Below are 72,089 nucleotides of genomic sequence, written 5' to 3' on the forward strand. Positions count from 1 at the left end.
GGAGGGCGTTGAATGGCAGGAATACCATAAACTGTTCCACTTTTCTTTGTTAAAGTGGCACTCCAGTCTCCTTTTCACCAGATCTGTCACCTGATTGACTTTTTAAAAAAACGTATTTTGTTCTCTATTGCTTCTATATTGTTCCTCCAGCAAGATTCGAGGCCGATGGCGTCGCTGGAGGAAGTCTTTAAACAACGTTGACTTAAAGGAATGAACCGGAGGGTAATACCACCCATATTTCAACATACATACTTCAGACTTATTCCACATTTTGTTGTGTTACAACCTGAATTCAAAATCCTTTAAATAAATAAAAAATCTCACCTATCTACACACAATACATCATAATGACATAGTGAAAATATGTTTTTAGGCATTTTTAAAAATGAAATACAGAAATATCTAATTTACATAAGTATTCACACCCCTGAGTCAAACCTTTGTTGAAGCACCTTTGGCAGCGATTACAGCGGAGTCTTTCTGGGTACGTGTCTAACAGATTTCCACAACTGGATTGTCACACTTTTGCCCATAATTTTTTTTGGACTCGCCCCAAAATAACACTTTGTATTTTTGCAGGATTACTTTAGTGCCTTGTTGCAAATAGGATGCGTGTTTTGGAATATTTGTATTCTGTACAGGGTTCCTTCTTTTGACTCTGTCCATTAGATGAGTTTTGTGGAGTAACTACAATGTTGTTTTCTCTTATCATACTCATTCAACTCTGTTTTGAAGTCACCATTGGCCTCATGGTGAAATCCCTGAGCGGTTAACTTCCTCTCCGGGAAGTGAGTCGGACACCTGTGTCTTTGTAATGGCTGGGTGTATTGATACACCATCCAAAGTGTAATAACTTCCCCATGCTCAATGGGCTATTCACTGTCTGTTTTTTTATTACATTTCTACCCATGGTTGATTCTGTTGTTGAAATTCACTGCTCGACTGAGGGACCTTACAGATAATTGTATGTGTGGGCTACAGAGATGAGGTAGTCTTTTGTAAATCATGTTAAACACTATTATTAAACACAGAGTGAGTCCATGCAACTTATGTGACTTGTTAAGCACATTTCTACTCCTGAACTTATTTAGGCTTGCCATAACAAAGGGGTTGAATACTTATTGATTCAGGACATTTCAGCTTTTCATTGTTAATTATACTGAACAAAAATATAAACGCAGCTTGCAAGATTTTGAAGATTTTGAAGAGTTACAGTTCATGTATAGAAATCAGTCAATTTAAAAAAATGATTTAGAAACTAATGTAGGAATTTCACAACTGGGAATACAGATATGCATCTGTTGGTCACAGATACCTTATTAAAAAAAAGGTAGGGGCGTGGATCAGAAAGCCAGTCAGTATCTGGTGTGACCATAATTTCCCTCAGGCAACGTGACACATCTTCTTTGCATGGAGTTGAGCAGGCTGTTGATTGTGGCCCTTGGAATGTTGTCCCACTCCTCATCAATGGCTGCGTGAAATTGCTGGATATTGTCGGGAGCTGGACCACCCTGACATAAACTTCGATCCAGAGCATCCCAAACATGCTCAATGGGTGACATGTCTGTTTACTATGCAGGAAATGGAAGAACTGGGACATTTTCAGCTTCCAGGAATTGTGTACAGATCCTTGTAAAATGGGGCAGTGCATTATCATGCTGAAACATGAGGTGATGGTGGTGGAAGAATAGCATGACAATGGGCCTCAGGATTTTGTCACAGTATTTCTGTGCATTCAAATTGCCATCGATAAAATGCAATTGTGTTCATTGTTCGTAGCTTATGCCTGCCCATACCATAACCCGACCGCCACCATGTTCACAACGTTGACATCAGCAAACCACTTGCCCACACAACGCCATAGACCTGGTCTGCGTTTGTACGTACAGCCAAAATCTCCAAAAGGCATTGGAGGCAGCTTATGGTAGAGAAATTAACATTCAATTATCTGACAACAGCTCTGGTGGACATTCCTGCACGCCAATTGCATGATCCCTCAAAACTTGAGACATCTGTGGCATTGTGTTGTGACAACACATTTTAGAGTGACCATTTAATGTCTCCAGCACAATGATCGTGCTGTTTAATCAGCTACACATATAAAGTGGATGGATTATCTTGGCAAAGGAGAAATGCTCACTTACAGGGATGTAAACAAATGTGTGCACCAAATTTCAGAGAAATAAGCTTTTGTGGATATGGAAGATTTCTGGGATCTTTTATTTCTGCTCATGAAACCAACACTTGTTGAGTTTATATTTTTGTTCATTGTACATGACCTGTAATACAATGAGCTCAAGGAGAAACACCGAACACGAATGTAAAAATCACTATAGTCTGACAAAGATCCAATGAGTTTATTTCTTACAAGTTTTCAAACATAGTCTTATGTTGCTCATCCGAGTAATTCCTTTCCCACACTTAAACAGCGTTTGACAGATAATAAATGTAGCATCATGTACATAATAATATACATATATCATACACATGCTGTAGTATTAGTTCATTTACAAATGATTGAGTCACCACAGACAATTACTGAGTGATTCTTTATCACAATGAGACCTGGGTTCAAATATGCATTTGGATATCTGGTATTTAAAATACATGTTTCAGTGTATTTGAGAATGTTCAAATACAAGCCCCAAACAAGTACTTCTATTTGAATGGCTATTTGTAAAAACCAAGTAGTACGTGTATTTTCAAACACTTATTTTAAATACTATTTTCAAAAACCTGGGTTAAATGCATGGGAGTGTATTTGAGTATTTTCAAATACATAAAAAAATAAATAAATGCTTCTTACGAAGCCACTCCTTCGTTGCCCAGGCGGTGTGTTTGGGATCATTGTCATGCTGAAAGACCCAGCATTGTTTCATCTTCAATGCCCTTGCTGATGGAAAGAGGTTTTCACTCAATCTTATGATACATGGCCCCATTCATTCTTTCCTTTACACAGATCAGTCGTCCTGGTCCCTTTACAGAAAAACAGCCCCAAAGCATGTTTCCACCCCCATGCTTCACAGTAGGTATGGTGTTCTTTGGATGCAACTCAGCATTCTTTGTCCTCCAAACACGACGAGTCAAGTTTTAACCAAAAAGTTATATATTGGTTTCATCTGACCATATGACATTCTCCCAATCTTCTTCTGGATCATCCAAATGCTCTCTAGCAAACTTCAGACGGGCCAGGACATGTACTGGCTTAAGCAGGGGGACACGTCTGGCACTGCAGGATTTGAGTCCCTGGTGGCGTAGTGTGTTACTGATGGTAGGCTTTGTTACTTTGGTCCCAGCTCTCTGCAGGTCATTCACTAGGTCCCCCCGTGTGGTTCTGGGATTTTTGCTCACCGTTCTTGTGATCATTTTGACCCCACGGGTTGAGATCTTGCGTAGAGCCCCAGATCGAGGGAGATTATCAGTGGTCTTGTATGTCTTCCATTTCCTAATTATTGCTCCCACAGTTGATTTCTTCAAACCAAGCTGCTTACCTATTGCAGATTCAGTCTTCCCAGTCTGGTGCAGGTCTACAATTTTGTTTCTGGTGTCCTTTGACAGCTCTTTGGTCTTGGCCATAGTGGAGTTTGGAGTGTGACTGTTTGAGGTTGTGGACAGGTGTCTTTTATACTGATAACAAGTTCAAACAGGTGCCATTAATACAGGTAACGAGTGGAGGACAGAGGAGCCTCTTAAAGAAGAAGTTACAGGTCTGTGAGAGCCAGAAATCTTGCTTGTTTGTAGGTGACCAAATACTTATTTTCCACCATAATTTGCAAATAAATTCATTTTAAAAAATCATACAATGTGATTTTCTGGATTTTTTTCTCGTCTTTTTTAAGTGGGAGAACTTGCACAATTCGTGGCTGACTAAATACTTTTTTGCCCCACTGTAGGTGAATGTTGAGATATTTGAAATGGTATTTGAACCCAGGTCTGATTACAATGGAAACAAAGTGTACCTAATTGCACTTCATCCCAGCACGAACCAGAAGGGAATCAGGTGCCTGACTGAAAATAAAAATGTCTCAGACAAGGACACGTGAACAGGTGACTATGCAGGAGAAAAGGGAGGACTCTGTTCCAACATACATCAGGAGCTTGCCCCAAAACACATGAACGATTATTAAAGGACAACTTGATAGTTGCAGTCAAAACTTTTCATTACTTCAGGTACAGAACGGCCTACACGAACTACGTGTGATCCTTACACCATGTTAACCCTACTGTGCTCACAGAGTACAGTGCAGTTGGCAGTGCACTAAGTAAAACCTCAGTGTCATTGTGAAGTCTGTGCACAAAGTTCCTTAACAGATCACATTACCAAGGGGAAAATAACAGAATGGATACTTTGTCAGGACGATGTACATGACCTATAATACAATTTCATTTTTTCCTTACTTTTGGCTTTGAGCTCAAGGAGAAATAAACATTACACTAGTTAAAAAATTCCTTTAGTCTGACAAAGAGCCAATGACATTATTTTTTATGAGTTTTCAAATGTATTCTCATGTTGCTCAACTGACTAAATCCTTTCCCACACGTGTGGCAGTAATGGGGCTTCTCCTCAGTATGAATAAACATGTGTCTTTTAAGGCCACCAGTTTCCGCAAAGCCCTTTGAACACAGGGAGCAGGTGAACGGGCGCTCGTTTGAGTGCCATCGCTTATGCGACGTGAGAGCACATGACGTGCTGAAAGCCTTTCCACACGGTTTACAGCGGTAAGGTCGTTCCCCTGTGTGAAAACGCATGTGCACTAAGAGTTCCCCGGAAACAAAGAAAGCCTTCCCGCATACGCTACACAGGTATGGTCTATCTCCTTTGTGCATCCGGAGGTGTCTAACTAATGTGTGCTTTTGATTGAACTTCTTCCCACAGACTGAGCAGGAGTAAGGCCGCTCTCCGGTGTGGGTGCGTATGTGTATTTTGAGGACAGCTGCACTAGTGTAACTCTTGCCACAGTGCTGGCAAATAGGCCTGTGCATCGGTTCTACGTCGTGACTTTTCTTGTGCAGTTGTAGATATCTCTCCGATTTGAATCTCTTCTCACACTGATTGCACCGGAACGGCTGCACATTGGTGTGAACACTTTGGTGTCGTTTCAGGTCAGTTGTGCATCTGAAACCCTTCCCACACTGTTTGCAGGTGTTGTTATTGATTCTCTTGGCTGAGGAGCTCTTGGCTGAGGAGCTCTTGGCTGAGGAGCTCTTGGCTGTTTGACTGGATGGCAGTGAGTTCTCAGCTCCTCCAGAGTCCAGGCTCCTGCTGTCCTCCTCTGTTAGATGTTCCTTCCTGATGTGCTGATGAAGGTCCACCATTTCCCTGTGGGAGAATGGGCACTGGGGGCAGGAGAAGACCTGGGAGGGCATGTCACTAGCCAGTTCTGTAGGCAGAAAGCAGACATAGAACAATTCAGACACTTTTACATTACCTTCTATGACCCAGATCCTGGAGTGCTTGGTACCATGATCCGCGTTACAAAACATAATGCGAACAAAACAAAGCCTGACACAAATTAATCCTGGACCTACCAGAGTGGCTGGTCCAAGATCTTGGACCAGAACAGCATGTATTGTGATGCAGCAAATGCAATCACATTTCTGCCAGCTGTAAATGAGCTGGCACGCTGCCATCATGCTGAATGTACCGGATTTAGGGACAGGTATATTGTTGATTCAGCCAGACATTTTTTTAAGTACATTAGCTTATTATTTAGCAAGTTTCAGGATCTTCCAGTTAACATCGCTCGCCAACCAACATCCCATTGAAACGAATGGTTCCGTTAGCAGTGGCAGCCATTGTTAGAAACAGCCTTCAGTGCAGTGCTCTCAAAAGCACGAAAACATCCTTCTCCAGAACAATATACACAGCGCCTCTATATTTGATGGTTTTATAAGTAGGAACTGATATCAACCTCTAAACATTTGACAGTGGTGTGAAGCAATTCCTGATTTTTCACCAGAATGTCAAGGAATGTATTTTTTTTTTGTTGCAAATAATATCTCTAGGTAATGTAACAAGTCAGGCTTTTACATTTACATTTAAGTCATTTAGCAGACGCTCTTATCCAGAGCGACTTACAAATTGGTGCTTTCACCTTATGACACAAATCACTTAAAAATACATGGTGGAAATGGACTATCACTCTGAATCTCCTTACCATCCGAGTCCTCTGGTTCACTCAGAGGGGAGGTCCACTTTGCGTCATCCTCATCCTTCAATCCCCTCTCAGTGTCTTCATTTCTCTCACTTCCATCATCCTCCAAGTTCTTTTCAAAATGCAACTCTCCTCCTTCCTCACTGTTGATCTTCCACCCCTCTGTGCTCTCTTTCATGCCTTCATGTCCATCAAGGCTTGACTTCAGGCTATGAATTTGAGGAATTGACAATGTGGATAAGATGTTGTCTGCGACCTGGTTGGAGAATTCATCTAAATGTAAATGTAATGTAAATGAAGGGAGAGAGAATTTATCTCAGGAAAGGAAACGGAAAAATGCAACTCCACTAATTTACAGAAGAGCACATGGGCTAACATGGTTGATATCCTCTTCATAAGACTCACTTTTGCTCAAGTGACCCAGATGTCTATGATGCTGCAGCAGTGTCTTCAGGTGCTCGGGGTCAGAGACAGAATGCCAGAACTCCTCCAGGTCAGAGGGGGCAAGGCTGAGACAAGATGCTGTCTGAAAGGATGAAAAGGAACATTAGAAAGGTTTCTGCAGCTGTCTCTCACAGAACATTCATATTCAGTGGCTGTTTTTGTTCTTGCCATGCATAAGCCGTAAAACAAAGGCTTTTACATGTTTCCACTACATGAGTGGCTTGATTACTTCTGGAAGTTTGTTTTCACAAAGGCTTTTACAGCATTGTTTACTATCCAGCATCAACTTATTTTTGTTCTATAATATTTCATTTCATAATCATAGAGCACCTCATGGATGGTATATTTCAGTCATTTAGCAGACGTTCTTATCCAGAGTGACATACAGTTAGTGGGGGGGGGGGGGGGGTTTAGTTGGGATGCCAGGACATAGAAGAGCCGCCCACCCGTAGGGGTGCGAGGGGCCAAGAGACCAGAGGTGGCAGAACAGAGTGCTTGGGTTAGGGTGTAGGGTTTCAGCATAGCCTGAAGGTAAGGAGGTGCAGCTCCCTTTGCCGCTTCGTAGGCAAGCACCATGGTCTTCAATCAAAGAAGCACTCCTCTCCTGTGTCTCAACATTAATCATATAGGATTCAACTTTAGTTGACAAAAAGGACAGTCATGAACAAGAAACTCTGTTCCCAAAGACTGGATCTTATATAGTGCCATTACGAAAACAGTGACACCCCTAAGCATGTGATATTGAAGAAATAACATGACAAGCCTGACCATCTAAAGATTTCATGCTATTAAGATATTGAGCCTGTACCTCTGTGAGGTCTGGTACAGGAAGCAGCTCCTCCAGTCGGGAGAGAAACTCCCACATCAGTATCTGCAGTGCTGTGTCATACCGAGGGCCATAACGTATTGGGAACACCACCTGAGAGAGAAAAATAAAACAAGCGTTGTTGAAACCAACACCTTGCTGGATTATTCATTTTGTATGGCCTTTCATCAGTTACAGTACAACAAGCAACATTTCTCTACTCAGTTTTACATTGCTGGAACATGCTGTCCTATTGACTCTGAAAGTGACAACTATGATTCATTAGGATATTTCCCACCTGGAAGAAGTGCTTCTTCTCAGAAGGGTCTTCGAGCAGGGTTTTGACCAGCTCCACGAAGTTAGACTCTGAAGACTCCAACTCATTTCTACTCTGTGACTGGGCATGTAAAATGAATAATACAATCAGCTTCAAAAGAAAGACAATATAAGCTCCCTCTATTCAATAGCATCCAGACTACTTTAGACACTGAAAGTTACATACATCCTTGTGCACAGCATGTACTGAAGAAGTTTTGATTCTGTCCAAATTAAGTTGGATGGTCTGGGGGTCCGGTGGGTTTTCTTTACGAAACAACTCTAAAACCATCTGAAAGTAGATTTTATGAGAATAATAGTCATTGGACTAAAGATCCTTTCTGAACATCCATGCCTCCACGCCTTCTCCACCTTCCCACTTCTCACCCTTGCTCTCAGACCCAGGATGAGTTGGGTCCTCTGCCTGGAGCTCAGCAGCTCTGGAACCATCTCTGTCACCAAAGTCACAAACTCCTCCAGCTTCCCATAGTGCATCACATTACGCTCTTGAGCCACTTGCCACATGAAAGCTGACATCAGGCGTAGAGGTGGAACCAGGAGACGGAAAGATGATAAAGGGAACAGTGGACCTACAGTAAAAGAAAAAAGGAGCCAGTATGGAAACATAAGGATCGTGTCTGTAGCCAACTACACACCTCTAATATTGGCTTACCTGCCTGGTCTGAAAACAAGGGAGTCTGATCCAGGTTGTCATTAGGACTCTCAACTCTGTCTGCTGAGATCTATGGAAACCAACAAAAACAAGAGGTAGTTATTGCACATCTTTAAAATATTAACAGTAAGGCTAGCATGTTGCAAACAATAAAACAGTACGTTCTCATTTTATGATTAATTAATCAGTCACTGTCTTATGTTCTTATTAAAGCCGGATTGCCATAAACAGTTGACTCGGTGTTTTCATTTTTGAAAAATAAAATGTTACATTAATCTCCGCAATCTCGTATTGATGTATGTGCGTCCTCTGGTGCTGGTGTTGATATTGCACTTATTTGAACTGCGAACCCAGTGCCAAAAACAGTGGTTTCTTCAGTCGAACTATTAGATAATCTTCTTTGATAATACCGATAATTACCGGTCTATAAGTCTATGGTATTACACACATAACTAGTCATGCTAGCAGTATCTAGCTGGCTGTGAATAACACAGGTCTGGCAACTAGGTAAGTGACTGTAACCACACATTTTCTGTATCTTCGCTAACTAGCTACCTCGGGAAAGTTTGGGTTGGTTTGCCGATGTTTTATAAAAATGGTGAGCCAACTCAGGCTTCCAGGCCTCGGTACACCCTCTGGCATGTCCTTAGACTTTTTCAGTGCTCTCACATGACGGTCCCTTGCAAGTCTCCATTTCTTCCTGCAAGTATCTGGATCGGAGTTTAAATATGTAGCAATTTCGCGCCAACTGTGTTCGAGAGCCTCTTTGTCGAAATGTAAACGCATTGAGGTATCATACAAGTGTGTATGCTCTTTGACAGCTTTTACGAGACGTTCTTCAAACGATTCAGCCATTTTCCCCAAATTCACAAGCTGGTTAGCTATCTAGCTAGCTAGATGAGAAGCAAAATAACCGAACATTCACGGTCGTCGTTTATATATGACGTTTTAGGCCAAAAACGTTCACTTCCGGTATCAACATAATTTAACAGCGGTTGGCATGCAATATGTTCCATTAACGGACAGAACTGGACTATAATATAAATTAATTATACTTTACTACAAAATTGAAATAAAATAAAAATATATACAGTCCCAGTCAAAAGTTTGGACACACCTACTCATTCAAGGGTTTTTCTTAATTTGGACTATTTTCTACATGGTAGAATAATAGTGAAGACATCAAAACTATGAAATAACACATATGGAATCATGTCGTAAACAAAAAAGTGTTAAACAAATATATCAAAATATATTTAAGAATTTTGATTCTTCAAAGTAGCCACCCTTTGCCTTGACAGCTTTGCACACTCTTGGCATTCGCTCAACCAGCTTCACCTGGAATGCTTTTCCAACAGTCTTGAAGGAGTTCCCACATATTCTGAACACTTGTTGGCTGCTTTTCCTACACTCTGCGGTCCAACTCATCCCAAACCATCTCAATTGGGTTGAGGTCGGGTGATTGTGGAGGCCAGGTCATCTGATGCAACATTCAATCACTCTCCTTCTTGTTCTAATAGCCTTTACACAGCCTGGAGGTGGGTTTGGGTCATTGTCCTGTTGAAAAACAAATAATAGTCTCACTAAGCGCCAACCAGATGGGATGGCGTAACACTGCAGAATGTTGTGGTAGCCATGCTGGTTAAGTGCGCCTTCAATTCTCAATAAATCACAGACTGTCACCAGCAAAGCATCACCACACCTCCTCCTCCATGATTCATGGTGGGAACCACACATGCGTCATCATCCGTCCAAGTGACTACTTCATGAAGCTGGTTGAGAGAATGCCAAGAGTATGCAAAACTGTCATCAAGGCAAAGGGTGGCTACTTTGAAGAATCTCAAATATAACACATTTTCATTTGTTTAACACCTTTTTGGTTACTACATGATTCCATATCTGTTACTTCATTGTTTTGATGCCTTCACTATTATTCTACAATGTAGAACATTTGAAAAATAAAGAAAAACCCTGGAATGAGCAGGTGTGTCCAAACTTTTGACTGGTACTGTAATATATATATATATATACACACACACACACACTACCGTTCAAAAGTTTGGGGTCACATAGAAATATCCTTGTTCTTGAAAGAAAAGCCATTAAATTGGACCATTAAAATAACATCAAATTGATCAGAAATACAGTGTTGACATTGTTAAAGTGGGTAAATGACTATTGTAGCTGGAAACGGCAGATTTTTTATGGAATATCTACATAAGCCCATTATCAGCAATCATCACTCTTGTGTTCCAATGGCATGTTGTGTTAGCTAATCCAAGTTTATCATTTTAAAAGGCTAATTGATCATTAGAAAACCCTTTTGCAATTATGTTAGCACAGCTGAAAACAGTTGTTCTGATTAAAGAAGCAATACAACTGTTATTCTTTAAACTGGTTGAGTATCTGGAGTATCAGGCTCAAAATGGCCAGAAACAAATAAATGTATTTTGAAACTTGTCAGTCTATTCTTGTTCTGAGAAATGAAGGCTATTCCATGTGAGAAAATGCCAAGAAACTGAAGATCTCAAACAACGCTGTGTACTACTCCCTTCACATTACTGCGCAAACGGTCTCTAACCAGAATAGAAAGAAAGGGAGGCCGCTATTTCACGTGTATGCACACCTTTAGGCAGAGCGTGTGAGTATCCCTGGAAGTTGACACAAGCATACAACTATCCAGTGGCACTACGCTATCTAGAATGTTCAAATGTCTAACAATGAAAGTTAAAATAAAGACTCATTCATACAAATATCTGCCTTCACATACACATTTTTCCAGGGTAAGTGCTATCTGGGATACTTGGGACATCCCTACCCCCTACATAACCCTTACCTTACCCCATTGAAGTTTAAATTTAAAATGGTTAACGTCAGATTTGGGACATCCCAAGGATCCTGGATTGTGTGGACCATTTCTCCAGGCCAGAGTTTTCAACAACGGACACATCAAAGTTACAAAAAAAACAAGATTGTGGTTGAGTCCATATTTAAATGAAAAACAACCAAGAACTTAACAAAGGCTTTGAGAGTCAAACAGAGTTTGAAAATGAACATCTATGAAGAAATGTTGTGTTCGAACAAGACAACTACCTGAACTATGAGTTTTATTTATGGATTCTCAAATTAAACCGCCTCCCACATAGACACGGATGAGGTTTCTCTCCAGTATGAATAAGCATGTCATCTAAGGGCGCTTTTGACATGAAGTGTTTCTCACAATTAGAGCAGGGGAATGGGAGCTCGCCTGTGTGAGTCCTTCGTTGCAACATGAGCATCCAAGGCATTCTGAACATCTTCCCACAAAGTTGACAGCTGTGGGGGCATTTACCCGTGTGTGTTCATGAGTGTACCAACAAGGCCCTTGAAAAAATGTATTTCCACAAACGCTACATACAGTAAGCATGATTTCTCTCCTGTATGCATCCTGAAGTGGTGTGTTAGTAATTGCTGTTGGATAAATCTCCTCCCACATATAGAAAAGGTGAATGGTCTCTCCCCAGTATGAGTAAGTATATGGGAAGCTAAAAGGTCCCAGATGTCATAAACCCCCTGCCAAAATGTGCGCAAAGATATGGTCTTTCTCCTGTGTGGACACATTGGTGCAGTATTAAAGTACCCTTTGATTTTTGAATTTCTTCTCACACTGGTCACAATGAAACAGCTTTTCCTCTGTGTGAACATGTTTACGTTCTATCATGTGCCCTTCGGTGGAACACTGTTTGCAGATGTACTTCTTCGTCGTCTTGGCTGAGGAGTTCTTTACTGTTTCATTGGATGGCAGTAGGTTCTCAGCTCCTCCAGAGTTCAGAGCAACTCAATATTAGGAACGGGTCCTTCATGTTTTATACACTCAGTGTAAGTGAATTTGCCCCAATACTTTTGGTCCCCTAAATGGGGGTACTATGTACAAAACGTGCTGTAATGTCTAAAAGGTTCACCCAATATGGATGTACAGTTGAAGTCGGAAGTTTACATACACTTAGGTTGGAGTCATTAAAACTCGTTTTTCAACCACTCCACAAATTTCTTGTTAACAAACTATAGTTTTGGCAAGTCGGTTACGATATCTACTTTGCGCATGACACAAGTCATTTTTCCAACAATTGTTTACAGACAGATTATTTCAATTATAACTCACTGTATCACAATTCCAGTGGGTCAGAAGTTTACATACACTAAGTTGACTGTGCCTTTAAAAATCTTGTAAAATTCCAGAAAATTGTGTCATGGCTTTAGAAGCTTCTGATAGGCTAATTGACATAATGAGAGTCAATTGGAGGTGTACCTTTGGATGTATTTCACAGCCTATCTTCAAACTCAGTGCCTCTTTGCTTGACCTCATGTGAAAATCAAAAGAAACCAGCCAAGACTTCAGAATTGTTTGTTGTTGAGACCTCCACAAGTCTGGTTCGTCATTGGGAGCAATTTCCAAACGCCCGAAGGTACCACATTCATCTGTACAAACAATAGTACGCAAGTATAAACACCATGGGACCACGCAGCCGTCATACCACTCAGGAAAGAGACGTGTTCTGTCTCCTAGAGATGAATGTACTTTGGTGTGAAAAGTGCAAATCAATCCCAGAACAACAGCAAAGGACCGTGTGAAGATGCTGGAGGATACAGGTACAAAAGTATCTATTTCCACAGTAAAACGAGTCTTATAATCAACATAACTTGAAAGGCAGCTCAGCAAGGAAGAAGCCACTGCTCCAAAACCGCCATAGAAAAAAGACAGACTATGGTTTGCAACTGCACATGGGGACAAAGATTGTACTTTTTGGATAAATGTCCTCTGGTCTGATGAAACAAAAATAGAACTGTTTGGCAATAATGACCATTATGTTTGGAGGAAAAAGGGGAAGGCTTGCAAGCCGAAGAACACCATCCCAATCATGAAGCATGGGGGTGGTAGCAATCATGTTGTGGTGGTGCTTTGCTGCAGGAGGGACTGGTGCACTTCACAAAATAGATGGCTTCATGAGGAAGGAAAATTATGTGGATATATTGAAGCAGACATCAGTCAGGAAGTTAAAGCTTGATCGCAAATGGGTTTTACAAATGGACAATGACCGCAAGCATACTTCCAAAGTTGTGGCAAAATGGCTTAAGGACAACAAAGTAAAGCTATTGGAGTGGTCATCACAAAGCCCTGACCTCAATCCAATAGAAAATGTGTGGGCAGAACTGAAAAAGCTTGTGCAAGCAAGGAGGCCTACACACTTTATTCAGTTAAACCAGCTCTGTCAGGAGGAATGGGACAAAATTCACCCAACTTATTGTGGGAAGCTTGTAGAAGGCTACCTGAAGCATTTGACCCAAGTTAAACAATTTAAAGGCAATGCTACCAAATACTAATTGATTGTATGTAAACTTCTGACCCACTGGGAATGTGATGAAAGAAATAAAAACTGAAATAAATCACTACACTATTATTCTGACATTACACATTCTTAAAATAAAGTGGTGATCATAACTGACCTAAGACAGGGAATTTTTACTACGATTAAATGTCAGGAATTGTGCAACACCTTATCCAAATGCATTAAACTCAGTTCATGTAAACTTCAACTGTAAATACCCTCAAATTAAAGCTGACAGTCTGCACTTTAACCTCATAGTCATTGTATCATTTCAAATCAAAAGTGCTGGAGTACGTACCTAAAACAACACAAAATGTGTCACTGTCCCAATACTTTTGTAACTCACCGTAAATTCCATGGAGGAATTAAATGCCACTGGGAGAAAGGCAAAGCTGATAGATGTCCACAAATCACTGGACCCTACACACACCACTAGCCCGCTTTGTTAGTACAATAATGGTCATTTTATTGAATCTGTGTTCATCACCAAATCACCTACAGTGCATTCAGAAAGTATTCAGACCACTCTACCTTTTCCACATTTTGTTACATTACAGCCTTATTCTAAAATGGATACACATTTATTTTTTTTTACTCAGCAATCTACACACAATAACCCATAATGACAAAGTGTAAACAGATAAGGAAAAATAACTATTTAATCCAGTTTAGAATAAGGCTGTAACCTAACAAAATGTGGAAAAAGTCAAGGGGTCTGAATACTTTCCGAAGGCACTGTATATAGTGAAGTTAACGAGTGGAGTGAGCAACAATGGAAAAAGGCTAAATAGAATTGAGCAATTGTTCAATTACTTTGAAATAATCTAAATACATTTAGGGTCTATAGGAAACAACACAACAGATACAGTGGGGAGAACAAGTATTTGATAACCTGCAAAATCGGCAGTGTTTCCTACTTACAAAGCATGTAGAGGTCTGTAATTTTTATCATAGGTACACTTCAACTGTGAGAGACGGAATCTAAAACAAAAATCCAGAAAATCACATTGTATGATTTTTAAGTAATTAATTAGCATTTTATTGCATGACATAAGTATGATCACCTACCAACCAGTAAGAATTCCGGCTCTCACAGACCTGTTAGTTTTTCTTTAAGAAGCCCTCCTGTTCTCCACTCATTACCTGTATTAACTGCACCTGTTTGAACTCGTTACCTGTATAAAAGACACCTGTCCACACATTCAATCAAACAGACTCCAACCTCTCCACAATGGCCAAGACCAGAGAGCTGTGTAAGGACATCAGGGATAAAATTGTAGACCTGCACAAGGCTGTGATGGGCTACAGGACAATAGGCAAGCAGCTTGGTGAGAAGGCAACAACTGTTGGCGCAAATATTAGAAAATGTAAGAAGTTCAAGATAACGGTCAATCACCCTCAGTCTGGGGCTCCATGCAAGATCCCACCTCGTGGGGCATCAATGATCATGAGGAAGGTGAGGGATCAGCCCAGAACTACACGGCAGGACCTGGTCAATGACCTGAAGAGAGCTGGGACCACAGTCTCAAAGAAAACCATTAGTAACACACTACGCCGTCATGGATTAAAATCCTGCAGCACACGCAAGGTCCCCCCGCTCAAGCCAGCGCATGTCCAGGCCCGTCTGAAGTTTGCCAATGACCATCTGGATGATCCAGAGGAATGGGAGAAGGTCATGTGGTCTGATGAGACAAAAATAGAGCTTTTTGGTCTAAACTCCACTCGCCGTGTTTGGAGGAAGGAAAAGGATGAGTACAACCCCAAGAACACCATCCCAACCATGAAGCATGGAGGTGGAAACATCATTCTTTGGGGATGCTTTTCTGCAAAGGGGACAGGATGACTGCACCGTATTGAGGGGAGGATGGATGGGGCCATGTTTCGCGAGATCTTGGCCAACAACCTCCTTCCCTCAGTAAGAGCATTGAAGATGGGTCGTGGCTGGGTCTTCCAGCCTGACAACGACCCGAAACACACAGCCAGGGCAACTAAGGAGTGGACTGTAAGAAGCATCTCATTGTCCTGGAGTGGCCTATCCAGTCTCCAGACCTGAACCCAATAGAAAATCGTTGGAGGGAGCTGAAAGTCCGTATTGCCCAGCGACAGCCCCGAAACCTGAAGGATCTGGAGATGGTCTGTTTGGAGGAGTGGGCCAAAATCCCTGCTGCAGTGTGTGCAAACCTGGTCAAGAACTACAGGAAACGTATGATCTCTGTAATTGCAAACAAAGGTTTCTGTACCAAATATTAAGTTCTGCTTTTCTGATGTATCAAATACTTATGTCATGCAATAAAATGCAAATTAATTACTTAAAAATCATACAATGTGATTTTCTGGATTTTTGTTTTAGATTCCGTCTCTCACAGTTGAAGTGTACCTATGATACAATTACAGACCTCTACATGCTTTGTAAGTAGCAAAACCTGCAAAATCCGCAGTGTATCAAATACTTGTTCTCCCCACTGTACAAGGTGGTGCCAGGTGTGTAAACACTTCTTTTTTAGGGTATTGTTTAAGATGTCCTACTATATTAGAAATGTGGTTTATAATAGTGTTTTTGCCCATTGTTAGTTTTCCAACTGGGTAGCATTGAACTCAGAATTTTTTCAGGGTAAAATCAAATCTGTTTGCATATAACCAGACATAACTTTAACATTTTACAGAATGGTTACAATAATTAGAGCACAAATTTTGCCAATCATCTCTGAAGTAAGTTACACCGCCTGGTATTATGACAAATTAGAAGATCTACAAACATGTCCTAATCACCTGAAGATGTAGCAGAGAACTATACAGAGCAAAATCTCCAAATAACATTTCAACAGCTTGGTGTTGGTTTATCAATACATTTGTCGCCTTTTTCTCTCTTTTTCATGCATTCATTGATGTATTCTCATGTTTCCCCTTTCAGAGAATCTTTTGCCACACTTTACACATGGGTAAGGTCTCTCCCCAGTATGAATTTGCATGTGTTTCACTAGTCTGGTGGAGGTGGAGAAGCCTTTGGGGCACTGTGTACAGGGGTATGGGCGTTCGCCTGATTGACTTCATTGATGCACTTTCAGTTTACTTGCTAGACAAAGTATTCCCACATTGTTCACAATGATACGGTCGTTCCCCTGTGTGGATCTTTGAGTGTACCATCAGTTCCCCTGAGCAAGCAAAGGTCTTTCCACAAATGCTACACAAGTATGGTTTCTCTCCACTGTGCATCCTGATGTGTCTTGTTAGTACTTGCCGTTGAATAAATCTCTTCCCACATATTGTACACCCATAAGGTCGCTCCCCAGTATGAATGCGTAAATGAGACGAAGATATCTGATGTCCTAAACCCCCTGCCACAATGTGAGCAATCGTAAGGCCTTTCTCCTGAGTGAACTCGTTGGTGCTGTTTTAGACTACCCTTCGCTTTGAATCTTTTATCACACTGATTGCAATGGAACGGCTGCATGTCTGTGTGAACACCCTTATGTCGTTTCAGGTCCGATGGGCTTCTGAAACCCTTTCCACATTTAAAGCAGATGTACTTCTTGGTTGTCTTGATTAAGGGTCTCTGTATTGTTTGACTGGATGGCAGTGAGTTCTCAGCTCCGCCAGAGTCCAGGTTCCTGCTGTCCTCCTCTGTTAGATGTTCCTTTCTGATGTGCTGCTGAAGGTTCACCTCTCTCCTGTGGGAGAATGGGCACAGGGTGCAGGAGAAGACCTGGGAGGACATGTCACTATCCGGTTCTGCCTGTAAAAAGCACATGGAAGTACACTGAACAAAAATATAAATGCAACATGTAAAGTGTTGGTACCATCTTTCATGAGCTGAAATAAAAGACCCCAGACATGTTCCGTACGCACAAAATTTGCTCTTTCAAATGTTGTGCACAAATTTGTTTGCATCCCTGTTAGTGAGCAACTATCCTTTGCCAAGATAATCCAACCACCTGGCAGGGGTGACATATAAGAAGCTGATTAAATAGCATGATCATTACACAGGTGCACCTTGTGCCGGGGACAAGAATAGGCCACAGTTTTGTCACACAACACAATGCCTCAGATGTCTCAAGTTGAGGGAGCGTGCAATTGACATGCTGACTGCAGGAATGTCCACCAGAGCTGTGGGCAGAAAATTGAATGTTCCTTTCGCTACCATTAGCCGCCTCCAATGTCATTTTAGAGAATTTGGCAGTACGTCCAACCGGTCTCACAACCACAGACCACGTGTATGGCATCGTGTGGGCGGGCGGTTTGCTGATGTCAACGTTGTGAACAGAGGTCCCATGGTGGTGGTAGGGTTATGGTATGGGCAGGCATATGCTATGGACAATGAACACAATTGCATTTTACCAATTGCAATTTTAATATCTGTGACCAACAGATGCATATTTGTATTCGTAGTCATGTGAAATCCATAGATAAGGGCCTAATGAATTTCCTGAGGCCAATTGTGAGGCCCATTTATTTTAAAGGTAAACTATGATGAACAGATGCATATCTGTATTCCTAGTCATATGAAATCCATAGATTTAGGACTCAATGAATTTATTTCAATTGACTGATTTCCTGTAACTCAGTACAATCAATACAATTATTGCATGTTGCCTTTATATTTTTGTTCAGTATATAATCAGTCCTGCTATTTTAAACTTTTCCCCCCCAGATTGCTGTCGATATGTATATAGTATTTCACAAGGCAATGACCTCCAAAAAAAGGTCATCCTTGTCAAAAATCTCATTACAATTTTATGACCTTTGTTTAACTAAATAATAACAAATTCTTATTAACAATGACGACCTAGGAACAGTGGGTTAACTGCCTTGATATGGGGCACAACGACAGATTTATAACTTGTCAGCTTGGGAATTTGATCTAGCAATCTTTCGGTTACTGGCCCAATGCTCTAACCACTAGGCTACCTGCCCCCTCAAATGAAAGAGTTGTCAATTTTGAAATGTAGTTGTGGTCGAGTAGAGTTTTAGTACAAACTCTATGAAAAGCCCTGTTAAGTAAATAACGCACGCAATACATTCCTAAATGTTTTAAGTCAAATCCAGATCTTATCTCAAGTGATATTGGCGCAATAGAAGTTGGATTGCAGTGTGTGAGATATCTTAGGAAATGTTTACACATTTACTTCACAGGCCTCTCCGTCGTGTTTGTACTAAAATTGTAAGACAGACAACTTCTTTCAAGGTAAAAAAATAAACAAAAATCATTAAGATTGTGTTACATTTTTGTAAAATGATCCCATGAATGAATTTGGAGTCTCTATGAAGACATTCCCAAGGCAAAATGGGTTTGACAGACATCCCTCCTCTAACCACTACCTTGATAACTCCTAGAAGAACAAACCCTAATTCACACATTGAACCATTCACCAATGTATTCAGAATGCTTTAGTATATTTCCTGCAATCAAAATCCCAAAGAAATCACTATTGTTTTCAGAAGTCATGTGCTGTTTAGCTTTCTTTTTGTTAATTTGTATGTTTACTACGCTTTTCCTTGAAGACACACTCGAAGTAGGATTGTGCCAAGCACACAATATGAATGTGTAAATGTGATTTTAAGATCTGTGATGTTCTAACCCCCTGACACAAGGTGAGCAAACATAATGCCCTTCTCCTTTTTGAACTTGTTGGTGGGGGCAGGAGAACACCAGGAAGGGCATGTTGAGATAAACTGAATATTGGTCATCATGTTGGATTGTGGCCTTCTGTCCCATAGAGGGTGAAGAAGGCATGGAAGAAATATGCAGAAATTCTACTATTCAAACTCTCAACAGTGTTTTCCTTATTTTTTAAAGTCAGCAATGCGTAGTGCATGGTCTGCATATAGGGCAAGCTGGCCCTGGACCACGGTCAACTGTTACAGTATATTGTCAAGCAACTGTCATAACCCTGGCTAGCTAGTAAATTATTATTGTAACTGTACTCAAACTATTGTGGTGACTGATTACACAGCATCTTCCCAGGTGGTTCTCTATTTCAGCTGGTGACTGATACAATTATAATAGGTATTTTCAGCATGCAATGGCCAGACCACGGTCAACTCATCCATCATAAATACACCCCCATAGAAGAACTCAACAAAGAGCAGCTCAAGCAGATGGGTTTTTCTAGGTCAACTCATTGTTACATCACATAAACTTCCCAACAATGTGGTGGTAACACTTTGAAACATGTCGGCTTGTAGGAATTGTGGTAACAGCAGTAACCACTACCTCACCAGCTATAGAAGTAGACCTGGTTTCAACTTCAAATAGTCTACTATTTGAAATAATTTCACAATGGAACCAATAGAGTAGTCACAAAACTGCAAACCCCACCCATCTGGCACTCTAGGCAAGCTAAAGCAAACGCTAAACACATTTCAGAGATTTCAAATAGTATTTGAACACAGGTCTGAAGGGAATATATTATGAAATACTGAACTTGTAACTTGTGTACACTTGTTAAAATCTACAATGTGGAATCTTAGTTGCCCATTGGTTACCTATAATTAGAGCTAAAATAGAATCCATGTCATATGAATTAATGTCTTACTTAATTCAACCATTAAATCCTTGGCTTTAGGGTACCAATATCCCCCCCCCCCCCCCCAAAAAAAGAAAAACAGACTTCACTTTTGGGGAATAGTCAACGTATTTAACTCTGACTGCTCTTATTAGAATTTCTACATTGCAAACAGTGAAAAGGATGTTTCATGCCACAAGAGGTACCGGATCCGGGAAAACTGGTTCCTGTTTCGGCAGGATCCGGCTCAAATAAAGCTCTGTTGGTGGAGTAGCTACAGCCACAATGGAAACAGCAGCTAAAAGTAGCCTGACCAGTCGAATGGAAAAAGTACTGTCGCTTAACTTAATATTGTTCCAACTAGTAATAACAACCAGTTATCAATAACACAGTTTGTCAATCGCCATGAACAGTGCACAGAGGTATGTAATGTACTCTGTTCCGAATGTCCTTCCCGTCCACGGCCATGGGCACGCATGTAGTGACGATCCTGGTTTCTGCAACTACTTCCGGGTTGGAGCGAGCCGGTCGCATCCGCGCTTCGGTCTGCAGGTTATATAACTTTTTCATTACATTTCATTACATTTCATTATAGTACAACGGTCTGATTTGTCTAATCTTAGCAATTTCTTCTTAGCTAGCTACATAGTCGTCGTTGTATCAAAGATAATTGCGTAATTATCGTATTTCGTCGTCTCCTATCTGCCCAACACGTTCACCGTCTACCGTAGCACTGTAGTAACTATCACACTCAACGACTTGATTAGTGTAGTGTTAGCTAGCTACATAGTTGTCTTTGCTGTCTTCGTATCCAAGATAATTGTGTAGTTTAGAGTGTGGAGTCTTAGAGTGATAATTGCGTTATTATCGTATTTCGTCGTCCTCCTATCTGCCGTAGCAGCTAGCCAGCTAGCATACGTTCACCGGCTACCGTAGCACTGTAGTAACTATCACACTCAACTGAACGACTTGATTAGTGTAGTATTAGCTAGCTACATAGTTGTCTTTGCTGTCTTCGTATCCAAGATAATTGTGTAGTTAGAGTGTGTAGTCTTAGAGTGATTATCTTAATTTACCGAGGTTAGCTAGCCAGCTATTTTGTCGTCCTTAACGTAGGAGACACTCCTAGCTAGCCAATAGCCAGCCAACGTCTACTGAATAGAACTTTCGCATTCCGGTCGCATTCCGCTTCGCTCCACAGGTAGTATCACATTTTCATTTCATTTCATTACAGTCCCAACGGTGTGATTTGTTTGATCGTAGCTAGCTACATAGCCGTCTTTGTTTCAAAGATAATTGTGTAGTCTAGAGCGATTTTCTAGGTTAGCTAGCCAGCTATTGTCGTTCTCCTAACGCAACGTAACGTAACCAACACTGCTAGCTAGCCAGCTAGCCCCCGAAAAGCAGCATTGTAGAAACTTCACACTCAACGGAACGACTTGATTAGGGTAGTGTCAACAACGCAGCTAGCCTACCTCAGCAGTACTGTATCATTTAATCATTTTAGTCAATTAGATTCTTGCTACGTAAGCTTAACTTTCTGAACATTCGAGACGTGTAGTCCACTTGTCATTCCAATCTCCTCTGCATTAGCGTAGCCTCTTCTCTAGCCTGTCAACTATGTGTCTGTCTATCCCTGTTCTCTCCTCTCTGCACAGACCATACAAACGCTCCACACCGCATGGCCGCGGCCACCCTAATCTGGTGGTCCCAGCGCGCACGACCCACGTGGAGTTCCAGGTCTCCGGTAGCCTCTGGAACTGCCGATCTGCGGCCAACAAGGCAGAGTTCATCTCAGCCTATGCCTCCCTCCAGTCCCTCGACTTCTTGGCTCTGACGGAAACATGGATCACCACAGACAACACCGCTACTCCTACTGCTCTCTCTTCGTCCGCCCATGTGCTCTCGCACACCCCGAGAGCTTCTGGTCAGCGGGGTGGTGGCACCGGGATCCTCATCTCTCCCAAGTGGTCATTCTCTCTTTCTCCCCTTACCCATCTGTCTATCGCCTCCTTTGAATTCCATGCTGTCACAGTTACCAGCCCTTTCAAGCTTAACATCCTTATCATTTATCGCCCTCCAGGTTCCCTCGGAGAGTTCATCAATGAGCTTGATGCCTTGATAAGCTCCTTTCCTGAGGACGGCTCACCTCTCACAGTTCTGGGCGACTTTAACCTCCCCACGTCTACCTTTGACTCATTCCTCTCTGCCTCCTTCTTTCCACTCCTCTCCTCTTTTGACCTCACCCTCTCACCTTCCCCCTACTCACAAGGCAGGCAATACGCTCGACCTCATCTTTACTAGATGCTGTTCCTCCACTAACCTCATTGCAACTCCCCTCCAAGTCTCCGACCACTACCTTGTATCCTTTTCCCTCTCGCTCTCATCCAACACTTCCCACACTGCCCCTACTCGGATGGTATCGCGCCGTCCCAACCTTCGCTCTCTCTCCCCCGCTACTCTCTCCTCTTCCATCCTATCATCTCTTCCCTCTGCTCAAACCTTCTCCAACCTATCTCCTGATTCTGCCTCCTCAACCCTCCTCTCCTCCCTTTCTGCATCCCTTGATTCTCTATGTCCCCTATCCTCCAGGCCGGCTCGGTCCTCCCCTCCCGCTCCGTGGCTCAACGACTCATTGCGAGCTCACAGAACAGGGCTCCGGGCAGCCGAGCGGAAATGGAGGAAAACTCGCCTCCCTGCGGACCTGGCATCCTTTCACTCCCTCCTCTCTACATTTTCCTCCTCTGTCTCTGCTGCTAAAGCCACTTTCTACCACTCTAAATTCCAAGCATCTGCCTCTAACCCTAGGAAGCTCTTTGCCACCTTCTCCTCCCTCTTGAATCCTCCTCCCCCTCCTCCCTCTCTGCAGATGACTTCGTCAACCATTTTGAAAAGAAGGTCGACGACATCCGATCCTCGTTTGCTAAGTCAAACGACACCGCTGGTTCTGCTCACACTGCCCTACCCTGTGCTCTGACCTCTTTCTCCCTCTCTCTCCAGATGACATCTCGCGTCTTGTGACGGCCGGCCGCCCAACAACCTGCCCGCTTGACCCTATCCCCTCCTCTCTTCTCCAGACCATCTCCGGTGACCTTCTCCCTTACCTCACCTCGCTCATCAACTCATCCCTGACCGCTGGCTACGTCCCTCCCGTCTTCAAGAGAGCGAGAGTTGCACCCCTTCTGAAAAAACCTACACTCGATCCCTCCGATGTCAACAACTACAGACCAGTATCCCTTCTTTCTTTTCTCTCCAAAACTCTTGAACGTGCCGTCCTTGGCCAGCTCTCCCGCTATCTCTCTCAGAATGACCTTCTTGATCCAAATCAGTCAGGTTTCAAGACTAGTCATTCAACTGAGACTGCTCTTCTCTGTATCACGGAGGCGCTACGCACTGCTAAAGCTAACTCTCTCTCCTCTGCTCTCATCCTTCTAGACCTATCGGCTGCCTTCGATACTGTGAACCATCAGATCCTCCTCTCCACCCTCTCCGAGTTGGGCATCTCCGGCGCGGCCCACGCTTGGATTGCGTCCTACCTGACAGGTCGCTCCTACCAGGTGGCGTGGCGAGAATCCGTCTCCTCACCACGTGCTCTCACCACTGGTGTCCCCCAGGGCTCTGTTCTAGGCCCTCTCTATTCTCGCTATACACCAAGTCACTTGGCTCTGTCATAACCTCACATGGTCTCTCCTATCATTGCTATGCAGACGACACACAATTAATCTTCTCCTTTCCCCCTTCTGACGACCAGGTGGCGAATCGCATCTCTGCATGTCTGGCAGACATATCAGTGTGGATGACGGATCATCACCTCAAGCTGAACCTCGGCAAGACGGAGCTGCTCTTCCTCCCGGGGAAGGACTGCCCGTTCCATGATCTCGCCATCACGGTTGACAACTCCATTGTGTCCTCCTCCCAGAGCGCTAAGAACCTTGGCGTGATCCTGGACAACACCCTGTCGTTCTCAAATAACATCAAGGCGGTGGCCCGTTCCTGTAGGTTCATGCTCTACAACATCCGCAGAGTACGACCCTGCCTCACACAGGAAGCGGCGCAGGTCCTAATCCAGGCACTTGTCATCTCCCGTCTGGATTACTGCAACTCGCTGCTGGCTGGGCTCCCTGCCTGTGCCATTAAACCCTACAACTCATCCAGAACGCCGCAGCCCGTCTGGTGTTCAACCTTCCCAAGTTCTCTCACGTCACCCCGCTCCTCCGCTCTCTCCACTGGCTTCCAGTTGAAGCTCGCATCCGCTACAAGACCATGGTGCTTGCCTACGGAGCTGTGAGGGGAACGGCACCTCAGTACCTCCAGGCTCTGATCAGGCCCTACACCCAAACAAGGGCACTGCGTTCATCCACCTCTGGCCTGCTCGCCTCCCTACCACTGAGGAAGTACAGTTCCCGCTCAGCCCAGTCAAAACTGTTCGCTGCTCTGGCCCCCAATGGTGGAACAAACTCCCTCACGACGCCAGGACAGCGGAGTCAATCACCACCTTCCGGAGACACCTGAAACCCCACCTCTTTAAGGAATACCTAGGATAGGATAAAGTAATCCTTCTCACCCCCCCCTTAAAAGACCTAGATGCACTATTGTAAAGTGGCTGTTCCACTGGATGTCATAAGGTGAAAGCACCAATTTGTATGTCGCTCTGGATAAGAGCGTCTGCTAAATGACTTAAATGTAAATGTAATGTAAATGCTGTCCAGAACTAGTGTCACCACCTCAAGCCTCCACTGAAGTTTGTTTCGAGTTTACCAAGGAAGTGAGGATCAGAGCGGACTGGATGGTGTCAGAGTCGTAGAACAAATGATCTGGAAAAGAGGGAGAACCCAAACCAATTTTATTTACTAATACCTTGGAGGTGAATACAGTTTGTGCAACATTGAAGGTGAAGACATCTTTAACAAAACAAAGCACATTTCATTGGTGGAAAATGCAATCAAATCTAAAGAACTTCAAAGAATTTACCCCAGCAGAAATAGATAACCTGAATGCTACCTACCTCTGTTAAGGTGTCCCAGGTGTCTTTGATGCTGTAGCAGTGTCTTCAGGTGCTCAGGGTCAGAGACAGACTGAACACACTCCTCCAGGCCAGAGAAGGCAAGGCTGAGACGAGATGCTGTCTGAGGGTGAGAGAGACAAACTTCAAGTTAAAATGGAAAAGGAGAGTACAGTCCAATACCAAATCAACCCCTAGCTCCTACCCACTGGAAATGTGTGAATGTTCAATCCATTGATTCATTTATTAAAGGGGGTTCATTCATTCATAACTGTAAACGCAACATTTTTCACATTTGAATTGATAGGATGAAGATGCAGTCATATCAGTACCTGTGTAAAGCTGGGTACCAGCAGCAGCTCCTCCAGTCTGGAGAAGAACTCCCACACCAGAATCTGCAGTGCCGTGTCATACTTAGTGCCGTACAGCACTGGGAACACCTCCTTTAATGAAAATGTAGAGAGCCATTACACAGCGAGGTGAATGGTCTTGCTTATAACACTTGTTACAGTCAATATGCATTAGTTTAATAAAATACTTGTTTCATCCATTTGCATGAATATTCTTGATATTTGTCACAGTACCCGATTTGACACACAACACACACATCACATGCTTGGGAGTATTATATTCATTTTCGGGTACATGCCTGCCTGCTTGCTCTTCAGGCTTATCCAACACTTTTGCTTGATTATGACACAGAACTACCCAATTGTGAAAAGTTAGATGTTTGATATTATCTCACCTGAAGAAAGTGCTCCCTCTTCGCTGGGTCTTCCAGCAGGGTTTGGACCAGCTCCACAAAGTTAGACTTTGATGCCTCCACTTTCTTGTTTTTGCTCTGAACATGAAATTAAGAACTAAAATGAAAAAAAAAAAAACGTTGTATCGAGATTTAACAATCCACATACTCTGTGGTGTATTGCACACAACTTACCACTTTGTGCTTTACTGTGCATGACTGGATTCTATCCAAGTGGCGTTGGATGGCTTGATGGTCCACCATGTCCTCTTTACCACAGCACAACTCAAGAACCAGCTGAAATAGCAGGCACATTTTAATAAGCAGGAATGGAAACATTATAGATTCAGAGTCAGAGTGTTTAATGTACAGGGTAGCAGGTGTGATTGCAGGGTTCAGTGAAAATCTTAGGCTCCGTGCTCCAACATGCAGGAAGTGAAATAAAATAATGAAAATGGTCATGGAAAAACAATAGAAATAGAACTATACACACAATAACAACTGTAGCAGAGATGAATTAATAAGTGTCCATTGGGGTGGAGGCAGAGTAAAGACTGTAGAGGGGAAAGGGGGAATGACCATAGGGGAGCAGCAGGCAGACTAAATTACCATTGAGCGGGTGTGGGGATCAAGTGAAATAAAAACGATAACAATTATAATAAAAAGGTAATAATATAAATATTAACTGAAACAGTGATGAATGTATACTGATCAAAAATATAAACACAACATGTAAAGTGTTGGTCCCATGTTCCATGAGCTGAGATAAAAGAACCCATAAATGTTCCATATGCACAAAAAGCTTATTTCTCTCAAATTTTGTGCACAAATTTGTTTACATCCCGTTAGAGCATTTATCCTTTGCCAAGATAATCCATCCACATGACAGGTGTGGCATATCAAGAAGCTGATTAAACAGCATGATCATTACACGTTGTTTAATCTTGTGCTGGGGACAATAAAAGCCCACTCTAAAATGTGCAGTTTTGTCACACAACAAAATGCCACCGATGTCTCATGTTTTGAGGGAGCGCGCAATTGGCTGCAGAAATTGCCAACAAAGCTGTTGCCAGAGAATTGAATGTTCATTTCTCTACCATAAGCCACCTCCAACATTGATTTAGAGAATTTGGCAGTACATTAAACTGGCCTCAGAACAACAGATCACGTGTAACCACGCCAGTCCAGAACCTCCACATCTGGCTTCTTCACCCGTGAGATCATCTGAGACCAATCACCCGGTCAGCTGATGAAACTGAGGAGTATTTATGTCTGTAATAAAGCCCTTTTGTGGGGGTATAATGAATTCTGATTGGCTGGGCCTGGCTCCCCAGTGGGTGGGTCTTTGCCCTCCCAGGCCCACCCATGGCTACGCCCCTGCCCAGTCATGTGAAATCTATAGACTACGGCATAATTAATTTATTTCAATTGACTGAAATATATGAAATCGTTGCATGTTGCACATATATTTTTGGTCAGTATAATTGGGATGGGGGCAGAGTAAAAGTAATTTGAGGGGTGGGGGGTGAAATATCCACAGGAGGAGCAGCAGGTAAGTTAAGGGACCATTGGAGGGGTGGGGAGAAATGTTCATAAGGGGGAGGGGGGGGGGGGGGGGCTGACCATTTAAGACAAAGGGGACACAAACTAAGAAGTCAATGACAACAGAAGTTGATCATGAAAATGTGACGAGAACAATCTTCTGTCCAAATCCCTGGCCTTCAAGATCCAGGGGCTTATGAGGAACTAAGTTCTGAATCTCACCCCACATTGGTCACTTTTACATCCTCCCAACCCTCAACATTTCCACCTCTCTCACCCTTGCTCTCAGTCCTAGAATGAGTTGGGTCCTCTGCCTGGAGCTTAACAGCTCTGGAACTATCTCTGTCACCAAAGTCACAAATTCCTCCAGCTTCCCATACTGCATCACATTACGCTGCTCAGCCACGTGCCACATGGATGCTGACATCAAGCGTATTGGTGGAACCAGGAGACACAAGGAGGATAGAGGGAGATTGAGACCTGTCATGAAAACGAAAGTGAGGAATTTGTTAACATAACTTACAACCATCAAATTAATACGGACCCCTGCAACTAGACAGGCATTTTATGAGACTCCTGTTTCCACGAATCCAGGACGAAGACCGTATAGCCAAGCTAAGGTTGGTCAGAAATTCTCTGTGCAACACCATAACAGTACCTATCCTGTAACTCCCAGTAATAGATATCAAAAATCTTTGGTTAAATTACATTATCTGGTGTAACAATCTGTAGCTAAGTTGAACTAAGCTCATGAGGCATGTATAAGTTATATTGTTCAAGAAGAAATGGGCATACAGACAATTAATTTAAAATGACTGAAAATGAAGGGTGATTCCGCAGTAACAGAATTACTGTACTACACAGAAATGTGTAATTATGGATATTAATGTCATTCTCCTTTTACAAGTTTAGACATCACAGCGCAGCACTGGAGAGCGCAGTACAATACAGCACAGCATAGTAGAATAGAGTTCAATACAGTGCAGTATAGTAGAGTATATTTCAGTACAGTACAATATACTGTACTCAGTATTGTACTGTGCTCTACTCACTGTACTGCTTTACTCACAGTAGTATTGTACTGTGCTCTACTTACTGTACTGCTTTACTCACAGTACTGTACTCAGTATTGTACTGTGCTCTACACACTGTACTGCTTTACTCACAGTACTGTATTGTACTGTACTCAGTATTGTACTGTGCTCTACACACTGTACTGTATTGTACTGCTTTACTCACAGTACTGTATTGTACTGTGCTCTACACACTGTACTGCTTTACTCACAGTACTGTACTGTACTCAGTATTGTACTGTGCTCTACACACTGTACTGTGCTATCCATTTGTTTCAATCCAGTACGTCTGTGGACGTTAACATCAAGGCCAGGGTGGACTGACCAAATATCAACTACTTTTCAATGTCCATGGACATCCAGTGTTTGTCGATGCTCAGTGGTTGAGGATGCTTGTTACAGTAAATAGAAAAAGAGGGGGCTCATGGGTAGGTGTCAGTAAGAGCTGGGAGAGGTCACATTAACTGGAGAGTGAGAAAAGGAGAGGTGTTGTCCAGAGTCATGACTGTTCTAAGACAACAAAAAATAATAATATCTGAACATAACTGTACGCCAGTGGGAGGTCAGTAGCAGGTGACCAACTGTGCTTTGTGACTATTATGATTTCCCATTGTAGCCATTGTAATTCTGTTGCTGATTTTGAGGTAATTGCATTATTAATTTGGTGATAGAATGACAAGTTTTAATCACTTAATAATTAATTAAACATTTTATAATCAGTAAAAATCATTTTATATCAGTAAAATCACTATAACTTATTGGTAAGTCTACCATTACTTGTTACTTCAGTGAACTTTCATTATTCTCCTCACGAGGGAGAGAAATGAGAAAATGTGGGTTTTTGGTAACAGAATTACAAGGCAATATTTCTTAAACTTACAGAAGGTAAATAATTTATTCAAAACTAAATATAAAAGTGTTGATATTAGCTGACAGGGGTCTTTACGTCAACATTATTGTGTTTTGATGGAATTTCTAATACTTTCCTGATAGGCTAGATATTTACCAAGATACCTTTTCTAAGACCCCATCAGTTTATCCAGAAATCAAAGCCTTTACTTATGACTCATTTTGAAGATAGAAGATGGTTGAAAAATGTATCTATCATGACTTAATTTCCTCAAAATATAGACTCTTAACTTTCATTTGACACTCAATTTGATATGTACCTTAACATGTTGGTGCCCATGGGTCCATTTCGATGGAAATGCCCTGAAGGTATCGCAGACGTTTTATGTCGCAACACTTTCATACAGGTGTTGACTCCACTGTGGGTTTTTACCCAGTTAGTGCACGCCTAGCTGCTAGTCACTAGCTATGTGAATTTAACCAAATATTGTTTTACATACTGCCCGCATTTTCCTCCTCTAATCTTGAACAGAAATACATTTTGGGTGAAGCATTTTAGGAAAACATTACTTATAAACGCCAGAGACAAACCTTTTGAATCCATATCGCCAACAAAACAAGCTGCTAATGCTGCTACGACGGTATGTTAACGTTAGGTAGCTAGCTTGGAGGCTTGAAACGTTTTCAACGTCCATGGACATCCAGTGTTGGTCGGTGCTCAGTTGTTTGAGGATGCTTGTTATAGTAAATGGAAAAAGAGTGGGCTCATGGGTAGGTGTCAGTAATGTTTGTTGTGACCATAAATCATGAGTCTTCAAAATAAAGGTCTCCCGTGTTGTAGCTAAGAACAAAGATTTTTTTTTATAACTGAGACAGACCACACCCTGTCGTTTCCAATGGGAACAAATTAGTCATAGTGGGCAGAACAAGCAAGGAGATGAGGCAGAGCCAATCACGAACTAGCGAGATCCTATTGGCGCGTTCTAGCAACGTTGCATATTTTCGTTAGGGAACGCCTTCTCTGTGAAATGCGTATGTAATAACTAATTTCTGTATTGTCACTCCTTCTAAACAACGCACGTTTTAGAAATGGAGTAAAGTCTACAAATCTTGGTCCACTCTGTTCGTAACAGATTATAGTTTTGGGAACTGAAAGTTGTATTGAGATCAAATGTTTTTATCGATGAGAAAATGTGCAGAATTTGGGCCAAAATCCATCTCGTTCCATCTTCTCCCCCTTACTGTCACTGGGCTTCTTCTAACTCCCATATTTGGTAGTGGAAACGCCAAGCGGATGCTTCACATTTATACACCCGGTGAAATATCTGTCTCATTGTTCTAGCTGTGGCTAGATCAAGACAGCTATAGACGGAAGTGACGTAAATATCATCGTACCAAGAGCTCCAAATCGCAGACATGACGACACAAGAATACCAAGGCCACTTGCACTTTCCCTTCAATTAAAGTGTTTGAGGTGAATGTGAAAAAAGCTCGATGAGGAGATTACCAAATTCTTCGTTTCATCTAAAGATACAACTTTTGGTCAATAGGTAGCCGAATTCTCAGTCAGGGGTCGCAAACGTTCATTTTCTGTTCTCTCCCCTGACAAAAACGGAACGTTAGCGCCCCCTGATGGAGAATGTTGTTAGATCCAAGTTTGGACAGAGACAGGTCTCAGTAATGTTTGCAACAGACTTCATGATCTACCATGGTTGATATGTGATTAAAACTCATCTATGCTCAGATTTTGCAAATACTATGAATATGAGTATGCTATTCTGATCAGATCCATTCATAAACAATATTTTTTTATTTTTTTATTTCACCTTTATTTAACCAGGTAAGCAAGTTGAGAACAAGTTCTCATTTACAATTGCGACCTGGCCAAGATAAAGCAAAGCAGTTCGACACATACAACGACACAGAGTTACACATGGAGTAAAACAAACATACAGTCAATAATACAGTAAAAAAAAAACAAGTCTATATACAATGTGAGCAAATTAGGTGAGAAGGGAGGTAAAGGCAAAAAAGGCCATGGTGGCAAAGTAAATACAATATAGCAAGTAAAACACTGGAATGGTAGTATTGCAATGGAAGAATGTGCAAAGTAGAAATAAAAATAATGGGGTGCAAAGGAGCAAAATAAATAAATAAATTAAATACAGTTAGGAAAGAGGTAGTTGTTTGGGCTAAATTATAGGTGGGCTATGTACAGGTGCAGTAATCTGTAAGATGCTCTGACAGTTGGTGTTTAAAGCTAGTGAGGGAGATAAGTGTTTCCAATTTAAGAGATTTTTGTAGTTCGTTCAGTCATTGGCAGCAGAGAACTGGAAGGAGAGGCGGCCAAAGAAAGAATTGGTTTTGGGGGTGACTAGAGAGATATACCTGCTGGAGCGTGTGCTACAGGTGGGAGATGCTATGGTGACCAGCGAGCTGAGATAAGGGGGGACTTTACCTAGCAGGGTCTTGTAGATGACATGGAGCCAGTGGGTTTGGCGACAGTATGAAGCGAGGGCCAGCCAACGAGAGCGTACAGGTCGCAATGGTGGGTAGTATATGGGGCTTTGGTGACAAAACGGATAGCACTGTGATAGACTGCATCCAATTTGTTGAGTAGGGTATTGGAGGCTATTTTGTAAATGACATCGCCAAAGTCGAGGATTGGTAGGATGGTCAATTTTACAAGGGTATGTTTGGCAGCATGAGTGAAGGATGCTTTTGTTGCGAAATAGGAAGCCAATTCTAGATTTAACTTTGGATTGAGATGTTTGATATGGGTCTGGAAGGAGAGTTTACAGTCTAACCAGACACCTTATTTGTAGTTGTCCACGTATTCTAAGTCAGAGCCGTCCAGAGTAGTGATGTTGGACAGGCGGGTAGGTGCAGGTAGCGATCGGTTGAAGAGCATGCATTTAGTTTTACTTGTATTTAAGAGCAATTGGAGGCCACGGAAGGAGAGTTGTATGGCATTGAAGCTTGCCTGGAGGGTTGTTAACACAGTGTCCAAAGAAGGGCCGGAAGTATACAGGATGGTGTCGTCTGCGTGAGGTGGATCAGAGACTCACCAGCAGCAAGAGCAACATCATTGATGTATACAGAGAAGAGAGTCGGTCCAAGAATTGAACCCTGTGGCACCCCCATAGAGACTGCCAGAGGTCCCGGACAGCAGACCCTCCGATTTGACACACTGAACTCTATCAGAGAAGTAGTTGGTGAACCAGGCGAGGCAATCATTTGAGAAACCAAGGCTGTCGAGTCTGCCGATAAGGATGTGGTGGTTGACAGAGTCGAAAGCCTGGCCAGATCAATGAATACGGCTGCACAGTAATGTTTCTTATCGATGGCGGTTAAGATATCGTTTAGGACCTTGAGCGTGGCTGAGGTGCACCCATGACCAGCTCTGAAACCAGATTGCATAGCAGAGAAGGTATGGTGAGATTCGAAATGGTCGGTAATCTGTTTGTTGACTTGGCTTTCGAAGACCTTAGAAAGGCATGGTAGGATAGATATAGGTCTGTAGCAGTTTGGGTCAAGAGTGTCCCCCCTTTGAAGAGGGGGATGACCGCAGCTGCTTTCCAATCTTTGGGAATCTCAGATGACAAGAAAGAGAGGTTGAACAGGCTAGTAATAGGGGTGGCAACAATTTCGGCAGATAATTTTAGAAAGAAAGGGTCCAGATTGTCTAGCCCGGCTGATTTGTAGGGGTCCAGATTTTTCAGCTCTTTCAGAACTTCAGCTGAATGGATTTGGGAGAAGGAGAAATGGGGAAGGCTTGGGCGAGTTGCTGTTGGGGGTGCAGTGCTGTTGACCGGGGTAGGAGTTGCCAGGTGGAAAGCATGGCCAGCCGTAGAAAAATGCTTATTGAAATTCTCAATTATGGTGGATTTATCAGTGGTGACAGTGTTTCCTATCTTCAGTGCAGTGGGCAGCTGGGAGGAGGTGTTCTTATTCTCCATGGACTTTACAGTGTCCCAGAACTTTTTAGAGTTAGTGTTGCAGGAAGCAAATTTCTGCTTGAAAAAGCTAGCCTTGGCTTTTCTAACTGCCTGTGTATAACGGTTTCTAGCTTCCCTGAACAGCTGCATATCACGGGGCTGTTCGATGCTAATGCAGAACGCCATAGGATGTTTTTGTGTTGGTTAAGGGCAGTCAGGTCTGGGGAGAACCAAGGGCTATATCTGTTCCTGGTTCTAATTTTCTTGAATGGGGCATGTTTATTTAAGATTGTTAGGAAGGCATTTTTAAAAATATCCAGGCATCCTCTACTGACGGGATGAGATCAATATCCTTCCAGGACACCCCGGCCAGGTCGATTAGAAAGGCCTGCTCGCTGAAGTGTTTCAGGGAGCGTTTTACAGTGATGAGTGGAGGTCGTTTGACCGCTGACCCATTACGGATGCAGGCAATGAGGCAGTGATCGCTGAGATCTTGGTTGAAGACAGCAGAGGTGTATTTAGAGGGGAAGTTGGTTAGGATGATATCTATGAGGGTGCCCGTGTTTAAGGCTTTGGGGGTACCTGGTAGGTTCATTGATAATTTGTGTGAGATTGAGGGCATCAAGTTTAGATTGTAGGATGGCTGGGGTGTTAAGCATGTTCCAGTTTAGGTCGCCTAGCAGCACGAGCTCTGAAGATAGATGGGGGCAATCAGTTCACATATGGTGTCCAGAGCACAGCTGGGAGCAGAGGGTGGTCTATAGCAGGCGGCAACGGTGAGAGACTTGTTTTTAGAGAGGTGGATTTTTAAAAGTAGAAGTTCAAATTGTTTGGGTACAGACCTGGATAGTAGGACAGAACTCTGCAGGCTATCTTTGCAGTAGATTGCAACACCGCCCCCTTTAGCAGTTCTATCTTGTCTGAAAATGTTGTAGTTTGGAATTAAAATTTCTGAATTTTTGGTGGTCTTCCTAAGCCAGGATTCAGACACAGCTAGAACATCCGGGTTGGCAGAGTGTGCTAAAGCAGTGAAAAGAACAAACTTAGGAGGAGGCTTCTAATGTTAACATGCATGAAACCAAGGCTATTACGGTTACAGAAGTCATCAAAAGAGAGCGCCTGGGGAATAGGAGTGGAGCTAGGCACTGCAGGGCCTGGATTCACCTCTACATCGCCAGAGGAACATAGGAGGAGAAGAATAAGGGTACGGCTAAAAGCAATAAGAATTGGTCGTCTAGAACGTCTGGAACAGAGAGTAAAAGGAGGTTTCTGGGGGCGATAAAATAGCATCAAGGTATAATGTACAGACAAAGGTATGGTAGGATGTGAGTACAGTGGAGGTAAACCTAGGTATTGAGTGATGAAGAGAGAGATATTGTCTCTAGAAACATTGAAACCAGGAGATGTCATTGCATGTGTGGGTGGTGGAAATAATAAGTTGGATAAGGTATAGTGAGCAGGACTAGAGGCTCTGCAGTGAAATAAGCCAATAAATAAATATCTGTATGACATGTACAACTGCTACCGTATGACTAGTAGCTCTAGTTACTTAACTACTTTATACTTGTTTGGTTCATAAATCTGCGTTGTATCATATTACTTCAGTGTTTTCTCCACATCTTTTAAACTATCTAACTTCTACATTCCTGTTTAGAGGGCATTTCCAGTTGACTTTATTTTGATGTGTACTTTGCTGAAGATAATCTCTTACTGTAGTTGTATTTGATGTAGTTACTTAGTTGATGATATGTTCTGTTTGTTCTGGGTAACAGTGCCCCCACCCTCACTGTCCTGCCCCCCTCTAGTGAGCAGCTGTCCAGTACAACAACAGCCACACTGACATGTCTGGCCAACAAGGGCTTCCCCTCAGACTGGACCATGAGCTGGAATGTGGACGGGACCAGCCAGAAGCAGGAGGCCAATCCCGGGGTCCTGGAGAAGGCCGGCCTGTACAGCTGGAGCAGCACCCTGACTCTCACTGCCCAGGAGTGGACCAAGCCAGGAGGTGTGACCTGTGAAGCCCAGCAGAAATCCCAGACTCCAGTCACCAAGACCTTGAGGAAGGCTGACTGTTCTGGGTAGAACCCCTCAGTGACACACCCCTGTGGAGAGTTCCTCTGCTTTGACACCCCTGCTGATTCCTCTGCTTTGACTCTGTTCTGAGTTCAGATGTTCTCTGTCTTATTGATCACTGATATGTAGACTAACAGTGGGCTTTTCTTGAGTTCATGTGTCATTCCTCTCTGTAGACTGAGGTTGTATGAAGAGAAGACCCAGATGCAGACCACTTTGAATAAACAATAGTTCAATGTTCCAACAGGGGCAGGCAGTAGACAGGTCAATGCAGGCAGGGGTCAGAAAACCAGAGGTCGGCAACGGTACCGGATAGCAGGCAGACTCAGGGTCTGGGTAAGGCAGAGGCAGGCGGGCTCAGAGTCAGGACAGGCAAGGGTCAAAACCAGGAGGGCAAGAAAAGAGAGACTAGAAAAAGCATGAGCTGAGACACAAAACACTGGTTGACTCAAACAAACAAGATGAACTAGCAACAGACCAACAGAGAACACAGGTATAAATACACAGGGGATAATGGGGAAGAAGGGCGACACCTGGAGGGGGGTGGAGACAATCACAAAGACAGGTGAAACAGATCAGGATGTGACAGTATCAGTGTGAGATGTGATGTGTTCTGTTTTATTACTATTAGATACTACAGGAATGTTTGCTTTGATGTTTTGATTAATGGATGAAAATAAAGGTTTCCCTTTGGAACAAATATTTTTCTTGTCTTTTTCAAAAATGAGACTTTTGATCAATATCTTGGACTCACCAATGTGACCACTCCTGTATTTATCTAAAAAGTTGTCAAAATAATATTACAAGTATCACATCTTCAAGATAGAGTCTTCTCTCACTCCAACCCCCTGGTGACAGTGCTGCTCTATTCTGGGACAAGCAGAACCACCCAGCCCTGTCTATGTAAATCTCAGTTTCACTCCCACAGCTACCAGTCTAGCAGTTGACCACTATCTGAAATACCCTGGATTGGACCAGATGAGGTAGTGGACTGGTTGTAACCTTTATGGTGGACTCAGGGAGGAAGACATAAATGATATGCCACCATGCAATTAATGACAGATACAATTGTTATTATACTTTATGTAGATACTGTATATATGTAACAGTATCACTTTAGACCATTACCTTGCCCATACCCGGGTGCGAACAAGGGACCCTCTGCATACATCAACAACAGTCACCCACAAAGCATCGTTACCCATCTCTCCACAAAAGCCACAGCAATTGCAGAGCAAGGGGAACCACTACTTCAAGGTCTCAGAGCAAGTGACGTCACCGATTGAAACGCTATTTAGCGCGCACCACCGCTAACTATTTCACATCCGTTACATATAGCTCCTCCCACCAGTAGTGTAGTGATGGTTGAGCCCAGCATCATCTCATTCACAGATCTAACAGTCACTAACCCGCTCATTAAAATAGTTAATATAATGTTAGAAGATCACATCCATTTAAATCAGACATTTGGTTGAGGTTCATATGAGGACTTGTTTTGGGGCCTGAAGTGAATGTAACTTTGAACTAATGTTGAGGCCATAACAACCTTTGTTTTACTTCTGGAGATCTTGCTTTGCAAATGGACAGGTATTGTGTTTCAAAACATCCAATAACTTTTATAGGTCATGATAACAAATACATAACCATGATGATGATGAGGGTCATGTGATCTGAATGTGTCACGCCCTGATCTGTTTCACCTGTCCCTGTGATTGTCTCCACCCCTCCAGGTGTCGCTTATTTCCCCCAGTGTATTTATCCCTGTGTTTCCTGTCTCTCTATGCCAGGTCGTCTTGTATGTTTAGTCAAGTCAACCAGCGTGTTTTTCTCTGTACTACTTTTCGATTCTCTTTTGCCAGTCTTCCTGGTTATGACCACTGCCTGACTCTGGACTACTTTCCCGCCTGCCTGATCATCCTGCCTGCCCTGACCTTGAATCGGTCTGCCCTTAAGTACCTATTGGACTCTGAACTGGTTTTGACCTTTTGCCTGTACACAACCATTCTCTTGCCTACCCCTTTTTGGACTAATAAACATTGTAAGACTCCAACCATCTGCCTCTTGTGTCTACATCTGGGTCTCGCCTTGTGCCTTGATAGAATGATTGCTTTCTAACCATATTGTCATGTCACAGTTGACCGCATATACTGATCAGTGTTCCATGTCACTGTTTCTTCCCCTCATCACCTGCAGTAGGTCCCAGCTGTAGCAGTACAGTCACTGTGCAGTCTGACTGAGGGAGGCTTTTGTATGGCTCTGTATCACTGTGTGAACACATTACCACTGTGGACACTCTGACAGTAGTAATCTCCTGCATCTTCAGCCTGGACTCCACTGATGGTCAGAGTGAAGTCACTCCCAGATCCACTGCCACTGAATCTAGATGGAGTCCCAGAGAAGAGGGTGCTTCCATAGTAGACCAGTAGTTTAGGAGTTTCTCCAGGTTTCTGTTGATACCAGGCTAAACATGGTTTACCTGAACTCCAACAATCAGGATACACATCACTGCTGGTTTTACAGTTCATAGTGACTGGCTGTCCGGGGAGAACAGTTTTCACTGTAGGTGTCTGAGTCACAGTGATTTGTCCTCTAGATTCTGCAACAGAGAACAAATATCACCAAGTATTAACTAAAACATTCTTAAGTTAACAACCTTTAAGTTCACTCATTGACTTTTCATTATACAAACATGGAACTTCATTTTCTTTACCCTTGAAGCAGAAAACAAGTGTCCAGATAAAGATGGTGATAAAAGTCATGGTTGTTGTGGGTTCTGTTGTCATGAAGGACAGCTCTCAGTCATGAAGTGTTCAACTCACAGGGATATAAACACTCCCAGACTACTGAAGCATGTGATGTTGATGCAGAGCATCATCACTATGCAAATCATCTTCTCCCCATCAGTAAATTTAGACCACTAAGGATCCATCAGATTAGAACTGAGATTCCATTACAATCTGATCTTGCGCCAACAATTGTCACCAAATAATCATAGAGGTCCATAATAATATGTAAATATGTTAAGTGAATAAAAGTGTATGAATAGAATGGATATTATTGGTTTATGGCCTATCACATATGATCACTATTACTGTTTAGCAAGACAAAATCATAATGAATAATGGAGAGAATAAAACATACATTCCTAGAGTACATCATGTTATCATAACTTTGTCTGTTGATTCATTTTATGGTCATATGGCATGGTAACATATCTATGGAAAAGAGGAATATCATTCATTTTCCACCTCCCAGTGATTATTGCTAATGTGTCACCCCCTGCAGGGAGAGTAGTGTTAGTGCAGTGAGCTGTGTGGATTGAATAATGTTTTTTTAATGTATTTGTTATTTTACCAGGTATGTTGACTGAGAACACATTTACAGCAACAACCTGGGGAAAAGGATGAACGAGCCAATTGTAAACTGGGGATTATTAGGTGACTGTGACAGTTTGAGGGCCAGATAGGGAATTTAGCCAGAACACCAGGGTTAACACCCCTACTCTTACAATAAGTCCCATGGGATCTTTAATGTCCTCAGAGAGTCAGGACACCCATTTAACATCCCATCTGAAAGACAGCACCCTACACAGGACAGTGTCCCCAATCACTGCCCTGGGGATTTGGGATATTTTTTAGACCAGAGGAACAAGTGCCTCCTACTGGCCCTCCAACACCACTTCCAGCAGCATCTGGTCTCCCATCCAGGGACTGACCAGGACCAACCCTGCTTAGCTTCAGAAGCAAGGCAGCAGTGGTATGCAGGGGGGTATGCTGCTGGTATGGAAGGGGGTACTACTGGACTATTGGACTGCCACTGAGAGAAGAGGGGCTCCACTGTGCAGGACTGCTACTCTGTTCCTGACTGAATCAGCTCCCTCCTTCCTCTCTGATCAGACACACTGGGGCTCTGCAGGCAATCATTACAATACATGAAACCCAGCATCTCCTCTACATCTTAAGATTTCATTGTATTTATTTATCCTTTATCTAACCAGAGAAATCACATTGATATTTATATATTTTTCAAGTGAGCCCTGGTCAAGAGAGCAGCGTACAGTATACACGTGAGACACAACACCACATAAAACATAACAAAGAATGGAAGTTAAAACAATGCAAAATGCATGAGAGTTTGAAAGAGAAAATGAAAAAACATATGCAGTCATTGGTCAGCAGTCCTCCAATCTAGGATTTAAAATGATGATGGGGCAGAAAATCTAAAAGCCCTCTTACCAAACTCAGTTCTTGTGTTGGGAACATTATATAAAATACAGTTCTGTGATCTCAGACAGTAATGTCCATGACTCTGTTGGGTGAATAAAGTGCTTAAATATAATGGCAGTGGCCCTAATATGTCTTCATAGAAAAATGTACCAGTGAGTATTTGACCTCACAGTTAAGGATGTGTCACGCCTGCGGCGCCAGGCTCCCCAGGCACTCCTGCCACCATCAGTACGCACACCTGCCTTTCCCCGTCACGCGCATCAGCGTATTATTGGACTCACCTGGACTCAATCACCGGTTCATTATCTCCCCTATATTTGTCAGTTCCCCATCTCTGTTTCCTGCTGTTGCATTAATGTTCGTATGTCGTTACCCGTGTGCTGACGCTGTTCCTGTCTTGTTACCGGTCTGTTCCCGTACCTCCTTCTCATCTCCAGCATCGGTACTTATAGGATGGCCATCCTGCTAACTGATTTAAGGTACAGTGATGTGTTCGAGGGTTTGTGTTGGTTACTACTCTAACAGCATTGTAGCGTGTCTAGCGTGTGCAGGTAAGATCCTGGAACATTTCAAAATATCACCATAGTCCAACAAAGGCTAGAAAGTGGCTGCAACAAGGACTTCTCTAGTTTTGAAATTAAAAACAAGACTTATTCCTTAATAAAATGCCCAGCTTAATTAAGTTTAAATATTTTAGTGAACTGTTGAATGTACCAAGTAATTTATGTTCATAACCAACCTCATGATTGAACATGGTTGACGTGATTAAAAGTAATTTATGTTCATATTCTGCAAATACTATAAATATAAGTAGTGTCAGAGCTTCCGGCGACGGTCCACAGTCCGGAGCTTCCTGTGAAGGTCCACGGTCCAGAACCTCCATCCAGCGAGGGCTTCCAGGAGAGGTGTCCAGTCCAGCTCCAGGGCAGGAGACTTCCTCTGCGCCGGTGGCCAGTCCAGGCACGGCGTTCAGTCCCGCTCCAGGGCAGGAGCCTTCCTCTGCGCCGGTGCATAGTCCAGGCACGGCGTTCAGTCCCGCTCCATGGCAGGAGCCTTCCTCTGCGCCGGTGCCTAGTCCAGGCACAGTGTTCAGTTCCGCTCCATGGCAGGAGCCTTCCTCTGCGTCGGTGCCCAGTCCAGGCACGGCGTTCAGTCCCGCTCCATGGCAGCCTCCATGTGTTCAGTTCCGCTCCAGGAGCCTTCCTTTGCGATGCCCAGTCCAGGCACAGTGTCCAGTCCAGCTCCAGGGCAGGAGCCTTCCTCTGTGCCGATGCCCAGTCCAGGCACAGTGTCCAGTCCAGCTCCAGGGCAGGAGCCTTCCTCTGCGTCGGTGCCCAGTCCAGGCACGGCGTTCAGTCCCGCTCCATGGCAGGAGCCTTCCTTTGCGCCGGTGCCCAGTCCAGGCACGGTGTTCAGTTCCGCTCCAGGGCAGGAGCCTTCCTCTGCGTCGGTGCCCAGTCCAGGCACGGCGTTCAGTCCCGCTCCATGGCAGGAGCCTTCCTTTGCGCCGGTGCCCAGTCCAGGCACGGCGTTCAGTTCCGCTCCAGGGCAGGAGCCTTCCTTTGCGCCGGTGCCCAGTCCAGGCACGGTGTTCAGTTCCGCTCCAGGGCAGGAGTCTTCCTCTGTGCCGATGCCCAGTCCAGGCACAGTGTCCAGTCCAGCTCCAGGGCAGGAGCCTTCCTCTGCGTCGGTGCCCAGTCCAGGCACGGCGTTCAGTCCCGCTCCATGGCAGGAGCCTTCCTTTGCGCCGGTGCCCAGTCCAGGCACGGTGTTCAGTTCCGCTCCAGGGCAGGAGCCTTCCTCTGCGTCGGTGCCCAGTCCAGGCACGGCGTTCAGTCCCGCTCCATGGCAGGAGCCTTCCTTTGCGCCGGTGCCCAGTCCAGGCACGGCGTTCAGTAGGGCAGGAGCCTTCCTTTGCGCCGGTGCCCAGTCCAGGCACAGTGTTCAGTTCTGCTCCAGGGCAGGAGTCTTCCTCTGTGCCGATGCCCAGTCCAGGCACAGTGTCCAGCCCAGCTCCATGGCAGGAGCCTTCCTTTGCGCCGGTGCCCAGTCCAGGCACGGCGTTCAGTTCCGCTCCAGGGCAGGAGCCTTCCTTTGCGCCGGTGCCCAGTCCAGGCACGGTGTTCAGTTCCGCTCCAGGGCAGGAGTCTTCCTCTGTGCCGATGCCCAGTCCAGGCACAGTGTCCAGTCCAGCTCCAGGGCAGGAGCCTTCCTCTGCGTCGGTGCCCAGTCCAGGCACGGCGTTCAGTCCCGCTCCATGGCAGGAGCCTTCCTTTGCGCCGGTGCCCAGTCCAGGCACGGTGTTCAGTTCCGCTCCAGGGCAGGAGCCTTCCTCTGCGTCGGTGCCCAGTCCAGGCACGGCGTTCAGTCCCGCTCCATGGCAGGAGCCTTCCTTTGCGCCGGTGCCCAGTCCAGGCACGGCGTTCAGTAGGGCAGGAGCCTTCCTTTGCGCCGGTGCCCAGTCCAGGCACAGTGTTCAGTTCTGCTCCAGGGCAGGAGTCTTCCTCTGTGCCGATGCCCAGTCCAGGCACAGTGTCCAGCCCAGCTCCAGGGCAGGAGTCTTCCTCTGTGCCGATGCCCAGTCCAGGCACAGTGTCCAGCCCAGCTCCAGGGCAGGAGCCTTCCTCTGTGCCGATGTCCAGGCACAGTGTCCAGTCCAGCTCCAGGGCAGGAGCCTTCCTCTGCACCGGTGCCCAGTCCGGGCATGGTGACCAGCCCGGGTCCATGGCTGGATCCGCGGGATGAGCGGGTTCTTCGTCCCGCACCAGAGCCGCCACCGATGCTGGCGGATCCGTGAACTGAGTGGGTTCTTCGCCCCAGCACCGGAGCCGCCATCGACGCTAGATGCCCACCCGGACCCTCCCCTATAGTGTCAGTTTTTGCGTCCGGAGTCCACACCTTTGAGGGGGGGGGGTACTGTCACACCCTGACCATAGAGAGCCTTTTTATTCTCTATTTTGGTTAGGTCGGGGTGTGACTAGGGTGGGTAATCTATAGGTTGTTTATTTTTATGTTTGCCTGGTATGGTTCCCAATCAGAGGCAGCTGTTTTTCATTGTCTCTGATTGGGGATCATATTTAGGCAGCCATTTCCCCACTGTGTTTTGCGGGATCTTGTTTATGTGTAGTTGCCTGTGAGCACTTCATTTACTTCACGTTTCATTCGTTCTTTATTGTTTTTGTGTGTTTCATTCAATAAACATCTGGAACCCATATCACGCTGCGCTTTGGTCCGAATGTTATTACGACGACCGTGACAAGTAGGCTATTCTGATCAGATCCATTCCTAAACAATATCTGCATAACATGTATAACTGCCACTGTGACAGGTTAAAGGACATATTCATAGCCTGTTATACATTGAAAAGTATGAGTAAGTTCATAGTATGTGAGGATCTTAAAACATCTAAGGTTAAAATATGCATTCAGTATTAGTTGATAGAGATTGATAACATTCATATAATTGTGTTAAAGTTCAAATCTGTCAAAGGGTACGAATTGTGAGAGTAATGTGTAAACGTTATATTGATTACTTTATTTTGTGGTGCCTAAAAGTGTTAATCTGTGATCTACGAAATGCTTTTAATCTATGAGCCGGAGATCGATTGCTCTGGTCTCCACCCATATTCCTGGGGAAATTCGCGGTCTTTTTCTCATTGAACTAAATGTTGACTTGAGAATACAACACCGTATCACTCTCGTGATTATTTCTCCCCTGTTTTCAGGTACTTTATTGATGATAAAAATAGTAATTTAAATGTTATAACTAGCGAACATGTCAAGAGTGTTTAAGGTGTGTTTTAGTAACGTCTTGAGGAAGTTAGAGTTAAGTTTGAAGAGAGTAATATTAGCCCTGCTCGGTTGAAGTGAAGGATAGCATCGTACTGAGAGTAGCTGCCATTTTATGTCGATTGTGAATGAACGTGCGTGTTGTTAATAAGATATTTTGCTGTGTTATTTGTATAATGGGTTTTCTGTTATGTAATGTGTTACTTTTGTGAAATGATTGAACTAAATGTTGACTTGAGAATACAACACCGTATCACTCTCGTGATTATTTCTCCCCTGTTTTCAGGGGCGTAACATTTTTGGAGGCTCCGCTGAGATTGCTGCTCAGATGTCCAGTTTCCACACCCTGGTCGCTGAATTCCGAGCCAGCTAAATCTCCACATAACAACTCAGGCAGGCTGCAGTGAGGAAAGTGTTGCTGTTTGGAGGAAGTTGGAAGTTAGTGGTTAAGTACGTGTCAACTGAAGCCATTGATCAACCATCAGAGACAGTAAGGACCATCTAATTCAGAGTCAACTCCTGCACAGTAAAAGTTCCTCCTGTTCTGTCAACATGACAAGCGCCTTGGAAGAACTACAGGAAGAGGTAGTAGGAGAATTGCACACCCTGACTAAAGACAAATTACTAGAGATATGTGATTTCCTTGAAATATCAGGCGAACAGAGAAGAGATGTTAAAGATAAATCCCGCATATCATTAATGACTCGCATTATGATGTTCCTTGGAAGAGAGGAAGTCACAGAGTTAGAAGATGGCGGCATGTCGGAATTGTTGCTACTTAAAGACGAAATGACAGAGATGATCAGTGGCAGAGATAACAAAACAGGGCAAATTGACCATGATATTGAACCAGCTGGAACACATCACAGAATAGAGGAACTGAGAACTGTAACCCCACAACAAGGGGCGGGAACTGAGCAGATTACTGCAGCCAAAGTCAGTGATTCTCTGCGTCAGCCCCAACACCATGCCAATCTTCAGGGGAGCGTGCCGCTCTCACCCAATGCACAGCCCAGCTCATACTGGCGCAAAGAGTTTAAAATTTCTGGTCAGATAGGTGAACCGGGCCAAAAAGAAAAACAGATTTTTTCCAGCCTTGCCCATCAGATTAAAAATGGATTTAACAGAGGATATCCTGAGGTAGAAATAGTAGACGCAGTAGTCAGGGCTATTTCTCCAGGCTCACAGCTACGCAGCTACTTGGAAGGTAAACCCCAGCTAACTCTTCCCACACTTAGATGTATCCTGCGTTCCCACTTCCAAGAGAAGAGTGCAACAGAGCTTTACAAACAGCTAGCTTCAGAAGCACAGCATAGCAAGGAGACCCCTCAAAGCTTCCTGATGCGCGTTTTAGATTTGAGGCAAAAAGTACTGTTTGCATCCCAGGAGTCAGAATCAGGGCTTAAGTATGACCCTGCTCTAGTCCAGAGCATGTGTTTACACACAGTCCTTACGGGTCTCCAGAGTGACAGTATCAGGATAGACATGCAGCCTCTCCTGCTAGAGAGCGAAACATCAGATGAGGTTTTGCTAGAGAAGCTTAACATTGCTTGTGCTAATGAGAGAGAAAGACGAAACAAAAAGCGGTTTAATGCCCCACAGCCTGCTACAACTGTAAGTGTAGTCCAGTTAGAGGATATGCCATCTGCAAAGTGTCCTGTGAAGGAAGCCAAAGCTACGATACCCGCAGAACTGTTAACAGAGTTAGCTGAACTTAAGACAGGTGTAGCTTCTCTAAAAGGTCTCAGTGCAGAGATTGCTCAGATTAAGGAGACATTACAGCAGCCTATGTTTCAGTCACAGCCTTGTGCCTATGCCCCACCCCCAGTTAGGAGGCCAGATAGGAACCCCCAGCCACCTGTTTCCCAGCAGCAGTATGACAGCAACTACAGTCGGTCCCAAGCACTTGACCCTGCACAGCATCAATATGCACCTAACCGGTATACCAACCACTCTGCTCAAGCTCCAAGGAGGTGTTTTGTCTGCCAGCAGGCCAGAACAGGTCAGTAAAGGTGGTTTTCCAGTTATCCTGCTTGATGTCTCTAACCCCACTGACCACGACATTGCCCTGCTAGGACGCACAATAATCGGTACAGTACAAACCATTATGACTGTGTTACCTGCCCAAGTCTTTGAAAAAACTGTCACCTCAGCCACAGTGAATCACACCAGCGTTCGAACCCCATGTACTGCTACTGAACAGTGGGATCCACCAGTAGGTTTAACTCACCTAACCGAAGAACAGAGAGAGGTTGTTAGGAAAATGCTTAGAGAAGAGTGTCACTCCTTCTCCAGATCAGACAATGACATTGGCTGCATTGAACGCTTGAAAATGACTATTTCTCTAAAGGACTCTGAACCAGTAAAGCGCACATACATGTCAGTGCCCAGGCCACTGTATCAGGAGATGAAGGGTTACATTTATGACCTCATAGTCCAGGGCTGGGTTAGGAAGTCAAACTCTTCATATTCTTCACCTGTCGTGTGCGTTCGTAAGAAGGACGGGACCCTCCGGTTGTGTATAGATTACAGAGACCTGAACAGAAAGACACATCCCGACCGCCAGCCCATCCCTCGGGTCCAAGACATCATGGCCAGTTTAGGTGGTAATTCCTGGTTCTCCCTCTTAGATCAGGGGAAAGCGTATCACCAGGGGTTCATCTCTGAAGAAAGCAGACCACTGACAGCATTTGTGACACCGTGGGGACTCTATGAGTGGATACGTATGCCATTCGGCCTCATGAACGCTCCTGCAGCTTTTCAGCGGTGTATGGAGGAGTGTTTGGAAGGGCTCCGGGATAACATCTGCATTCCTTATCTGGACGACACGCTAGTTTTCAGTAAAACATTCAACAGCCATGTGAATGATGTGCGAAAAGTTTTGCAGCGTCTCAGAGAGTATGGCATTAAACTCAAACCAAGTAAGTGTGATCTCTTTAAACCCCAGGTCCGTTATTTGGGCAGAATAGTGTCTGCAGAGGGCAGCCGAGTTGACCCAGCCGATTTTGAAGCAGTAAGAGCATTGAAAGAAATCAGACCAGAGACTGTGGGCCAGCTCAGAAAAATGCTTGGTTTACTCACGTACTACAGACAGTACATCAAAGACTTTTCTAGGAGTGCCAGCTGCCTGTATGACCTCCTGAAAGCAGATTCAGAGAAATTACCTGACCACCCACGGAAAACAAAAACAAAGAAAGTAAGTCATGTGGTGCCCTCAAACAAGCCAATCCTGTGGACTGACCAGCATCAACAGGCACTTGAACAGCTGATTGAGTGTTTGCTTCACCCACCAGTTTTAGGTTTCCCTGATTTCACTCAGCCATTTGTTGTACACACTGATGCGTCACACCAAGGCTTGGGAGCAGTTCTTTATCAAAAGCAAGAGGGGAAGCTTAGGGTCATTGCTTATGGCTCTCGAACCTTAACAGCAGCTGAGAAGAACTATCACTACCACTCGAGCAAGCTAGAATTTCTAGCTCTAAAATGGGCAATCACTGATAAGTTCCATGACTATTTGTACTATGCTCCCACCTTCACTGTATACAGCGATAACAACCCGCTCTGCTACATTCTGTCTACTGCAAAACTGAACGCAACCACTTCCAGGTGGGTTGCAGACTTGGCTGATTTCCACTTTACAATAAAGTACAGGCCAGGCAGAGAGAACGGTGATGCAGATGCTTTGTCAAGGATGCCACTGGATGTAGAGTCACTGATGAGAGAATGTTCTGAGGAGCTTCCACCAGACACCATCGCCGCCACGATACAAGCAGTTGAGGTACAGAAAGAGGCTGTTGTACCTTGGTCATTTTCAGCTGCATCTATGTCAGTATCAGCTGAAGGTGAGACAACCACTGCAACAACCAGCTCGATCCCAAAAGATGGGATTAGAGAAGCACAAGAATCTGATCCAGTCATCCGTCCTGTGCTCAATTTCAAACTGTCGGGTTCCAAACCGCCAGTTAAAGAGCAAAAGAAATTCAGTCCAAAGACAAAATGCCTATTCAGAGAATGGGACAAATTGACAATAGACAGTGATGGCATTTTGTACAGAATCACTACAGCCCGCAAGCAGTTAGTTCTACCAGAGCAGTACAAAGGTAAAGTGATGGAAGAGTTGCACAATAACATGGGACACCAAGGTACTGACTGCACTGTATCACTAGTACGTGACCGCTTCTTCTGGCCATATATGCAATCTGACATCGAGCACTATGTGACTAAAACTTGTAGCTGTGTCAAGCAGAAAAGGCCAGCCCATGCAACAAGAGCTCCTCTGACAAACATTGTGACAACACAGCCATTTGAACTGGTATGTATAGACTTCCTTCATCTCGACAGATGCAAGGAGGATATGAGTACATCCTCGTGATTGTTGATCATTTTACACGTTTCACTCAAGCCTACGCCACCACATCAAAGTCAGGTAAAACTGCTGCAAATCTCATCTTCAATGATTTTGCCCTGAAGTTTGGGTTCCCGTCCCGCATCCACCATGACCAAGGGGGAGAATTTGAAAATCAGTTGTTCCACAGTGTCCAGTCCAGCTCCAGGGCAGGAGCCTTCCTCTGCACCTGTGCCCAGTCCGGGCATGGTGACCAGCCCCGGGTCCATGGCTGGATCCGCAGGATTGATATGCTCTTTGGTTCTTCCAGTAACCCGCACCAGAGGAAGAAGCCGCCACCAAATGATGCTGGCGGATCCGTGAACTGACACTAAAGTGGGTTCTTCGCCCCAGCACCGGAGCCGCCATCGGAAAACTCCGCTAGATGCCCACCCGGACCCTCCCTGCTATAGTGTCAGTTTTTGCGTCCGTGACCACACCTTTGAGACACAACCAGGGTACTGTCACACCCTGACCATCTAGATTCTGAGCCTTTTTATTCTCTATTTTGGTTAGGTACCTGAGGGTGTGACTAGGGTGGGTAATCTATAGGTTGTTTATTTTTATGTTTGCCTGGTATGGTTCCCAATCAGAGGCAGCTGTTTTCATTGTCTCTGATTGGGGATCATATTTAGGAACAGCCATTTCCCCACTGTGTTTTGATCAGGGATCTTGTTTATGTGTAGTTGCCTGTGAGCACTTTCCATTTGCCACTTCACGTTTCATTCGTTCTTTATTGTTTTTGTGTGTTTCATTCAATAAACATCTGGAACCCATAGATCACGCTGCGCTTTGGTCCGAATGTTATTTACGACGATCGTGACAAGTAGGCTATTCTGATCAGATCCATTCCTAAACAATATCTGCATAACATGTATAACTGCCACTGTGACAGGTTAAAGGACATATTCATAGCCTGTTATACATTGAAAAGTATGAGTAAGTTCATAGTATGTGAGGATCTTAAAACATCTAAGGTTAAAATATGCATTCAGTATTAGTTGATAGAGATTGATAACATTCATATAATTGTGTTAAAGTTCAAATCTGTCAAAGGGTACGAATTGTGAGAGTAATGTGTAAACGTTATATTGATTACTTTATTTTGTGGTGCCTAAAAGTGTTAATCTGTGATCTACGAAATGCTTTTAATCTATGAGCCGGAGATCGATTGCTCTGGTCTCCACCCATATTCCTGGGGAAATTCGCAGTCTTTTTCTCATTGAACTAAATGTTGACTTGAGAATACAACACCGTATCACTCTCGTGATTATTTCTCCCCTGTTTTCAGGTACTTTATTGATGATAAAAATAGTAATTTAAATGTTATAACTAGCGAACATGTCAAGAGTGTTTAAGGTGTGTTTTAGTAACGTCTTGAGGAAGTTAGAGTTAAGTTTGAAGAGAGTAATATTAGCCCTGCTCGGTTGAAGTGAAGGATAGCATCGTACTGAGAGTAGCTGCCATTTTATGTCGATTGTGAATGAACGTGCGTGTTGTTAATAAGATATTTTGCTGTGTTATTTGTATAATGGGTTTTCTGTTATGTAATGTGTTACTTTTGTGAAATGATTGAACTAAATGTTGACTTGAGAATACAACACCATATCACTCTCGTGATTATTTCTCCCCTGTTTTCAGGGGCGTAACACCACCATATGATTAGTAACTCTTATTTTACCACTTTATACTTGTTTGGTTCATAAATCTGCTTTGTACTGTATCAAATTACGTTTAGTGTTTTTTACTACTTTGACCAATGAAATTTTAACATTCACTGGAAGGCATTTCCATGTCACTTTATTTTTATGTGTACTTTGCTGAAGATAAGCTCTTACTGTAACTTTACTTGATGTAGTTTCTTAGGTGAATGTATTCATGGATGCCAAAGGAAGCCAGGCTTCCCCAAAACATTGACCAGAAAATAGAGTGGAGAAAGCAACCTCGTGAGAAACATCGCCCCTCTGTGAAGCACATCAATCTGAAGCTGTCTGGTCAGTAACATATGACATTGTTGCAGCCCGTAACATTGAATACAAGGGAAGCCAGCAAGCATTTGACCTCACTTGATAAAAAAAAAATAGATTCAAATTGCCAATCCGCATTGAGCTAAACTGAGTGAGCTCAACAGTGAATGGTCCTGGTGCACCAAAATAAGGTGTAAAGAGAAACCAGTTTGGATTTGGCATCAGACCAATCACATCACCCCAAAAGCCAAAAGTAATTTACAGAAAACTTGAATTGTTGCATCTCGTTGTGTTGTCTTCCGGTGGTTTGCTAGCTAGCTAAAATAGTCAATTTCCTAATTTAATAAGCCATAAATGGAATTAGGGATTTGGACTTGTAGTTTTACTTAATTCTCCGTACTGGCCAATGATAACGGCAATTCTGATCCAACTATAAATTCATACATTGTGCCCCTGGACTGAAAGGATGGAAGATCCACATGTTGCTAGATGTAGTAGGCTAATTTTAACTAGCTGGCCTGGCATTTTAGCCAGGTAGCCTAGAACAACAAACTAAAACTGTGTACTGTATGATGACAGAGTCATAGACCGTTTAGGCAACATGAAAGAGGAGGATGGAGTCCCAGAATAGGGTGAGTCAACATGTTTTTTCTACTTGTGTACACACACACACACACGGACAGCCAAATCATATTTAGTTTATTGGACTAAATAGTTTTAGGTATCTTTTAGTTGTCACTGTATTAGACTAAGCAGAGGTGATTAGATGTTGAAATAGTGCTGGAATAGTGTACGCAGCGCAGCGCCTGTTTTCTTTTGGACTTGGGGTACCTCTGTGGTTCTAAAACTTTTAGTTGTTTAGTCGTCCAAAAATATTGGAAACATTAAGTTGCTTGACCATGCTCAGGGTCATGTAACTGTGTGTTAAATGCAATATATTTTGTGGACTTCACCACACAGATGTTGCTTTCCAGTCTTGTGATGAAACAAAGGTATGATTGAATTTAAATGTAAAACCTCAATACCCTTAAAACCTAGCAGTAAAACCCGATAATGGTTCCAATCGTTTTTTCACCATTCATTTTTTGCATCTGGGATTTTAGAACTACTTCATATAAGGTCTGTGTTTGGTGTAGGCTTACCCTGGCGTGACGTTTTCATAACCGTGTAATTCTATCGGACAAGGTACGTTTTTATCAATGTATTCGCCTCAATTTACTCAAAATAATTCTAAATGCAAAGTAGCAACAGAGAAGACCCCAGCAAGACTACAAATTCATGCAGGAAACTTCTGCATGTCATCTCTAGCCAACACTGTCGTCAGCTACCGTTCACCAGCGCAACTAGAGACCTGTCCAATCCTTTAATTTCTTACGCCCTCTGTTTTAGCTAGCCACTGACTTCACTTTAGCTAGATAGTTAGCAGAGCAATAGATTCAAATATCATTATGTTTTATTTAGCCTAGATAATTGTTTGTACAGTGTCGAATTTTGTGTCTATTTCAGACCCTATTGCCTCTTTCAAGGATGAGCATTAAAGGGGAGAAGACCACCATAATTCTGGCAACGTGGAGAAGTGCAGCTATAGTGAAGGTCAATTTACCGGTTTGGTCAGGGCCAGCATGTTGGATCAAGTTTGTCTTGTATTGGTGAGTGTAGCTATTAAGTTAAAGCATCTTAGCAATACAATGTGTTCTATGCAGTTGTCAAAATTCTACAAGGAAAGAGCCACTTAATCAATTATATAATAATTAACCAGACTTTGATGCGTGATAACTCAGTTCTAGAATGTTGTCATTGATGAGAATGTTTCTAAAACTCTATTGACATTCAGACTTGACTTTGTTTAGACATCCAGCCTGTACTGTAGTTTCATGATTACTGATAAAATCCCAAGGCATCAATTAAAAGTTTATGGAATAACTGCACTTGGCCTCATGTGAAAATGACAGCTTATTAAATATGCTACAGCACGTTTACAACATATATAGCTTATTTATATAGCACATTTCTCACAACTAATGCAATTTAAGGTGATCAAAGTCATGCATTGAAATGCATATGGCACTTAACATCCTTGGCAGGTGTCATTAGGTGACTAAAGCAGCCTTTCTTAAAGTATGGATCGCTACCCAAAGTGGGTCGCAACGTGTCAGAGTAAATGTATAATTATTTAATTGATTTGGCCAAGATCAACTGCGCTCACGGTTTAGCAGCGGTATCTCAGCTCAGTTTGGCAGCTGCGCGAGTGGGAGGAAGATGTGTGCCTATTCGTTTACCGGATCCTTTTTCTGCAGTTTTCTTGAAGATCACTCCTCGACCCACACGCTGCAGCTCTGTTTTTCAGCAGCAGATGATGTGCTGTCAGCCGCTGACTCACATGCTGACCCGACCGGACACGTCGCGTGCGCGAGCGTCGCTTAATAAATTTAGAAATCCATGTTATTCAATTATTGCACCCACACTGCTCGCGCGCGCCAACATAGAAGTCCAACATAGAAGTCCTTTCTAATTCTGACTCAGATCGGGCTGAAAGTCCTGCCTTCCCTTCTCCTCATTGGTTTATAGAAGCAGGTACCCACATGCCATCTTCTCATTGGTTATACCCACATGGGTGATTGAAAGACGAACTGTTTTGCGGTAGTGTTAGCAATTGGATATGTAGATGGGTGAGCCGGTCAAGGATCGATTCAGACAAAGTGGTAAATTGTAATGACAAGCGACAGTTTATTCAGTGTGAAAATATCTAGTACAGCGTAATTACGGCTCTTCCGTTAGTTCGTGTTTGAACAGCAGGCAGAGAGCGAGTAAACAGTCAGCACAGCCCTTATATACGTCACAGAAAGTAGGTTGACTCTAGGAAGATCGGATCTCCGGATTGGTTCAGCTGGTTGTAGTCTGTAGTCTTCCGCCATTGGCTCAGTTGTCTGTCCGTCATCGTAGAATCTTCTTCGGGCACACAGTGTTCGGTTAAAAGGGAGATTATGTGTGTAATGTGGGAGCTATCCTGTAGGGGACCCCACAGGCTTTACTGTGAAAATACGTTGCTATGTGTTGTCTCAGTTATAACAATGCAATAGCCATGTATTTAGCAATAGATTGGTCTCCTGCATAATAGCAATTCTTTACAAAACCCTCTCTTCACGTCTCACCAGAGACGTGACACAACCTAACTAGATCCAGACACAAAGAGAAACTTCTCCCAAAAGGACTATGAAATAAGGCACGGTATTAAACAGAAATAGATATTTATGTATTACCATCATGTTCTCCATTCAATCCCACTATGTACTAAGTTGGCTACCAGCCACCTAGGAACTTACAACCCTCATTTAACAGAGCGGAGAACAGCTCAAAATAAAAGTAAAAATTATTGTCCACATTAGCCAACTTTTTCCAGCAGGAAAAAGTTGTGATACCCTCTCTTCACATCTCCTAAGAGATGTGATATAGTCCAGATACATTACTCCAAGCAAAAACGAAGACATAATCCAAAAAGGAAAAATATCCTAAACTAGGTATGTCTATCCGGAAATGGCCCACAAAGAAAAATAATTTCCCCCTCTTCCCATCCCAGATGGGACACGACATACAATGGAGAAGCTTAATCAATAAAAGCAACTGGATCCCCCTCCCAAAATTGCTGCAAAAACTGAAAGATGGGTCTCATGCTCCATACCGTTATCTCGCACCTGGCTCCTGTTATCTAACCAAAAAAGACCGCTTGTTCTCGCAACCCCACGCTCTGAATGTGCCCTTCCTTCTGTATTTTTCCAGCATGAGAAAGTTCCATGGCCCTGATACTTTTAACAATGTTTCAAATCAGCTAGGTAGCATAACACATACATACATCCACACAAGGCAACAGCAGATAATATTCAATCATATATATGGTAATGGCTATAATGTAAAATAACCCCAAGGGTGTGAACAAAAACTCAGCAATGAATCATATAACAGTTACAAAGTTTAAACTACCTTCATGTCAAAAGAGAACAGCTCATTCAAAAACAGAACAAAAGAAAATAGTGTGAAATTTAGGTCCCCCTTTTGACTCCCGCTAGGGTGTTACTCATTATCCTTTATTTCAGCAGTCATAGCATTTCATGAAAATAATAAAAAGTTAATACTAATAACAAGTTATATATGCCTTTGTTGTATGCTTTTGTTCCCCCCAAGGGTGTCACCTATCAAAAACAGGATAAAACTTTATTGTTATTGACATGTAAGATGTAGGATAAAACTTTGGTCATGGAAAACAGAGTAAAGAATTATTAGAAACCATCTGGTCCTCTCAGCTACTCCTATCCTGTACCAGGTGGGCTCCTTGCCACCCAGGGACTCCAAACCATGTGTCATCCTCAGTCAGTCCCATCCTCCCCTGAAAGCATGCTTCCGTATCGGCATCGCCAACTGGAGCATCAAGCAAAGGCATCATGCCTGAAGCCCTCACCACATCTGTAACAGACTTCTCAAAACACGGTATGATGCAAGCAGCACATCACATCAATAACAAATAATACAAGAATTAGGGTCAGAAATCCAGTAACCATCATACCAGTGTACTTACCAAACCAGGCCAAGAGAACAGACTCCTCCACCCCCCTGTGGACCTCATCTTAGCAGATAGTGCATCAACCCCGCCTTAGACATACCACCATCTGGACTGGTATTAGGAATATACGTGCAACATTGTTTACCGAACATCTTGCAGACGTCCCCCTGACTGGCAAGAAGCATATTCAAGGCAAGTCTATTCTGTCTGGAAACCCCAAATGTGGCCTCAAGCTGTTCAGACATACTAGTGAGTGCATCACGGGAGTAATTCACAAAACGCTGTTGACCATAGTAGATATAATTAGTCCATGCAGTCTGTCTAGCATCCACTATGGCTAGACCCATAGTAGGTAGTAAGTGCCAGAGTCCATCATTCCTACCCAAGGCCTGAAACTCATGAGGAATCCCCACTGGCACTCCCAACAGGTTAGTGTGTATGTCAACTACATCCTCTGTCCATGGAGCACTACGTCTATGTCTCCCATGGGATGGAATGTTTTCAGGTCCCCTGGTTACAGAACTCAGCAGCTGTTCAGCAACAACATCAACAATGGTCAGTGGAATTATCAAACTGGTCAGACCACACGTACCTTGCCATTCTCCTCTAAGAATGGGTCTCAGCACTCTTTTGGCTCCACTCATCCAACATACATCAGCCAGACCACTAGTTTGGTTTAGGCCTGTAACTGGCCAAGTGGAATTAATGGTTATGTTACTCCTGCAATCAGCTTCAGGCAATCTCCCATAATCAATGCCATTACCTGTACCCGTGATGCACTCGTAATTGCCCCCATATGCCTCAACACCCCAAGAGGCCCGATGAGGAGGTACTGCAGGAAACACAAGGCTCAAAGAGGAACAGAGGGTTGAATTGGGCTTAACCTGGTAAAAACTTCTCAAAATACACAACCACCCCCCTCCTTCTCCTACAGCAAATGGGTGTGTAGCCAGAACAGGTCTATCATGACTACAAATAATACAGTCCTTTCTTCTCAGGGTTTTAGCTGTGTACCTCATATAAGACAGCCACAAATTGTCCCTACTATCAAAACCAGTCTCAGTTTCTAATTGATCCATAGCCGAATAGTCTCTAACATTAATTACCTGAATGGTATTTTTAACACAGTGGTGGTAGAGGAGTGTGTCCGGTTACCTCTGGTCTTGGCAGTACCTTAATAGAAAACACACCCATCATGTCTGTCCTTGTCCTTTGTAGTCCGAGGGTGTGAGTGCCTGCATCAGAGAGCTTAATAGTTTTGATGGTTAGTAGGATTTCATCACCTTTACAAAGTTCAACATTGCTCCCAGGTTTCCCAATATCATGGAAAACCTATCCACCCTTGTGGGATCCCCCATGCTATAAGGATACCCTCTTCTCCAATCCTAGAACTGTCCGAAGTCGGTTATCATGTAATCTCTACTCTAACTTCTTGTCTACCCAGATCTAGAGATCTCTTATGCTTATTTTGGAACAAAATACACATCACTTAGGAGATGGGAGATGTTCACCCCTCCGCATCCAGACTGCAAATGAATCGCGCATGCGGGAAGCCGCCGCTGGCTGATGCAGGGCGGGATGTAAATGTAAAATATTCTTTGTCTAAAATAAATGATTGCACAAAAATAAATCACTGCATTTGACTCACACAGTCTCAGTCACTTACCTTGTCCACTGTGTGTGTGCCTCTCTGTGACATAAGCTAAACATCTAGCTGGCTAGCTCATCATGTCTCAGTGTTGGATCCTGTGTTTTACATTATAGCCATTACCATATATATGATTGAATATTATCTGCTGTTGGCTTGTGTGATGCAACATAGCTGACTTGAAACATTGTTAAAAGCTTCAGGGCCATGGGCCTTTCTCAAGATGGAAAAAAGACAGGAACTGTGCAATGAGTTGGGAGGGGGCACATTCAGAGCATGGGGTTGCAGAACAAGCGGTCTTTTGTTAGATAACAGGAGCCAGGTGCGAGATAACGGTATGGAGCATGAGCGCATGGATGTTCTTCACAGCAACAGAAGCGCCAAGAGGCGGGGACCCGCCTGAGCGCCTGCAATAGGCTGAGCAAGTTTAAACCACGCCCAGTCTCTACTGTGATAGGCCAACAGACGGGTTGGAACTGTCTATCACAGTATAAAGAATACTGTTCACATACATCTTGTCAGTTCCCTGTTCTGCCCTGCGTGGTATTACAGTGAGCCCATATATACGAAAGTTGCATTTGCCATTTATTACTTAGCTAATAAAAAATACATAGTATAAAATCGGTGACTCATTGTTATATTTATCCTGATACCAGATTCGAATTTACGCAACTCTAACATCAGTCTAAACTGTACACTCAAAAATTGTAATGCATCTGTGTGTAGCTGGTGTAGATGAGTCAGGCGCAGGACAGCAGATATGAGTAATGTACGCAATTCTACTCCAACAAAATAATCATAATAAACGTAAATAAACCAAGGCCACAATAATGGACTGCAATACAATAATCACTCACAAACAAACATGGAGGAACAGAGGGTTAAATAATGAACAAGTAATTGGGGGATTGAAACCAGGTGTGTAAGACCAAGACAAAACAAATGGAAAATTAAAAGTGGATCGGTGATGGCTAGAAAGCCGGTGACATCGACCGCCCGAACAAGGAGAGGGACCGACTTTGGCGGAAGTAGTGACAAAAATACAGAAAGGAGTGGGAATCAAACCCTGAATTCAAAGGCTGGTTGAACCCGTTTATTGTAGATGATACACAGGCATACTGCCTGTATTGTAAGGCTGATTTCTACGCCAAACTTAGTGATGTAAAAAAACATACTCAAAAGGCAAATCCTTATAACGGTTCCACCCAAAACAAGCTGCCATTTATGGTTAAAAAATTGACTCTGCAAAAAGGTCTGAGGCCACCATGGCATTAGCTATCGCTGAACACTGTTCCATGCTGGCATGTGATCACATTGGAGAAGCATGTAGAGCTGCTTTCTCAGACTCCACTGCTACCCACTTCAAAGTGCACAGAAATGATTAATGGTGTTCTAGCACCATACTTTCTCAAAAAGTTGGTCACAGATGTGGGTGACCAGCGTTTCAGCCTCCTCCTCAATGAGTACACGGATGCAAGTGTTTCTACGTACCTGGGGGTTGTGATAAGGTACTTTAGTGACACCAAGCAGACAACTGTATCAACATTTCTGGGGGTTGTTGAGTTGGAGGGAGGAGATGCTAAATCTATAGCCCGTGCTGTTGTGGCTTTCCTCGAGAAGTGTTGTCTTAAAAAAGAGAAACTCCTGAGGATAGGAACTGACAATGCCTCTGTTATGACGGGGATTAACAATGGGGTCCATAAAGTGCTGAAGGAGGAGTATGGCCTCAAATATCTGGTTCTTATTCGCTGTGTGCCACTCAAGTCATGCTTCCAATAACACCATCCCCGTAGTGTGGAGAACTTCTAACTGGTTTTCAGTGTCTCCAAAGCGCAGGGAGGCCTACAAGGCCATATATAAGACCATCAACTGTGGGGAGAAATATTTACAGATAACCAAGGTGTGTGCCACACATTGGCTCTCCATTGAACCTGCGGTTTCACGCATTTTGGACCAGTGGGAGGAGCTTAGGCTGCATTTCACAGTCACCAAGTCCAGTGAACACTGCTACATGGCTGAGGTTTTCTACTCTATGTACAGTGATCCTCAAAGAGGAGAGCAAGTAGATCCTCTTAAGCTACTTGACAGCTTGGTTCGCCTGATCAAGTCTGTGAGCAGCAGGATGCTGAATCCACTGGCAAATGTTGATGTACTCAAAGGGCCAATAGATGAATACATCAGTCCCAAACCGTACCTTGGATACCTTTTTGAGTCAAAGGCAGCTGAGCTCCACCTTGCGCCTGAGGATGAAAACAATGTCCGAAAGCGGTGTGAAGCCTTCATCATCTCCCTCACTCATGAGTTGAGGGTGAGACTGCCGGAGAACATCGAAGCATTGCAGTACATGTCAGTTTTCAATGTGGAGGAAACTCTTAAGCACAATAAGAGCCTTGGAGAAATAGAAAAAATAGCCAAGCTCATTGGCTACTCCCCTGCAGAGATAGACAAATCAAATTTTATTTTATTTGTCACATACACATGGTTAGCAGATGTTAATGCGAGTGTAGCGAAATGCTTGTGCTTCTAGTTCCGACAATGCAGTAATAACCAACAAGTAATCTAACTAACAATTCCAAAACTACTGTCTTATACACAGTGTAAGGGGATAAAGAATATGTACATAAAGATATATGAATGAGTGATGGTACAGAGCAGCATAGGCAAGATACAGTAGATGGTATCGAGTACAGTATATACATATGAGATGAGTATGTAAACAAAGTGGCATAGTTAAAGTGGCTAGTGATACATGTATTACATAAGGATGCAGTCGATGATATAGAGTACAGTATATTCGTATGCATATGAGATGAATAATGTAGGGTATGTAACATTATATTAGGTAGCATTGTTTAAAGTGGCTAGTGATATATTTTACATCATTTCCCATCAATTCCCATTATTAAAGTGGCTGGAGTTGAGTCAGTGTCAATGTGTTGGCAGCAGCCACTCAATGTTAGTGGTGGCTGTTTAACAGTCTGATGGCCTTGAGATAGAAGCTGTTTTTCAGTCTCTCGGTCCCAGCTTTGATGCACCTGTACTGACCTCGCCTTCTGGATGATAGCGGGGTGAACAGGCAGTGGCTCGGGTGGTTGTTGTCCTTGATGATCTTTATTGTCCCTCAATGGCATGCCATCCATCTTAGTAAATGGAATGAGACAAAAAACACACTGGGCTTCTGGAGTGAGATTTGGAAGTTCATGGATGCAGCTGATATCAACCCGTTTCAAGAACTTGCCTTGGCTGCTGTGTCTGTGTTTGTCCTTGCCAAACTCAAATGCTGAAGTCGAGAGTGTATTCAGCCAGATGAGTGTGGTAAAAAGCAAACTTAGAAATCGGATGTCCTTGCAGACCCTTAACTCCATCCTGTACAGTCGATATGGACTGAAGCTGTCTGGTGAGGCTTGCTATGAGCACCAGCTGCCTGATAATGTTTTGCAGCTTTTTGGCACATCAGCTGCTTACTTATTTAAGTCAGCTCCCTCAGTTGCTGAACCTGCCATAGAGAGCCCTGACCAAAATGACGATGACCCACTCTTTCTGTGAGCCAGCACAATCTTTGTGTGTGTGGAGGGGGGTCTGGGGGAAAAAAACATCTATTAACCTGAATTAGGGCCAGACTAGTTACCATAATTTTCTCACATTGCCATTGACAGTTTTTTCTATTGTTTATTTTTGGTCCATTTAGATTGTATACAAATAAATAAATAAAAGGTAATGGTTAAAAATGTTCATGTTTTACTGTGACCTGTTGTAGGCTCCTAAGTGGACCATAAGGTTAAAAACCAAACCAAATTAAGAAAACTGAATTCTGCCAGAGTGTCTCTTTTGTGTTATTTTTGCCGGTCCCAAGCCCGGATAAAGGAGGAGGATTGGAATTGTGACATTAAAAAAAAACAAGAATCGACAGAAAGTTTATTTGTAGTTCTAAACATATTTAGGGTGTTTTTTACTCACTTTGTCTCTCCCACGACTTTATTCTTCTCTCCTACAGCGTCCATCACAATTACATGCACATGGCCAATTATGCAAATTTAGTGATGACGTCATTTAGCGACTTCTAGCGACCTTTGGGACAGCCAATAGCTATTTTCCTTACTGAGGAGTTGGCAACACTGCGCTGACTTGTCATTCTCACTCACCATCACTTACCTCTGTCATCAAATTGACTCAAGCTAGCTGCAAGTTCTGACTGAGCTCAATCATCATGAAACGCAAATACAGTGATGAGTTCCTCTCGCTTGGTTTTGTACAAGCTTTGAGGAATAACGAGGATTGCCCGCAATGTGTTTTCTTTGGGGAAGTGCTAAGTAATGAGTCTCAAAACGAACAAATTAAAGCGACACGTCTTGACCAAGCATCCACAGTATGAGGGTAAACCCAGGGAGTTCTTTCAGAACAGGGCAGAATGCTTCAGGAAACAGTGCTTCGACAGTGGAAGAGTAAGTCAACTAGCAAGGCATTGTTGTAATTCAATAACAGGTGATGATAAGCAGAAATAAGGGGGCACCATCTCTCATAGAAGTAGATGTGAGTTTGTCTTTCAAACGATCAACTCATACTCAGCTAATAGCTAACGTTACCCAAAGCAAGCTAGCAAGATACTGATAGTGCAACCCTAAGTAACAGTACAGATGAAGATGAAACATTATCAGGCCTACTGTACATTTTACTGTAGAAATTATTGTTGAAAACAAGTCTAGGCTGGAACTGTTGCTGTTAAAATACAAGTCATCTTTTTTATTCTAAATAAAATGATTTAACACATCACACAGATGTAGACCATAACACACACACAGCTGATAAGATAAATCAAGAGTAGTTCATATTTAGATTTTTTTTTAAATGTAAATAGTTTGTTGTAGGTGATTTTTGACAAGAGGCTTTCTCTGCCCCTCTAACAGGCATTCAAAGGGAACAGAGCTATCCTCAAAGCTTCATACCAGGTGAACCTAAATATAGCCAAGGCAACGAAGCCCCACATTATAGGAGAGGAGCTCATCAAACCCTGCCTGAGGGATGTCTGTGTATCTCTGAATGAGGAGGCAGCTAAAAAAGTGGACTCAGTCCCACTTTCCAATGGCACAGTGGGCAAAAGAGATGTCAGTTGACATACCAGCATCTGTGATAGAAAAGATGAAACCGCACAAGAAATTCTCTCTTCAATTAGATGAGTCAGATGTGGCTGAAATTCCACAGTTGGTGGTATATGCAAGATGCGTATTTGATGATGATATCCAGGAGGAATTTCTTTTCTGTGACCATCTACAAACAACAACAACAAGGGGAGATGACATTTTTAGGGTGGTAGACACTCATTTGAAAGACTTACAAGTTAACTGGGCAAATTGTGTTGGGATTTGCACTGATGGTGCAAGATGCATGACTGGGTCCAACTCCGGATTCATAGCTCATGTCCTGCAGAGTGGTGTGAAACTGACACATTGTATTCTGCACAGGGAGTCTTTGGCCAGCAAAGCATTACAACCTAACCAAGGGGCTGTTTTCGACTCAGTCGTAAAGATGGTGAATCTGATCAAGAAGAGACCTCTTCAAACAAGGCTGTTCAGAGAGCTTTGCAAGGAGATGGGAGCAGACCATGAGCACCTGCTCTTTCATTGTGTCCAGGGGAGGGTCCTGGAGAGGCTGTGGGAACTGAGAGAGGCGGTTCTGACCTATCCAGAGAAAGAGGACAGCGACCTTGCAGACCTCTTCCGTGACAAACTGTGGTTGGCTAGGCTGGCTTACCTGGTTGACATTTTCAGATGGCTCAATGAGTTAAACTCAAGCCCCCAGGGCAAGGAATCAACCATTTTGGAGCCTGAAGATGGCATCAGAGGATTCACTGCACCCCTGGGATTGTGGCAGTCACAGCTGAAGGCTGGAGCATATGGCATGTTCCCTGTTCTGTCAGCTCACATGCAGCTGATAGATTCCCCCCTGTGTGAAGCTGTGAAGAAGGACATGGCTGAGCACATGGCCAGCCTGCTGCAGAACTTTGACCCGTACTTTTCTAACCCACAGAGATCTCAAACTTCAATGGGTGAGGTATCCCTTTCAAGCAGTCTGCTAGAGATGGAGGCCTTAGTGACACTACAAGCAAGCAATGGCAGCAAGATGCTTTTTGATGCAAACACACTCACACAGTCCTGGGTTGCTCATCTACAGCAGGAAGGGGTCTCCTGCCTGTCTGAGAAAGCAGTAGATGTTCTGGTCCAGTTTGGCACCACATACCTATGCGAGTCAGGGTTCTCAACTCTGGCATACTTAAAAAACAAGTACAGAAACAGACTCAATGCTGAACGTGACCTCAGGGTTGCACTCTCAAACTGAGCCCAGAATAGACCTGCTTGTTAAACTTCAACCAGCCACACCTCTCATTAGGAGTATGTGTGTTTGCTGGTCTACATCTGTGTGCTACATCTGTGTGATGTGATCAATCAGTTTATTCCAGTTAAGAATATAAATTATTTATTGTATTTTAACAGCAACAGTTACAACCTATTCTTTTTTCAACAATAATTTCTACAATGAGATATACAGTATGGCTGATTTATTTATTTTTGTTCACAGGAGGTTGGTGGCACCTTAATTGGGGAGGACAGGCTCATGGTAATGGCTGGAGTGGAATTGATTCAAATACATTAATCATATGGTTTCCAGGTGTTTGATGCCATTCCCATTTGCTCCTTTCCAGCCATTATTTTGAACCTTCCTCCTCTCAGCAGCCTCCTGTGGTTCTGTTATACATCTGTGTGATGTGACCAGTCAGTTAATTCCAGTTCAGAATGAATTAAATGATTGCATTTTAACAGCAACAGGTCCAACCTAGACAGCTATGTTAGAGTGCTATTAATGGGGAAAAATAAACATGAAAAGATATTTATTGGTATTTCATAGTTTTTTTGTTTTCTATATTGCATTTGTTTTAGGCATAAGGGAAATGAAATGTACCGATATTTACGTATAGTTGCATGTTTTCATAAGCTTGGGTCCCAGGAAAACACAGAATTTCTCATTTGAGTCCCAGGCAGATAAATTGAGGAACCCCTGGAATAGGGGATTCTCTCAACCACATGTGAATGCTTCTGTGGAGCTCAAAAGTGTAGCCACGCAGAATATGTTGGCGGTTCACAATATCGGCCGTACGGATGTGGAATGCGAGTGGAGGAAGCCAGTTATGCCCAACCAGGTGCTTTCAGTGGAGGACCTGTACCCGGCTGAAGACCTCTGTCCTAAGAGCCCACAGAGGAGGGTCTTCAGTGGCTAGGGAACCATCTCCAGGGCAGGTTCAGTGGAATGGCATGTCTCCTTGAACCTGTCCCAGAACAACCACTACCCTCCCTGTCATCCTTTTCTGTACTAGACGTTGTTAAACTCGTGTCACCAGGAATTTTCAATCCCAATGATAATCAATAGCTTTGACCAATCCCCGAGGTTTGTAAGACCATGGGTTTAATAATAATTAGTCAAAGACTCAGCTTATGCAAAAGGCTAGTACAGTTTATTCAGAGAACGTTCTAAAGTCAAGAATACAAAAACATCAATTTTATAGCTGCGCACATATTTCCACACAAACAGTAGGTGAGATTTATCCTTCTCCACAGTTCTCACCACTTGTATCACTACCCAGCCGACAGTTCCATTCCCCCGAGATTAGGGAGACCTTGAGAAGTACTCCCTGTCCTCTCCCAAATCTCTGAGGCCTAGCCAGGTCAGGTCCGAAGCTACACCTTGCTCAGACAGTCTGTGTTTTTCCACTATACAGACACATTGTTTAACCTAATTCTGACTAAAACTACACACATCCTCAGATTTAAATTTGTATGATTCTAATCAATTTCATTCAATAAGGTTTCAGAGTGGAATTATTTCATCATTTATCTTTCAACATTCAAATTATTTTATCAACTCAATATCAATATCTTGGACTCTCAACAATGTGATGATCACACCTTAAGCTACATTTAAAAAAAAAGTTATCCACATATATTACAAGTATCAGAGAATCAAGATTGTCATAGAGAAAACTATCTCTAACCTCCTGGGGACAAGCTGAACATCTGGTGACAGTACTGCTCTATTCTGGGACAAGCAGAACCACCCAGCCCTGTCTATGTAAATCTCAGTTTCACTCCCACAGCTACCAGTCTAGCAGTTGAACTGTTACTGTTACACTGCCTGAAATACCCTGGACTGGGCCAGATGTGAGTGGACTGGTTTGAATCTTTATGGTGGATTCAGTGAGGAAGACATAACAGATATGCCATCATGCAAATAATGACAGATAAAATTGTTATTATACTTTATGTAGATACTGTATATAGCTCCTCCCAACAGTAGTGTACATGTCTGAGTTCTGCATCATGTCTCATTCACAGATCTAACAGTCACTAACCTGCTCATTAAAAAGAGTATATATTCAGTTAGACGGTCACATCAATATTTGGTTGTGAGGTGCATATGGGAACTTGTTATACAGGGCTAAAATTAAGAAACGGTTATTTAATATCACCCTTTTTGTACTTCTTATGGACTGTAATTGTGGAGTTATGACTGGTATTGTTTTTAAATCTTAAAAAAAAATTATTTGAACTTCCAGGTCATAACAAATATAACCAGTCACAACCACAGAGATCCTACTAAATTACTATTATATTAAATAGTTATAATATGACATTCTATGATCACAACCATGATGATGAATGTCATGATCTAACTATATTGTCACATGGCACAATTTACTTCATCTAGTGATCATTGTTCCATGTCACTGTCTCTTCCCCCTCAGCACCTGCAGTAGGTCCCAGCTGTATCAGTACAGCCACTGTACAGTCTGACTGAGAGGTTTTTGTACGACTCTGTATATCTGTGAACACATCTTTACTATTGATGTAGTGGTAACTAATGACAGTAGTAATCTCCTGCATCTACAGCCTGGACTCCACTAATGGTCAGAGTGAAGTCCTTATGAGATCCACTGCCACTGAATCTAGATGGAGTCCCAGACTGACGTTGATTTGAAGAGTGCATCAGGAGTTTAGGAGCTCTTTTAGGTTTCCGGTGATACCAGGCCATACAGGTATAATCCACAGCACAAACATCTGCTACATTTGAACTGGTTTCACAGTTTATAATGTTGGATTCGACATTTTGAACATTGAGATATTAAAGACATGATAGATCAGAAGCATAGAGTAAAAGGGACTGGGTTTTATGTCAGAAGTTAAGGGTTCTCTGTAGAACGCCAGAAGGCTTTGGAATGTGTTTGATGGACTAGAGGAGAGCAACATGTTGATATAGGGAAGACCGATGGATATCTGTGGATAAGGTGAAGGAGGGGTTGAGTTGAGGACAGATTCCCTTAAGGGAGTACTAAGTAACAAGATACCAACTACTGTTGGTATCTTGTTACTCTTTCTGTCAAACCATAGGAAGTAAGGATTGGAGAGGAGTGTCTTAAGGGGATATATATATCTGGATGGGAGGAATGTTGGGTTGTCTGAATTACACCTGTACAGAACCTTTTGGAAGAATTAAACTTGGTTAAAGCTTCTCTAGTGTCCGTGTGTTATTTACTCTGAAAAATAGGAACCTAACAATAATAACAGGCTGTCATGGGAGAACAACTTTCACTGCAGGAGTCTGACTATTATTCGACCATGCTGGTCATTTATGAACATTTGAACATCTTGGCCACGTTCTGTTATAATCTCCACCCGGCACAGCCAGAAGAGGACTGGCCACCCCCATATGCTCTCTCTAATTCTCTCTTTCTTTCTCTCTCTCGGAGGACCTGAGCCCTATGGCGGTGCCCCTGGACTACCTGACATGATGACTCCTTGCTGTCCCCAGTCCACCTGACTGTGCTGCTGCTCCAGTTTCAACTGTTCTGCCTTATTATTATTCGACCAAGCTGGTCATTTATGAACATTTGAACATCTTGGCCATGTTCTGTTATAATCTCTACCCGGCACAGCCAGAAGAGGACTGGCCACCCCACATAGCCTGGTTCCTCTCTAGGTTTCTTCCTAGGTTTTGGCCTTTCTAGGGAGCTTTTCCTAGCCACCGTGCTTTTACACCTGCATTGTTTGCTGTTTGGGGTTTTAGGCTGGGTTTCTGTACAGCACTTTGAGATATAAGCTGATGTACGAAGGGCTATATAAATACATTTGTTTTGATTTGAGTCACAGTGGCCTGTCCTCTGGATTCTGAAATGGACATTTAAATACATTTGATTTGATTTGAGTCACAGTGGCCTGTCCTCTGGATTCTGAAATGGACATTTAAATACATTTGATTTGATTTGAGTCACAGTGGCCTGTCCTCTGGATTCTGAAATGGACATTTAAATACATTTGATTTGATTTGAGTCACAGTGGCCTGTCCTCTGGATTCTGAAATGGACATTTAAATACATTTGATTTGATTTGAGTCACAGTGGCCTGTCCTCTGGATTCTGAAATGGACATTTAAATACATTTGATTTGATTTGAGTCACAGTGGCCTGTCCTCTGGATTCTGAAATGGACATTTAAATACATTTGATTTGATTTGAGTCACAGTGGCCTGTCCTCTGGATTCTGAAATGGACATTTAAATACATTTGATTTGATTTGAGTCACAGTGGCCTGTCCTCTGGATTCTGAAATGGACATTTAAATACATTTGATTTGATTTGAGTCACAGTGGCCTGTCCTCTGGATTCTGAAATGGACATTTAAATACATTTGATTTGATTTGAGTCACAGTGGCCTGTCCTCTGGATTCTGAAATGGACATTTAAATACATTTGATTTGATTTGAGTCACAGTGGCCTGTCCTCTGGATTCTGAAATGGACATTTAAATACATTTGATTTGATTTGAGTCACAGTGGCCTGTCCTCTGGATTCTGAAATGGACATTTAAATACATTTGATTTGATTTGAGTCACAGTGGCCTGTCCTCTGGATTCTGAAATGGACATTTAAATACATTTGATTTGATTTGAGTCACAGTGGCCTGTCCTCTGGATTCTGAAATGGACATTTAAATACATTTGATTTGATTTGAGTCACAGTGGCCTGTCCTCTGGATTCTGAAATGGACATTTAAATACATTTGATTTGATTTGAGTCACAGTGGCCTGTCCTCTGGATTCTGAAATGGACATTTAAATACATTTGATTTGATTTGAGTCACAGTGGCCTGTCCTCTGGATTCTGAAATGGACATTTAAATACATTTGATTTGATTTGAGTCACAGTGGCCTGTCCTCTGGATTCTGAAATGGACATTTAAATACATTTGATTTGATTTGAGTCACAGTGGCCTGTCCTCTGGATTCTGAAATGGACATTTAAATACATTTGATTTGATTTGAGTCACAGTGGCCTGTCCTCTGGATTCTGAAATGGACATTTAAATACATTTGATTTGATTTGAGTCACAGTGGCCTGTCCTCTGGATTCTGAAATGGACATTTAAATACATTTGATTTGATTTGAGTCACAGTGGCCTGTCCTCTGGATTCTGAAATGGACATTTAAATACATTTGATTTGATTTGAGTCACAGTGGCCTGTCCTCTGGATTCTGAAATGGACATTTAAATACATTTGATTTGATTTGAGTCACAGTGGCCTGTCCTCTGGATTCTGAAATGGACATTTAAATACATTTGATTTGATTTGAGTCACAGTGGCCTGTCCTCTGGATTCTGAAATGGACATTTAAATACATTTGATTTGATTTGAGTCACAGTGGCCTGTCCTCTGGATTCTGAAATGGACATTTAAATACATTTTTATTGAACTGTGTTTGATTTGTCTACATTTTCATGAATCTCAGTCTGAGGCAGAGGCAATTTAGATGTAACATTTCAATAAGAAATACAATTTGAAGATCATGATATTCAATAGTCTTACCCTGAATTAAGAACATCAATATCAACAAGAAGCTCATGGTCAAAGTGGAAGTTCTGTTGTCATGAAGGACAGCTCTCTGTCTTGGAGTGTTAACTCACAAGGCTATAAACCCTCCCAGAGCACTGAAGCATGTGCTGTCGATGCAAAGTGTTCTATGGAAATAGTCTTCCTGGTAAGGATGATACTAATTATACAGATTGTGTTATGATATTTGCAATACCTAATAACGTAAATGTATAATGATCTGCCTTCTTCAATGGATTTACTCATAACCCAGGTCTATCAGTCCCTATTATATTATACTAGTACTTCAGAACTATCAGTACATCATGTATTATACTAGTCACTTCAGTACTATCAGTACATAATGTATTATACTAGTACTATCACTCTATTGTATTATACTAGTACTTCAGTACTATCAGTCTCTATTGTATTATACTAGTACTTTGGTACTCTTATTATTCTAGTGCTTCAGTACTATCAGTCCTTACTGTATTATACTAGTACTTCAGTACTATCAGTCTCTATTGTATTATACTAGTACTTCAGTACTATCAGTCCCTATTGTATTATACTAGTACTTTGGTACTATTTTATTATACTAGTGCTTCAGTACTATCAGTCCCTATTGTATTATACTAGTGCTTCAGTACTATCAGTCCCCATTGTATTATACTAGTACTTCATTACTATCAGTCCTTACTGTATTATACTAGTGCTTCAGTACTATCAGTCCCTATTGTATTATACTAGTACTTCAGTACTATCAGTCCTTACTGTATTATACTAGTGCTTCAGTACTATCAGTCCCTATTGTATTATACTAGTGCTTCAGTACTATCAGTGCCTATTGTATTATACTAGTACTTCAGTACTATCAGTCCTTACTGTATTATACTAGTGCTTCAGTACTATCAGTCCCTATTGTATTATACTAGGACTTCAGTACTATCAGTCCCCATTGTATTATACTAGGACTTCAGTACTATCAGTCTCTATTGTATTATACTAGTACTTCAGTACTATCAGTCTCTATTGTATTATTCTAGGACTTCAGTACTATCAGTCTCTATTGTATTATACTAGTACTTCAGTACTATCAGTCTCTATTGTATTATACTAGGACTTTGGTACTATTTTATTATTCTAGTGCTTCAGTACTATCAGTCCTTACTGTATTATACTAGGACTTCAGTACTATCAGTCTCTATTGTATTATACTAGTACTTCAGTACTATCAGTCCCTATTGTATTATACTAGTACTATCAGTCTCTATTGTGTTATACTAATACTTCAGTACTATCAGTCCCTATTGTATTATACTAGTACTTCAGTACTATCAGTCCCTATTGTATTATACTAGTACCTCAGTACTATCAGTCCCTATTGTATTATACTTCAGTACTATCCGTCCCTATTGTATTATACTTCAGTACTATCAGTCCCTATTGTATTATACTAGTACTTCAGTACTATCAGTCCCTATTGTATTATACTAGTACTTTGGTACTATTTTATTATTCTAGTGCTTCAGTACTATCAGTCCTTACTGTATTATACTAGTACTTGGGTACTATTTTATTATTCTAGTGCTTCAGTACCTATTTTATTATACTTGCACTTCAGCACTATCAGGGTGGTACTGAGAGTGCACTGTGTGTGAAGGTGCTCACTCTTGTGTGAAGGAGGTTTTTGTACGGCGACTTCACCACAATGAATCACTGTGGTGGACTTTTGGAAGCGGCACAAAACTGGTGGTGAAAAGTAAGTCCATTTTTGTCTTTCTCTCATAAAACTAATTGTAATCATGCTATTGAACAACGGTAAGAGATGTTATCATCTTCTCCAGAGGAAAGACTTCTAGGCTATATATTTTTAGAGATTTCTGTGGACAGATTGGTAGATTTTTAGAGGGCAGAGTCACCGAAGTGAGAATTATTATTTGGTAATAAAACCATAAGTATTCTAACGTGCGATTTGATTTAAAAAGGGCACATTTTGATATACAGTATTGCATGTCAGCTCAATGTTCTGTCTAGATGTAGCAACTACTATTTCTATAATATAAGCAACACTTTGTATAGTATTCATAGTAGATGTTAACACTGACATGGTTTCAAGGGGAACCTCATCTATAGTTTTGAATAGTATTTTGAGGTCATTTGGGGCATGTATCTCAGTAGATTTGACATTTATTGATATTTCATGTCTCATTTAAAATTGTGAATATTAAATGATACTGTATCCAGACAATATTAAAGTGATTTTTAGTCTAGGACTAGGCTTCATCTGTATCCAGGAAACCCCCTCCTAGTGTTCAGTTGCTCTTGGTGTGCTAAACTGTAGAGCATTTATCTGATGGATTGTTTATCTAAAAATCCATCCAGAGTTCTTTTGCCATTATCTTCATAGATTCAGTGTTTCAGTGTTGTCAGTTGTTCTCTGTACTGTAGCTAGTTGTTCATCCTGTGTGTATTGTTGCTCTGAAATGGTTTTGTAAACTGATAACAGTTTCTCCTCTGATAATGTTATAGAGTAGTAGTAACTGACCCTCTCCTCTCCTAATGTTAGAGTAGTAGTAGTAACCGACCCTCTCCTAATGTTATAGAGTAGTAGTGGTAGCTGACCCTCTCCTCTCCTAATGTTATAGAGTAGTAGTAGTAACCGACCCTCTCCTAATGTTATAGAGTAGTAGTGGTAGCTGACCCTCTCCTCTTTTCCAGCTGGTCCCTCTGTCAGGCCCAAAGTGTCTCTGCTCCCCCCGTCCTCTGAGCAGCTCTCCGAGGGCTCGGCCACACTGGTCTGCCTGCTGAGTGACTACTCCCCCCAGGGGGCGATGGTGAGCTGGGAGGTAGACGGGGCAGAGGTGAAGGAGGGGGTCCTGACCACCACAGAAGAAGAGAAGGGTGGCCGCTACAGTTGCAGCAGCACCCTGACCCTGAGCAAGGCACGCTGGGAAGAGGGAGAGGTCTACACCTGCAGGGTCGCCCACGACGACACCAGTGACTCGGCCGCCTTCCGGAAAAGTCACTGTAGTGTCTAGAAGCCATTGTAGGGGGCTAGAGATTCCCCACATGGTGCAAAACATTAGTGTTTTAGAGCTGAATGTTCCAGTATAATAGTATAATAGTGAATAATATCAGTAGTGCAGTGTGCTAAACCATTTTGAGATTTAGTTGTACATGTCGTCTTGCCTTCAAGTTCAAATAAAGCTTGTTATGATTAAAAAATAACCGCAATTGTTTATTTAATCATGATTCCAATGATCTCTATCTCATGAATAGGCAGCACATTTCATACTGATTTATATCAATCAGCTTCATAATTTAGCATTGTTGCATATAACTCATGTTTTCAAACAGAATTAAAAGTGTATCTGATCCAACAAATACTCTGCATTCATTTCTACAACTGAATGATCCAGTTATACTGTATCATCAATACCAGTGAGGATAATGATTAGGGATATTTGATAATAAACCTCTAAGATCTGCTCTCAGAACTCTCACTTCTAAATAGTTACTTTTCATAACATATGTATATTTGCAATGTTTATTAAATGAGATGTTTTAGCAGTGGTTTTCAACAATATGTATTCTACACTTCATTATATTTCCACAGATCTTCTCTACCTCCAACACTCTGGGGACAGGGTTGCTCTATTCTGGGACAACCAGACAGGGCTGGGTGGTTCTATGTCAATCTCAGTTTCACTTCCACGGCTACCACACAAGCAGTTGAACAGTTTCACTGATTGAAATAGCTTGGACTGGGCCAGATTTGAGGGATTGGCTGGTTTTCATAACCTCTATGGTGGATGCAGGAAGTGAAACATAACATATATGCCATAATGTAATTAATGACAGATAAAATGAGTATTATACTTCATGTAGATAGTGTGTGTAGTGTAGATATTGCAGATAGTGTAGTGTACATGTGTGTCATGGTTCAGTCCAGCATCAGGTCTCATTCACAGGTCTAGCAGTCAGTAACCTACTCAGGACAAAAAGTTCATACTTTGCTGTAGATGAATACTTCCATTTACATCCGACATTTGATATGGGAACTTGTTCTGGGGGGGCCGAAGTGGTTATAACTTTGAATTCATGTTGAGGTCATAACACCTTTGG

At 42.8% G+C, this 72,089-nt stretch overlaps 2 protein-coding genes and 2 gene segments (V, D, J or C); 2 read left to right on the forward strand and 2 right to left on the reverse strand.

Annotated features, from left to right (window-relative positions):
* Positions 1-2,342: 2,342 nt before the first annotated feature.
* LOC115107138 (zinc finger protein ZFP2-like) lies at positions 2,343-9,345 on the reverse strand. Its single transcript, XM_029630563.2, has 9 exons — positions 8,948-9,345; positions 8,393-8,462; positions 8,107-8,309; positions 7,907-8,011; positions 7,703-7,801; positions 7,408-7,518; positions 6,561-6,681; positions 6,159-6,428; positions 2,343-5,381 (listed from the first exon to the last, which is right to left on the reverse strand). Exons 1-9 carry the CDS (start codon positions 9,245-9,247, stop codon positions 4,477-4,479), a joined length of 2,184 nt encoding a protein of 727 aa, XP_029486423.1. The 5' UTR covers positions 9,248-9,345; the 3' UTR covers positions 2,343-4,476.
* Positions 9,346-11,482: 2,137 nt separating this feature from the next.
* On the reverse strand, positions 11,483-27,974 carry LOC115107145 (zinc finger protein 551-like). The gene is made up of 7 exons (XM_029630577.2): positions 27,825-27,974; positions 26,201-26,302; positions 26,009-26,104; positions 25,596-25,706; positions 25,267-25,387; positions 25,020-25,075; positions 11,483-17,491 (listed from the first exon to the last, which is right to left on the reverse strand). The coding sequence occupies exons 1-7, from the start codon at positions 27,972-27,974 to the stop codon at positions 16,940-16,942; spliced, it is 1,188 nt and encodes a 395-aa protein (XP_029486437.2). The 3' UTR covers positions 11,483-16,939.
* A 7,182-nt stretch (positions 27,975-35,156) lies between these two features.
* Positions 35,157-36,132, forward strand: LOC115106132 (Ig kappa-b4 chain C region-like; the record flags this gene model as incomplete). The annotated part of the segment is given in 1 exon segment: positions 35,157-36,132. A coding segment is annotated over 1 exon segment (333 nt), but the record flags the coding sequence as incomplete, so codon positions are not given.
* A 33,491-nt stretch (positions 36,133-69,623) lies between these two features.
* On the forward strand, positions 69,624-71,192 carry LOC115107153 (Ig lambda chain C region-like). The segment is given in 2 exon segments: positions 69,624-69,782; positions 70,683-71,192. Coding segments are annotated over 2 exon segments (336 nt in total).
* Positions 71,193-72,089: the final 897 nt, after the last annotated feature.

This window comes from Oncorhynchus nerka, linkage group LG23 (genome assembly GCF_034236695.1).
Source record: "Oncorhynchus nerka isolate Pitt River linkage group LG23, Oner_Uvic_2.0, whole genome shotgun sequence".
NCBI classification, from domain to species: Eukaryota; Metazoa; Chordata; class Actinopteri; order Salmoniformes; family Salmonidae; genus Oncorhynchus; species Oncorhynchus nerka.

Coding starts and splice junctions, on each gene's coding strand:
- LOC115107145 (XM_029630577.2), bottom strand. CDS start 27,974: ATGTCAGCATCCATGTGGCACGTGGCTGAGCAGCGTAATGTGATGCAG. Junction 26,303..27,824: donor TTCTAGGACTGAGAGCAAGG/GTGAGAGAGGTG, acceptor CTGCTATTTCAG/CTGGTTCTTGAGTTGTGCTG. Junction 26,105..26,200: donor GCACAGTAAAGCACAAAGTG/GTAAGTTGTGTG, acceptor TTTCATGTTCAG/AGCAAAAACAAGAAAGTGGA.
- LOC115107138 (XM_029630563.2), bottom strand. CDS start 9,247: ATGGCTGAATCGTTTGAAGAACGTCTCGTAAAAGCTGTCAAAGAGCAT. Junction 7,802..7,906: donor TACATGCTGTGCACAAGGAT/GTATGTAACTTT, acceptor TTACATGCCCAG/TCACAGAGTAGAAATGAGTT. Junction 7,519..7,702: donor AGAAGAAGCACTTCTTCCAG/GTGGGAAATATC, acceptor TTTCTCTCTCAG/GTGGTGTTCCCAATACGTTA.